This window comes from Periplaneta americana, chromosome 13 (genome assembly GCF_040183065.1).
Source record: "Periplaneta americana isolate PAMFEO1 chromosome 13, P.americana_PAMFEO1_priV1, whole genome shotgun sequence".
NCBI lineage: Eukaryota > Metazoa > Arthropoda > Insecta > Blattodea > Blattidae > Periplaneta > Periplaneta americana.
In genome coordinates this window covers 626,207-698,295 of record NC_091129.1, presented here as the reverse complement: position 1 = coordinate 698,295, position 72,089 = coordinate 626,207, and positions in this window count along the sequence as shown.

The window sequence follows — 72,089 nt, the reverse complement described above, 5'->3', positions numbered from 1 at the left end:
CGAAAAGACTAAGTATTTGATTATGTCTCGTGACCAGAATATTGTACGAAATGGAAATATAAAAATTAGAAATTTATCTTTTGAAGAGGTGGAGAAGTTCAAATATCTTGGAGCAACAGTAACAAATATAAATCATACTCGGGAGGAATTTAAACACAGAATAAATATGGGAAATGCCTGCTATTATTCGGTTGAGAAACTTTCATCATCTAGTCTGCTGTCGAAAAATCTGAAAGTTAGAATTTATAAAACAGTTATATTACCGGTTGTTCTTTATGGTTGTGAAACTTGGACTCTCACTTTGAGAGAGGAACAGAGACTACGGATGTTTGAGAATAAGATTCTTAGGAAAATATTTGGGGCTAAGAGAGATGAAGTTACAGGAGAATGGAGAAAGTTACACAACACAGAACTGCACGCATTGTATTCTTCACCTGACATAATTAGGAACATTAAATCCAAACGTTTGAGATGGGCAGGGCATGTAGCACGTATGGGCGAATCCAGAAATGCATATAGAGTGTTAGTTGGGAGGCCGGAGGGAAAAAGACCTTTATGGAGGTGGGATATGATGATAGAGAATGGATTAATTTTGCTCAGGATAGGGACCGATGGTGGGCTTATGTGAGGGCGGCAATGAACCTCCGGGTTCCTTAAAAGCCAGTAAGTAAGTTATTTTAAAGTTAATACTGATTGTGTATATGTATTCAATGTCTCTTTTTTACTTAATTATGTTTATTATTATTTTTAAGTTAATATTTGTATACCGGTATGTATTTTTCTGTATGTCAGTTGACCCTGGTTGAGTGGAAGAGAAGGCCTGATGGCCTTAACTCTGCCAGGGAAAATAAAACTATTATTATTATTATTATTATTATTATTATTATTATTATTATTATTAATCGAAGTTCGGCAGAGTAGGCATCGCAAAACTGTGTTTCGTGAAACAGCGCCTGAACTCTGACGTAAGTTCCTTGTGACAACACCCCTCTCCGCGCTGAACCCCTTCCTCTAGCGCTGTCAGCAGAGGTTCAGTCTTTTATCCAGTACTATCTGAACAGTGATTTGGCGTTCATAACAGCTGAACAAACTGAACTGCCGACTTCAAGCACGTGATCTGAACATAGTTGACATGTATGATGCGGGGAAATCTTTTTCCATGACGATAAATGTGCAATTGAAAGAAAATCAATTTCATCATTTTTCTTGTCTGAAGTCACTTTCAAATGTTTGATTCAAAAATAGATAAATACTGGAAACACTGCTTTCAGAATTTAGAGATAGAAGGTTTTGTGATTTGAAACAATTGGAAAATGATTTCTTTCTTTTTGTAAATCCTTTTAATAAGCCCAATCTGAAGATACAACCAGACTTACGATTGGATGTACTTACGCAATAAGAGCCCAACCGCCAGAAATCTGTTTTTGGGACTCTGACCACCGAAATAAATCTGGTTTCTATTAAACATTTTATGCAAGAAGTATTGTAACATTCATACTATTATAAAAATAGCACAATTAAAGGCTAACCGATTTTTAACAGCAGACCAGCAGTTGCTTGCAAAGCAAAATAAATAAATAAATTTTATTTAGTAAACGAATTGTGCTTATAAATAGCAGAAAAATGCATATATCCCGTTCTTTATTTTTTCTGAGTTAAATAATCCAGCCAACAACAGATTCCAGACGTTTGAGATGGGCAGAGCATGTGGCACGTATGGGCGAATCCAGAAATGCATAAAGAGTGTTAGTTGGGAGGCCGGCGGGATAAAGACCTTTGGGGAGGCCGAGACGTAGATGGGAAGATAATATTAAAATGGATTTGAGGGAGGTGAGATATGATGGTAGAGACTGGATTAATCTTGCTCAGGATAGGGATCAATGGCGGGCTTATGTGAGGGCGGCAATGAACCTCCGGGTTTCTTAAAAGCCAGTAAGTAAGTAAGCCAACAACAGATTTGTGCAAATGTCTCAATTTTTTTTTTTTTTTTTTAACTGTCGGTTGGTCTATTGTTGCGTAACTCCGTCCAATTTGAGGTTGCTGATCTCCAAATGATATCTTAGTGAAAAACAACCATAAGGATTGTGTTGGTTTAGATATATTTAAAAATACTGACTCCTCTAAATATCCACATCTTAGTTCATTTGCTCCCACAATCGCAGCTATGTTCGGTTCTACGTATATTTATGATTTTTATTTTTTCAAAATTAAACATATTAAAATCAAAAAGGACACGCTTAATAATCTTCGTGCACATTTGGCAGTCGCTACTTGTGACGTAACGCCTAATTTTGAGATATTTCCGAATGGAAAAATTCTAACAGAAAGCACATGAAAATAATATAATCATTTTTTCTCCTGTTGTTTCTTTGTTACGAACACGGAAGGTAGTGAGTCCAGAGGTCTGCATCGGACGTTTTCGCTCGAGCGCTAAGTAGTTCATAGCATAATCCGATAGGTAGCGCACATGCATGATGGGTAAAATTGTCGCGAGCGATAAATCCTCGAACGGTATAAGCCGAGCGTTAGACATTCGTTCTTGTTACAGTGATGAACTGTGTATTAACATCATAGATGTTTTATCATTTCAAAACTTTGCAGTGTTTAACTAACCTCTCCATAGTACAACTACAAAACTTGCTTTAAAATGTAATATAAATGTTGTAGGTAAACGTTTTTTTTTTTTCCACACAGGAGTGATTTTGTTTTTGCCAAATCTGATAGATGTTATTGGATGTAAATGTAATTATTATAAACGGAGAACACAATCACGATAATGCAAGAACCGTTTCAAGTTTTCTAGTAATAATAATAATAATAATAATAATAATAATAATAATAATAATAATAATAATAATATCTAATAATTAGTGTATCAATCTTTGCGTCTGTAACAGTTGTGCAGCATGATTATTCGTTTTATTGTATTTTCTGTGACGTTATCTCTGTACTAATATTGTTATTAATCTACTGCTATATCAATAATATTTTGTAAAACGTTTCTACATTGTCGCAGTATATAGGCGGAACACTATGTATGGACCTATCATATTATATATGTGGTAAATCAAATATTGAATAATTATTAATTTGCAATAATAACTGTATATCGAAGTTTTTCATACTATTTTATTTACAACTTCATGTTCCTGTTTTGGTACGTTCCATTAAACGTTTGTCATAAACGCAGAAAATAAAGCCTTATTTTTACCGTGTGAGCAAAACATACGTGTATCTTATCTGTCGCCTTCCATACAAGATAAGACATGTCGGTGAGATGACCTTGTACTGTGCTTCTATTTGTTACGAGTGTATCACGACCGATCGTATCTTACTCGAGGGTGCGACACTCGACCGAGTTCAAGCGAGCGATTCAACTCCGATGCAGCACTCTGGTAGTGACGATCACAAACCGCCTCTGCTGTCTAGCTTACTGCGGTCGATGCTCTCCACCCCGTCTTCACTTTGGGTATAGCGGGTAGTATTTATATTGCGTCATGAATTTGTGACGTTTTGCCATATCTGCAGTAGAGTTTTGGTATCATCATCAGACCATTCGTCTTCAGTCCGCACCGAAGGGTGTAATGGCTCCTACTAGACATCAATAATTTGTTCTACACAAGGAAGAAACTGCCTCGCACTTAGATATTTTAATGCAGCCGTGGCGAAAATGTAACTCACGAGGAGATTGTGGCTCGCAATGATAGCTGCGCATGTCTCTTGCTCCCCCAACCCCCACCCTCTCACTCACTGGAGTCAAACTCCGTTCCATTTGTATTTGTCTCTGACCTGTGAGTGGCGTATCGTCGCCATTTCTCTCTCGAAACCATGTACCTCTACAAAAACGAAAGTTTCAAGTAGGATGGGAGGACGCATTTTTTTCTGCCAAAATGGTGAGAATATTAAATGTATGATTTGTTCACAAGTATTACGAGGAAAACGGTTGTGTAACATAAAACAGCATTATACTACATGTTAATCATGAAACATTAAAAGGTTAAGTGTTATTATTATTATTATTTCGATCCTTTTTCTAGCAGATGTACGAATAATGCGGTTAGCTCTTCAATTTGAACTCACTGATTTACTACGTGATGTCAAATGAAAGCTAGATGTAAGGACTTGACAAATGTTGAACTTTCAAATCTTTGCCAAAAAATAAATATCCGAAGCTTCGTTCTTTCGCTTGCTCTGTTGAAGCCATGTTCGCTACAACTTACGTTTGTGAAAAATTATTTTCAACAATGAAAACAGTAAAAACCAAATTTAGATCACGACTGACAGACAAATGCCTTCGTGATCAACTACGACTGGCAGTAAGTGACATAATTCCTGATTTTGAAACTCTGTCGCAGAGACATTCTGAAGACAGTTAATTTTAGGTTGTGATATTGTTCATTTCTTTCTTCGTTACACGTACTAAACATTAGTTTGTAGCCTTGTACTGTATAAAATTATATTTAAGTGCTTGACGTAAGGAAAATGAAAATCCGTTAATAAGTCAGACAGTTGCTTCACTTCCCCTTCGGGTGTCCGCCTCCCTCCATAGGTGCTATGCACGTTGCAGGTTACACAGTGGCTCGGCGCACGATTACATTTTCGCCGCGGCTGTTTTAATGTAATATTAAAATGAACCACTTCCAATATTATTCGTCTCAGACAGACTGTAGTATCCAGAACGTCATCTGTTATTGAAATAATCAACTCTCCTCTTTAACAAAATAACTTAATAATAAGGTTGCCTCTGCTTATAGCCACACATGTACAATTTCTGATTCAATGTTTTACAGCAATAGGATAACTATAAAACAACAAACTACCATTTCCTTCGTAGCATGCTTCTCATGCATCCCGCATCTCTGTATGAAAAGCAATTTGGACATTCTCCAACAAACTTTCAATCCAATCTAAGGAGAACTACGCCTCATTAAAATATGCAAATGCTGCGACATAAAGTAGACTAAGTATTTACGACCGCTCCGTTGTACAGTCTACAGTCGAGTCTCCGCTGCTACCCGGATAAAATACGGCGCTGGGTTTAGTCGGATTGGCCTGTGTTCATCAGTTAATATACAAACAATGTCACCCACCTCAGAGCTTGTTCATATTTCCAACCGTTGCGGAGTAAGTATTCTTACTGTCAATAACGTTACATAAAAGCCAAAAAAATACAATTCGGTGTACATTTAGGCTATAAAAACATATATTCTGAAAAGTTACTTAAAATGCTAGCGAGAAAGAATTTAACAATTAAATTCATCTCATTCAATATGAAAAACTTATGAGAAAACCAGGAAACAATTGGCATTCATACAGCCCTCTCTGTAGATTGAAAACTCAAAAAAGTTTCATATCCATTGTTCAAGAATTAAAACAGAAAATCTATATCCAGAATTTAAAGGAAAACTTACAAATTAAACCAAACCCTTCAACTCTATTAAATATAGAACATAATTTAAATTTAACAGAAGAAATACTGAAATTTGAAGTAAACACTGAAATACTGAAACAATTGTCTTTAGAGACAATTAATATTAGGTACCCTCCACAAAACTGGCTTCATTTATACACCGACGGATCCTTGATCTCCAGAGAACAAGGTGCCGGTGCAGGTGTTACGTGCTGTCTCTTCTCACTTTACAGATCTCTTGGATATGGAACAACAAGTTTTGATGGTGAAATCATTGCAATAAGGGAAAGTCTCAGGAATCTTCTATGCCACATCAATAAATTTAGGAATGCAGTTATATTGTCAGACTCCAAAGCAGCTATTCTATCAATAGTCTCTAAACACACACCTTCATCTCAAACAGCAGAAATAACTAAAATGCTCTCTCAATTAATATCACTCAATAAAAGAATTGTATTCCAATGGATACCATCCCATTGTGGAATCCTGGGAAACGAGAATGCGGATGCTTTAGCAAAGAAGGGCAGCACTGCTACTTACAGACCTGTTACTAAATCTACGTATTACTCTGTGAAGAGATCTATTAAATCTACATACTTAGACTTCAACAAACAAAATTTGATAACTCAATCCCAAGGGAAAAAATGGAACTCTCTGCATCAAAATCCACAGTTAATTCCTGATTTACCACGAAAATCGTCTACAGCTGCATTTAGATTGGCAACAGGCCATGATTGTTTGGCTAAACACCTGCATAGAATTGGAATATATCAGTCCCCTAACTGCCCATTGTGCAACTCAAACCAAGAAATGGATTCGGAACACCTCAAAATCTGTGCTTCAGTGGCTGGTCATGATAATATCTTTGAAAAATATTGGAGTGCAAGAGGTCAAATGACCTTATTGTCAAACGCCTGGCATTAGAAAACAACAATTCAATTCATGGAAAATTAAACACTTGACTCAAAAAGGTAAAAATAACAAGAAATCAGTATCAAAATTATATCAGGATTCAGAAAGTTAAATGCAGCAAAATAAATGGCAAGCACGCAGTAACAAACAACATCTCGGATTCTGACACCTGTAGCGCAGCTCGAGAACTTTTCTAGAAGCCTCAGATCCTCGACTGGAATTTATCGCCACTATTTTCCGAATGGAACGGGAACATTAGAATCTAAAATAAAATTCATTAAATGCACTTAAAAATAGTAGCCTATATTATGAAACAAGTTTACAATGTTAACTTTAATTAAAATGTGTCTCAGTGAAACGTACAGCAAAGTCCGTTTGGGCCAGTTTCTGTCTGAGGCTTTTCACTGTGGGCTAAAGCAAGGAGATGCATTACTTTTTAACTTTGCTCTAGAAATACAATATTTGTGATATGGCATTCCCATCTACCCTAACGTCTTGTACTTCCACTATTCTATAACCAGCTAGTTCTTTTGCTACTAATGTTACCCCTCCTGTTCTATAAAGACTAGTTACGTTCCAAGTACCAAATCTCAAAACCTTATTCCTTTGCTGTGGTCGTGCCAGAGAATCAGTCCCATTCCGAGGCTTATTGTGTGGTTTCATATCAAACTGTTTTTAACGGTGATGGGTTTTTAGCCCTTTACCCAACCCCCAAGCTGGAGGACCACACTTTATCGGCTGTCCACGACTGCTTATTCAATATATTCGCAGCTACCCTCCAGTAATGCCGCTCTTCGATTATTGTGACGTTTTGTTAAGTGACCCAAGTTCTGAAGTGTCAGTCAAGTTACAGCGAGCTCAGAATATGTGCGTCAGATACGTGTGCAACATCCGACGATATGATCACATATCACCGTCCTTCGCAAGTCTTTCGTGGCTCCGACTTAAAGAACGCAGAACTTTACACTCTTTGTCTTTACTCTTTCGAATTCTGCACACCTCAACACCAAATTACCTTTCGTCTCGTTTCTCTTATCTATACTCTAACCACGACGTAAATACCAGATCACTTATCTGTGGCGCGTTAAGTATACCTCTTCATAGAACATCTCGTTATTCATCATCTTTTACAGTATCCACCTCGCGACAATGGAATTCCTTGTCACAAAGTATTAGGGGCTGCAAGACAATAAACATTTTTAAAAACAGCTTAAAGGATAACCTTATTAGCATTTCACTCCAATCATACTGACTTAAACTATCACTGACTACATTGTTACTCCTTCCTTTAGACATCATCCTGATAGTGCTGTATTTTCAAAATTGTCTCATAATAATCTCTTTCTATTATCTAATATTATTTGAAATATATTAACATTCTATATATTTTAGCTTAATTCTGCTACACAGTTTATTTCAGTGTTTAATTAACAGTTCATAGTATTTTGTTGTTTAATTCGTAAATAACTCTTGTATACATGTAACTCTCATCTAAATCAAATTGTTGAATTCTTTGTAAGTTCATACATATGTATGTATACTTTTTGCTGGTTGAGTGGAAGAGAAGGCCTTACGACCTTAACTCTGCCAGCTAAAATAAATCATTATTATTATTATTATTATATCTGGAGGCCGTCTCCTCTATCCGCAACCTGAGAACGCGCCATGCAGTGGTGATAGGGACCTGACATAATTAGGAACATTAAATCCAGACGTTTGAGATGTGCAGGGCATGTAGCACGTATAGACGAATCCATAAATGCATATAGAGTGTTAGTTTGGAGGGAAAAAGACCTTTGGGGAAGCCGAAACGTAGATAGGAGGATAATATTAAAATGAATTTGAGGGAGGTGGGATATGATGGTAGAGACTGGATTAATCTTGCTCAGGATAGGGACCGATGGCGGGCTTATGCGAGAGCGGCAATGAACCTCCGGGTTCCTTAAAATCCATAGGCTTACGTAAGTAGAATGTGTATTTTTAAGTTCAGATAGAGTAATTCCATAATATGTCTGATAATCCGTAAGAATTGATAACCCCAACTAGCCCGGGTCTCCGTTCAGATTATGGAGGATCTACTGTAATAAGAACTCGAAGGTTCGACTTCGATTTAACAGCGCTATTTTTTAACATCATCGTACTATTTTTTCTGGTGGATTTCAATAGACTCCCAGTTAGGTGTACACAATATGATTTTCTGCACTTCCACATCAGATACGAAATTCATTGCGATACCAAAGGAGCTGACGGGATGCTTAAGTGTTTGGGTATTTGTACATCCAAAGCCGGATACTCAGACTGATTAGAGATGGCCAATATTTCACAAACTGATATTTTGTCACAGGTATTTTTTTGTCATGGATAAACCTGTGACTGATGACGCGAAATATCTGTGACAAAATATCGCCATCGAAATCTGCTCCGTATTCAGTACTCTGTGACTGATATTTTCTCCTCTACGTCGTAGGTTTGCGCGTGCGCATGATAACAGCAATCGGGCGGTGGTTTCTCCATCTTATTATAAATGATGTAGTTATTACACGATTTAAATAATAACAGCATTGGTTACCAGTACTTAATCTTGTGTGAAATCCTGTCTGAACAACTGTTTTGTTTTGTAATTATTTCCAATGTTTTTCCGAATACTTATGTTTCATTAATTTTTATTCTATGACTCAATATTATAATGTCAATGCACGACTTAAGATAATTTATCCATTATATTATATACAATAAAAAGGATCAATTTTTAAAACGATTAGGATAATCATATAACCTCAATTTCTCCATATCAAACTACATTTAAAAATGATCAACTGGTTCATCATCATCATCATCATCATCCTTCACGAATTAGGCCTCTGTAGACCTGTTTCGGCCCCATCTAGCAGTCTTCTTAACGGTCTTCCTGGTCGACGATGTCCTCTAGGTTTATATTGCATCATAATTTTTGGGATTCTTGAATTTTCCATTCTTCTTACATGAACTAGCCAATTGAATTTGTATCTGCTGATTTTTTCTTCTACTGACTCTACTTCTAATTGTTCTAAAATTTCTTCATTCCTTTTTCGGTCTAAAAGAGTATATCCTGCTGTCCTCCTGAAAAATTTCATTTCCGTTGCTTTGATTCTGTTCATGTCTTTTTTTCTTTAATGTCCAAATCTCGCTTCCGTATAGAAGGGTGGGTAATGCTAGTGTATTATATATTTTTATTCTTGTAGATTTTTGTATTAATTTAGCTTTTAATGTATTGTTTATTATTCCTAGAATTTGTGTAAATTTGGTAATTTTCTTGTTCACATCTTTTTCATTTTGATAACATATTTCACAACCCAGATAATTGAAATTTTGCACTTGTTCGAGGCATTGTGTATTATCTTACTTCTCACTGGGTCTTGTCCTAAAAATGCCATTACTTTTGATTTTTGTGCTGAAATTTCCATCCCAAAATCTTTTAATATTTCATTTAATATTAATATTTAATATTTAATATTAATCAACTGGTTCAATATCTATAATATAACCTCTTGGTACATGAGGTTAACTTTTGACATGTTACTGTTCAGTTAGGTAAGTATTGATTTGTTAATGGTACATGTACATAATTTCTTTGTTGGATTTTCCCATATAAATCACTGATGAGTGGTGTGTATAGAGAAATCGTATTCATATTTCATTGCTTTTCAATATTTCCTGCTAATTTTTATCGGTGTGACAAAATATCGGTGTAATTCATGCTACGTATCGATATAAAATATCGGTGTGACAAAATCACCGATAAAAATCACAGATATTTAATTGTCACAGTCACAGTTGTCATAGATACTTGAAAATATCGTTTAAGCTCATCACTAAGACTGGTTACTGCAAAATGCAGGATATCACAAAAGCACGACTGCCTCACTTCATATCCGTGCTTTACTGCAGCTCCCTGGCCATGAAGTGTGTAGAAGGCGATGTCTCCTTCGAGAGTTCCAGCTTGTCCCGTTCTTTCATTCATGACTATCACACTAACTGCGTTCCTAGTCATTTAGGTCAACAGGAAAATAAATAACTCCCTACTTGCACACCTGCCAAAAATCTATAAACGCGAATTACGAAGTTGTAATGTTTTACTGACACTGAGTAATAGTCAGCATGACGTCAACGAGCAGCGCAAATTATTTTTTGTTCGGATGAGAATTCATCCACAGGTTTGTGTATTGCTCAAAGACGTGGGTTCACACTACCTCCCCTTTCCAAAGAAGAAATGCAAAACAATGCAAACCTAGCACACAAGGGAGAAAGCTGCAAATCCAAGTCACTTCCTTTCCGAAGTCAATACGCACTAGGCAGAGCTCGACGTGTAAAGTATTCAAACCTTGGTAGTCCACCAACGTCTAACATACTTAGCGACTTACTTACTGGCTTTTAAGGAACCCGGAGGTTCATTGCCGCCCTCACATAAGCCCGCCATTGGTCCCTATCCTGAGCAAGATTAATCCATTCTCTACCATCATATCCCACCTCCCTCAAATCCATTTAATATTATCTTCCCATCTACGTCTCGGCCTCCCTAAAGGTCTTTTTCCCTCCGGCCTCCCAACTAATACTCTATATGCATTTCTGGATTCGCCCATACGTGCTACATGCCCTGCCCATCTCAAACGTCTGGATTTAATGTTCCTAATTATGTCAGGTGAAGAATACAATGCGTGCAGTTCTGTGTTGTGTAACTTTCTCCATTCTCCTGTAACTTCATCCCTCTTAGCCCCAAATATTTTCCTAAGCACCTTATTCTCAAACACCCTTAACCTATGTTCCTCTCTCAAAGTGAGAGTCCAAGTTTCACAACCATACAGAAGAACAGGTAATATAACTGTTTTATAAATTCTAACTTTCAGATTTTTTGACAGCAGACTGGATGATAAAAGTTTCTCAACCGAATAATAACAGGCATTTCCCATATTTATTCTGTGTTTAATTTCCTCCCGAGTGTCATTTATATTTGTTACTGTTGCTCCAAGATATTTGAACTTCTCCACCTCTTCAAAAGATAAATTTCCAATTTTTATATTTCCATTTCGTACAATATTCTCGTCACGAGACATAATCATATACTTTGTCTTTTCGGGATTTACTTCCAAACCTATCTCTTTACTTGCTTCCAGTAAAATCCCCGTGTTTTCCCTAATCGTTTGTGGATTTTCTCTCTTAACATATTCACGTCATCCGCATAGACAAGCAGCTGATGTAACCCGTTCAATTCCAAACCCTCTCTGTTATCCTGGACTTTCCTAATAGCATACTCTAGCAACGGTATAACATAGATTAATTAAATAAATATAGAAAGAATAAAATTATTGAATATCTGAGTTGTCTTATTTTTAAATACAACAAAGTAACATGTTTTGCAGGTTTAAACAATTCAACTATGAAATTTTAGTACAACCACTCGGCGCTCCTGAACTGCAGGCGTAACCATTGGCTATGCAATACGCAGCATTTTATGGACTTTCAGAATCTGTTTCGGATCGCTGTGATCAAAGATTAGTTCAGCTAAGTTAATAAACATCCTAATTTGTTAGAAAGATCGGCTCTGTTATTATCTAATGGATTTGACGTCATTTTCTGTCACGCAACATCTGATTCAAAAGCTACAATAACCAAACAAGAGGCTTACAATTAGAATGTAGGTAGCTTAAAAGAAAATAATAGTTACATGTAAATACTACAGTTGTTAAACAGTTAAGAGCGGGTTAAAGAATACGAATCTCCTAACGACACATGTAGTCCTACAACTTATGCACAGTCAACTGGTAATTAAACAATATGGCGTATCCGAAATTCAAAAAGTAAGGGTGTACAAAAGTGGTCTCTACTACAGGGACATCATTTTATTTTTACTAACATTTCTAATATTAACCTGGCTATATCTTTGGATTAAAGTTCTAGAACCGGAAACACCGCTTGCTCCCCCTTCCAAGCCTGGAGTTCGATGATACTGGCGTAAAATACAAACAAATCACTTTACTAGGTATAGGAGGGAAGAAAAGTAGCTTATCCATTTATGTAAACCAGGAAATATCGCAATTTTGAGTTTGATCATTTTCATTAGGTTTTTGTTTAATCAAAATACAGTACAGTATTAACAATGAGTGTTTTTACTCACGAATTGAGCTGTCCATGCGGACGTATTCATTATGCAGTGTATATTATACTGTCTACAGCACATTAGCGTACAATATAGAGAATGAAGTTAAATTGAAAAATAATCATAATATGGATATTTAAACACATTTTTGAAAATGGTGGCCGTTCATTTCGATACAGGCTTCAGTTCTAATGTGCATATTATCGACTATTTTACCTAATTCCAATTACCAGTTTCGTCCTTCGTATCAGTAACTCATGTTGAAATAATTCTGTACCTACTCTATAAAAGAGTACCTTACGTACTGTAAATTCAATCTTCACTTCTGCCCGATCCAAAAAGATAAAATTACTCAGAAATGCTATCTATTGTCCGTCCAAGTGGTTTTGTCGCAGGGTCGTAGAAAGGGGGGGGGAAATCACGTGAAAGTTAATTAATTAATGAGGCCCTTTTACTTAAGTTATTTTAAACAGTTGTATAATATTACGTGGACGTCCAATTCCTAACAGAAATTAATGTTTTCAGAAAAGAGCAAGACAGCCCAGCTACTAGACTTTACAGAGGGACGAACAGAAGCAGGTGGGGGAAACCAGGATGCGACGTAGGCAAACGGACGCCAGTACCTGTGCGAAAATATGATTTAATATTGAAAGCTCTTTCGTCACTGGAAAACGTGAACATATTTGTGGAACGTACTATACTCACTAACTCAGTACTGCATACGCGGCCTTGGTTCTGTGTGGAGAACGGTTGGAAGTTTACTAGTAGAGGGGGTGGGAGTGAAGTACATTCAAAAACTTAGGTACAATAAAAATTGAAGTAAAAATAAAATGCTGTCCCTGTATAAGCAAGCAGTAAAAACCTAGACTTCTGATTACATTCCTCACTGAGCAGCAGGTCTAAAGATTAGTTTATAAAGTTTTTTTTTTTCATTTATTTTTTTTAATTCCATAATTCTTCGGCGCATAGTCAATGGGGCTTACGTCACTTCTTTTTTGCAATTTTCAGTTTCTGATTTCAATTTTAATTTGGTGTAACGGACTTGTGTCTGGGTGGAATACAAAACATAATAAATTAAAGCGATCAATTTGCTTAAGTCTTATTTTATAACGGGCGGCCGGGTAGCTCAGTTGGTAGAGCAGCTGGCTAAGGACTGGAAGGTCCAGGGTTCAATGCCAAGTGGTGACGGGATTTTTTCTTGTTGCCAAACTTCTAGAACGGCCCCTAGGTTCACTCAGCCTCTATAAAATTGAGTACCGGGTCTTTCCCAGGGGTAAAAGGCGGTCGGAGCGTGGTGCCGACCACACCACCTCATTCTAGTGCCGAGGTCATGGAAAGCATGGGGCTCTACCTCCATGCCGCCCAAGTGTCTTCATGGCGTGTGACGGGGATACCTTTACCTTATTTTATAACATTTTGTTGGTTTATGTCGACATTTGCTCTTGTATCATCACTATGCTATGTTGTACTGGAGAAATGTTATGTTGACAACTTAAGACTTTTATGACTCAGTACGTAAACCAACAGGTGCCAACATTGTATTAATAAGGAAGCTGGAAGATTTATATTTCCACTGTTGTTACATTCTAGAATATGGAAGAACAGCATTGACGAGTTACTGAAAGTGTTGCTAAGATGTTCTGCAGTAGGAAGAAAATGGTTCTCCTTGTGCAAAAGTAAGCTCACATTGACAAAAGTAGGTGGGTAAATGTTTTTATGCGAGATCATGCGTATTTGCTTGGTTTCCGCACAAAACCAATCCGCGGAAAGTCTAAAATTCCACATTCAGTATTCCCAACCTAACACACATAACAATTTCCCTCTTCTTACCGCTTAAGTGACATATTGATTTTACTGCTTTAGGCTTTTAACATATTATTTTTAGAGACGCTCAATATAGTAATAATTATAAATTGGAAACTTACCACTGCAATTTCATCTAAATTGCAATGTTAATTATTGTTTTTAAATATTTGCAAAAATTAAGTAAAGTCTACTACTCCACGAAACTTATTGCATTCCTGATACAAGTAACATTAAGGAAACCGTGAAAAAATCAACAAGATTCCAGATGCCGATGTTATTACTGCAATATGTTATATAAATAATATTGTTAAAATATTAAAATGAAAAATAAATCATTACATAAGCTTACCGTTTGTTTTAAGTTCGCATTTATAGACTGGGGGAAAAAAAAGACAGACGTATATCACGGCCCGCTGGAGTATAGTAAACACAGAAAACATTTTAAAGCAACAATGTTGAAGATAGATATTTTTGTTTTGCAAATTTGCCGTCATTGAACAGAAACCAAGATGGAGATTTCATTGCAACTAATTAGAAATTCCTCTTTCAGGTATGTAATAAACGATATTCGCACAAAATAATGTACGATACACGAGCGGTATGTTTTCTTTCAATTCTCGGAAATTAAAAAAGCTCAACTACGTTTCGATTTTTCAAACTTTTCCTCGAACATGAAAACTTCAACAAACCGCTCTTGTAACGCATATTACTATTTATAGGAGTATTTTCTGTACGTATTTACAATTTTATGCTCGACCATGCCGAAATGTACTAATTATACACCTGGTAGCAGACCTTTAATGCATGTCATTAAAGTACACCTATTCATTAAAATTCAGGTTTTCGATTATTCTCGGATATGCAATCGAAAGACGAGGGAAACGTCACGGAGGCTGGAAATCCAATACTGTCGCAGAAGGTTATGTTCTGTTACTATAATAATTAGCGTTAATTGTAAATAATATTCAAATAAATTCAATTTGTCATCTCGTTTTTCAATTCTAAATCAATTTCCAGGTTATATCAAAATTAGTTCATGTTATTCTATAGATTATATCAAGGTCAATGACATTATTGTTCCTCGGAAAAAAATCAATACTTTCGTGTCTGCGCACATCTCACACGAGCTATGCACAAGGTCACTTCCGATCTTCAGTCAGAAACAAATAAAATGAATACTTATGAATAATTTCAAGTTAGAAATATAGTCGAGCATAAAAAGTCGTATGAAACTTACCTATAATGGTAATTAAGACGCTCGTATGAAAATTATGAAACTCGCTTGCGCTCGTTTCATAAACAAACATACTCGCGTCTTAATTACTATCATTATGGGCTCGTTGCATAATGTACTATTAATATAAAATAAGCAAATTCTATACATTAAAATAAAATTTAAACCATGATTTTAGTGACTACATACAACTGGTTCTGTATGGGTTATATTTGTCTAATATATAATAAAATTTTCTTCGGATTTCACTTTCCACAACATTAATAATAACAATATGCAGATATAATATTTAGCAGTAATTTTACATTTCATAGTTATATTAATAATATTATTATAGGGATACGTAACAAGCTGTTTTTTTTACGGTGATGGGTTGTTAGCCCTTCGCCCAACCCCCAAGCTGGAGGACCACCCCTCATCGGCTGTCCACGACTGCTTATTCAATATTCGCAGTTCTCCTCCATATCTGGAGGCCGTCTCCTCTATCCGCAACCTGAGGACGCGCCATGCCGTGGTGATAGAGTGCATATAGAGTGTTAGTTGGGAGACCGGAGGGAAAAAGACCTTTAGGGAGGCCGAGACGTAGATGGGAGGATAATATTACAATGGATTTGAGGGAGGTGGGGTATGATGATAGAGACTGGATTAATCTTGCACAGGATAGGGACCGCTGACGGGCTTATGTGAGGGCGGCAATGAACCTTCGGGTTCCTTAAAAGCCATCTGTAAGTAAGTATTAATAATATTATAAATTTGTCCTATAAAAGTTTATATTCTGTTATGAATTCTTGTAAATTTAAAGTCAAAACTTCAATAATTTTGTATCGTTCTATTGTTCGATCTAAATTAGAGTATGCTGCGGTTATCTGGAACCCAGTTACTGCAAATATATTCTGTTACTAAAAAAAAGTTCAAAATAAATTTCTAAAATGGTTGTATTACAGACTTTATAATGATTATCCTACCTATGAGAGTTATGCTGCAATGCTTCAACATTTCCATTTTATTAGTTTGCAAATTCGACGAAATTGTCAATCTTTAAACTTTCTTTACAGAATTATTAACAATAATTTGGACTGTATTGGTTTATTTTATTATATAACATTATAATATGCACCAAGCTTAATACTGTACAAAATTTCGAAATTTATTTTACATACCAAGGGCAAATACTGAATCCCACAAAAATTCCCCAGTTTTCCAAATGTTACAGTTACACAATAAATTACATCCTCATCCGAATGTTGATATTTCCAATATGAATTTCTCTAGATACAGAATTATTTGTTATCATATTTTACAGAATATTGTTGTTAGTTAATTTGAAGCTACTTTCACACCTGATTTCAATTTCTCTTTTTTTCTTTCTCTTATTCCTATTTTGATTCAGTTTTTAATGAGTATGTTTACTTTTCCTTGTTTATATTTGATAAATTATATCAATTGTCAGTCTTCAACATTGTAATTGGGCTTTGCGTATCATATTCAATAACAGATAAATAAATAAAATGAAGGGTAGTGAATGCACTGAATTCCTACGAAATTAAATTTATTACAGATGAATGCTGTGATAACTATTACGTCACCATCAGTCGAACGAGGGAAAAATTATCAGATAATATACGAGGGTAATTTCATAAATTTGCAAAAGTTGGCAGTACTGCAGATTAAGTGACACAACAACAGTGAAAATTACGTCAGTTGTAGTTCAAAGCTCGATGAAGAAGCACGTGTTTTGTTTTATTCATAGCGTACTCTGTGTTTAGACAACAGGAGCTAGAAATGGCGCCTGCACGTGTCTCGGGTACTGTAATTGTTGAAGATCGAAGATCGTACAAAAAGATCAAAATGTTACGTGGCAAAACCCCATAGCAATCCACAGTGCTTTAAGTGAAGTTTGTGATGAGTTCAGAGTGGACCGTAGCACAGCATCTCGTTGGGATCCTCGTTGGTGGTCGTATGAGCATAGACGATGATTCAAGACCAGGAAGGTCGAAAACATCAACGGTTGAACGAAGTGTGATACTTGTGGCAGACACTCTTGAAGAAGATCGTCGTGAAACATGTGGGGAGCTTTCTGAAGCCCCGGGGATTCCCCAACGCACATTGGCTCCAAAACGTAAATCTGGCTGGCCAGAACTAATAACTTCTCTCCTACCTAACAGATTCTCATGATACTTTCTATAGTAGTTGGAGGTAACATCTGTTTCGTATACAGACTCTCATTACGTTTGTGTAAAAGAAGCTACCCCGTTATAGGGGGTGAATTTAGGAAAAATTATCAACTCTTCTTCTATCTAACAAATTCTCATGAAAATTTGTACAGTGGTTGCAGATAACATATTTGTTTTGTATACAAACTCTGATTACGTTTGTGTAAAAGAAATTACGCCATTATACGGGTGAATTTAGACATAATTATCAACTTTTCTCCAATCTAACAAATTCTCATGAAAATTTGTACAGTGGTTGCAGACAACATATTTGTTTTGTATACAAACTCTCATTACGTTTGTGTAAAAGAAATTACCCCATTATAGGGGTGAATTTAGATAAAATTATCAACTCTTCTCCTATCTAACACATTCTCGTGAAACTTTGTACAGTAGTTGCAGATAACATATTTTTGTATACAAACTCTCATTATATTTGTATAAAAGAAACTACCCCAATATAGAGGGTGAATTAGGTAAAATTATTAATCTCTCATATGAAACAAATTTTCATCAAACTTTATATAGTAGTTAAAGGTAACATGTTTGTTTTGTATAATAAGTTCTCATTATATGTGTAAAAAGAACTATTCCATTGTAGGGGTGAATTGGGTAAATTGACTAACTTCTGTCATATGAAGCAGATTTTCATCAAATTTATATAGTAGTTACAGGCAACTTATTTGTTTTGTGTAAAAAATCTCATTACTTTTGTGTAATTTAATAAGATTGATTTCATTGCTTCTCGTTTTACAATGGTACCTAATAAATGTTGTAATTGAATTTCGGCAAAGTGGGCTGTAATTTTATGGGATTTTCAGGAGGGCAGCAGTATGTCTTTGCTTGTACAATTTTCGAATACGGAGGATCTTGCATTACAATCGATTGCTGCCCTTCGAATTGATAAATACTGATCCTTAGTTAAATTGTTGTGCGTAGTAAGAGCCAAATATTTCTCAGGAGTTAGTGAATAGACTTTCTGGAAGCTGACATGTGCGGTCTTTTATTTTTGGCACACCTTGGTGTAGAATCTGTAATTTCCTTGACAAGATCAGAAGCATCTCTCTTTCTCTGATCTCTCAAGCTCATCTGAGTAAAAAAAGGAAGTTTCTCCTTTCTTTGGGATCACAGTGTGTTCTAGCTTTTCTTCTCATAGACCTTTCAGAAGATTCGGAAAAAAGTTTCTTTGGTCTACCCCCGAGATCTCTCTTTGCTAGTACCAGAACTTGGTTCAGTATGCCTACTGATGTCAAATATTATGCTTTCATTCAGCCATTCGTAGTTGTTTTTCAAAGTAGTATTTGAAGTACGGCAATTTTTTCCCATCTTTTGTTAAACTTATTGTGAAATAAAGTAGCTGTGACAATATTTTTTTCCTCCCAGTTTCATTAATGGATAATAATAATAATAATAATAACAATAACAATAATAATTTATTTTACCTCGCAGAGGTAAGGTCGTAAGGCCTTCTCTTCCACTCAACCAGCAAAAATATATATACATATGTATGAACTTACAAAGAATTCAACAATTTGATTTAGATGAGAGTTACATGTATACAAGAGTTATTTACGAATTAAACAACAAAATACTATGAACTATTAATTAAACACTGAAATAAACTGTGTAGCAGAATTAAGCTAAAATACATAGAATGTTAATATATTTCAAATGATATTAGATAATAGAAAGAGATTATTATGAGACAATTTTGAAGATACAGCGCTATCAGGATGATGTCTAAAGAAAGGAGTAACAATGTAGTCAGTGATAGTTTAAATCACTATGATTGGAGTGAAATGCTAATAAGGTTATCTTTTAAGCTGTTCTTAAAGGTGTTTGTTGTCTTGCAGCCCCTAATACTTTGTGACAAAGAATTCCATTGTCGCGAGGTGGATACTGTAAAAGATGATGAATAACAAGATGTTCTATGAAGCAGTGGCGGTTCCTCGGGGGAGGGAAGGGAGGAACGTCCTCCTCACATTTTTCTTCCTTTGAAAGTTAATACCAAATAAAATACCTGCCTTCAAATTCAAGGAAGATTCGATAACTTTTAAGTTCACAGCTATAAGAAAACCTCGGTTGATCGAGTTTTAAACGATGCGCGCTCATGTGCTGCTAGAAAACTGTGAGAAGGATGCGACATTGTTTGTGTGGAGGAAAGCCAATCCGTTCCTCCTTTACTGCAGTTAGCACACATAGACAACAGCGCACTAGCGGCCAGAGAAAGAAGCAGAGTTTTAAAGCGAGTAAATGAACGGAGAGGGAGGAGATCCTCCTCTGAATCAGTCATGGGCGGGAAATAGAAACCGACTGGTCGTGCAGCAAGCTCGCTACCACTGCCACCTAACGATGTTGCATTCAACCGGACTATAACACATCTAGGAGGAGGCACAATAAAACAGTTTTAACGCAACGCTATGAAAGACACCATATAAACTATTTTTTTTTAATTATAAGTAAAAAATATTATTCATTGCACTTTATATAGGCTACTATTCATGGTATGAAACTTTCAAGGATATTTGAAAGTTAAAGTCGGTTTATATAAAACAAAGAGGAATTAGTTCTACGTTAGTATCGCAGATCTTTTTGGCCCCTGAAATTCAACAGCCAAGTTGTCAGTTTTATACAAATATATTTGAAATTGAAAGTAGGTACTCCAAACTACATTATTTTTGACATAAAAAATTGGCCACCGGCAACTTTGGACAATAATGGTAGTATGACTTTACAAGAACTGTTATTCCTCAAAAGCATGTGATACTGAACTTGTAAAATGTACATGTGGCAACACAGACCACGTGGGTGGGGGCAGTGTTCTCGCTTTCCTCAGATTATTTCCCATTCCCATTTCCGCAGTTCCGGTTACGTGTTAGTAGCTAGTCTCTTCCAATACGTGTGATGCTGTAGTGTGCTCGAAAAATGCTGTGAGGTGAAATTCCTTGTAATTGTTAATTTGTGCAATTATTCAACAATGAATGGAAGTGAAAACATTATATATTATGGAAAATTTAGGAAACTCTGTTTACAAGAACAGATTATTGCTATACGGAAGGAAAGGCCAACCCCAACACTACCTCGTCTTACATGTGTGCATGTTGGCTAATTTGTAGCGTGTTTCATTCAAGAAGGTGTCATTTCGTCCTGTTACCTTCTTTCCTCCTCTTAAGAAATACGCAGGAGCCGCCACTGCTATGAAGAGGTATACTTAGCGTCCCACAGATAAGTGATCTGGTATTTACGTCGTGGTTAGAGTATAGATAAGAGAAACGAGACGAAAGGTAATTTGGTGTTGAGGTGTGCAGAATTCGAAAGAGTAAAGACAAAGAGTGTAAAGTTCTGCGTTCTTTAAGTCGGAGCCACGAAAGACTTGCGAAGGACGGTGATATGTGATCATACCGTCGGATGTTGCACACGTATCTGACGCACATATTCTGAACTCGCTGTAACTTGACTGACAGTTCAGAACTTAGGTCACTTAACAAAACGTCACAATAATCGAAGTGCGGCATTACTAGAGTTTGTACTAGGGTAAGTTTTAGTTGCTGGGGCAAGAAGTTTCTCAAGCGACTCAAACAGTTAATGGAGGAACAGATTTTTTTATCGTTTCTTTAACTTGAAAATTCCAACTTACATTATTATCAAAAAAGAAGCCAAGACTTTATACGACAGATGAATAAGGGATTAGCGTGTGATAATGTGCCCCATGTTTGTTTTACAACAATTCATATAAATGGTGACGAGACTGAACATTCTGTGGCTGTAGTTGGATCCTGTTCCTCAGAACGTCGAAGATGTCCTTACGCGTCACAGACACCCCTACCCCTGAAATGAGGAGTAACTGCTAGGAAGGCGACGGAAGGCAAATGAAACTTACGGCAACATGAAGCAGAGATACCTTAGAATAAAGTAGCATATAGCTTGTTACGGTAAAATTGAGTAATTTTTTTAATCTCAAGACAAAGTGAGAAATTTAAAAAAAGAGTGAGATTTTATACAGCTTTAAGAGACTTTAAATAATCCACAAAAAAGTCAATTAAGAACACTTGCCAGTTACTTCACATGATAGAACATACCTTGAAGATGAGCTTCCATTTCGTTTGACTTCAGCAGTAGAATACAACTCTAACAGACACTGGGTGTCTCAATTGAAATCACAGTAGAATACAACACCAACAGACACTGGATGTCTCAATTGAAATCACAGTAGAATACAACTCTAACAGACACTGGGTGTCTCAATTGAAATCACAGTAGAATACAACACCAACAGACACTGGGTGTCTCAATTGAAATCACAGTAGAATACAACTCTAACAGACACTGGGTGTCTCAATTGAAATCACAGTAGAATACAACTCTAACAGACACTGGGTGTCTCAATTGAAATCACAGTAGAATACAACACCAACAGAAACTGGGTGTCTCAATTGAAATCACAGTAGAATACAACTCTAACAGACACTGGGTGTCTCAATTGAAATCACAGTAGAATACAACACTAACAGACACTGGGTGTCTCAATTGAAATCACAGTAGAATACAACACCAACAGACACTGGGTGTCTCAATTGAAATCACAGTAGAATACAACTCTAACAGACACTGGGTGTCTCAATTGAAATCACAGTAGAATACAACACTAACAGACACTGGGTGTCTCAATTGAAATCACAGTAGAATACAACACTAACAGACACTGGGTGTCTCAATTGAAATCACAGTAGAATACAACACTAACAGACACTGGGTGTCTCAATTGAAATCACAGTAGAATACAACTCTAACAGACACTGGGTGTCCCATGCTACGCTGTTACTTTCCCTATCACGTTCTCCCAAAGCAACACAAGACCTTTTGTTGTTTGTTTTCATGAAGTCTGAAGAATGGAGATTGTAGCCACTACAATTATTTAATTTTATGAGTGGCCAGAAAATCGATTTTCGGCCGCCCAGATTACTGCGCGTCAGTATTCCACATTCTGACAAACGATTTAAAGAAGATAAAGATTTCTGCGCGATGGGTCTCTCACTATTTGGATAAAAGCAGAAGCATCTGGACATTGCCACCTTGCTGAAACAAAGATTCCATGCTGAAGGTCCAGCATTGATATTGACGAAACTTTGGTTGGAGACTTTGAGTCGGAATTGAAATCACAGCCCAACGAGTGGAGAGGTTCAGCTCCCCCACAACCATAACATTTCGATGACCTCAATCGAAGGTGAAGCAAATGATGTTTACTTATGATCACCAAGGAATCATTATGACAGATAAGAGTCCCACTCTCGTGTATTAGTGTAATTTCATGTAAATTATGCGCAGAAACCGACCTCAGTTGCTGGAGGCTGGACCACTATTCTCCATGACAACGAATTTATTGTAATCCAAAAGCTGCGCAAATACGGATGGGAAGTGTTACCTTATGCTCCCTACAATCCGGACAAGAATCCAGGGGCGGCTCGTCCTTATGTGCTACAGTACAATGATAATTTTTGCTCAAGTAGTGTATTTATAATACCAAAGTATTTGATCTGTCAGCTGCCAATTTCCCGTGGTTATGTTCATGACGCGTTATAGTGTGTTTAGTCTTCGCTCTTCGCTCTTTGGTGCCTCAGGGGGTTCGTTGTGCTACTCAAAACTCCACATGAGAATGTAGACGGTTATGCGCATGTGCGAAGCTGAAATCACTGGTCTGATTGGCTATTCTTACGCGGGAAAGTGATGTAGTCAGTTTCAGCACTACACAGTTTGGAGATTGCAAAAGTAAAACGTAACGAAAGAATGCTTGTTTGTGGAGGAACTCGGAACTATTTACAATGTATTTGGTAATTCATCTGCCATCTACCTGTTAAAGTTGCTGTCAACAGCTATACTATGCTGAACAAAAGAGTGTTCCAGATACAACTTGGATTTCTAAACGGAAGACCTGACTTCCGAAATATAGATGGCTGTTCAATTGTTACAATACATAGTCTCCAACAATTCAGGATCCATTCCGTGAAGTAACGAAGTTGTTAAATATTTTGGTTACAACACCAATGACCACCGCTGAGCCAGAAAGATGTTTTTCTTGCTTGAAACGCATAAAAACGTTTTTAAGGAACACTATGTCCCAGGATCGCCTCACTTCTCTTGCAATACTGTCAGTAGAAGAGACTATGATGTCCAAAATGGAGGGGTTTAACACCAAATGACAAGTTCTGAGTACGAAAGAACGTCGTATGGACTTCATATTTTGTCACTAAGCAAGTCTCAAATTAAGATAAATGCATATAAGTGTATACAGTAGGCTGATATAGAGATTGTAGCACACTCATTATTTTGACCACCAGCCGCTACTGCATGAATCCACCAGACTTCGACTTGTTTCTAGAGTTGAAAGAACCTATGCTTCTGGAAGAACTTTCTGCCACCGTTACCAGAACCATTCGACAAATGAGCAAAAGCAGTACCATGGATAGAATATTAAAGCTTCCAAAACGTTGGGATTCAGTCACTGAGAAGCAAGGACACTACATTGAAGGCCTGTGAAGAGATACTGTAAAAAAATAATTGTGTAAGTAAAAATATTGTGTGCATTATTTATGAAATAAGTCTCGTATTATTGGAGGAAAAATCAAACAAACAAAGATATTTACTGTCAGATCTAATGAATTACAATAATGACAGAGATCGAAATAAAACATTATAGCCCAGAATCAGAAAATTAAAGCAGTCTGGAGAAATTAATATACAGGGTGATCCTTTTGGGTATCGATAAAATAAAAACACCGTAAAACATTTACTAATGAACTTTATTTATTGAAACTTTGTATATACAGTATTGAAAGATAGGAGATTCCTCAGAGCTCGACATGACCCCTATTGCGCACCTCGCACAACTCATAACGGTGATGAAATTCAGCCCATATCCGTTTTAACATATGAGCGGTGATTTGTTGAAATCTTGAGCAATTTTTACTCTCAGAACATCAATGTTCCTGGGTTTATGTGAATAGACAATGTCTTTAACAAAACCCCACACGAAGAAGTCAGGAGGCTTAGATCTGGGGAGTTTGGGGACCAAGCCAAGAGATAGCTTCTTCTCGTACTGGGTTTCGCCTGTGACCTCCTGCATGTTTTTTAACACAGAACCAGTTTCTACAAATGTTCGATACCACAACATTATGGAATCGTATTTAGGTACATTACGCACGCCATACTCACGTCGAAATTCCCTTTGAACTCTTTTAACACTCTCAAATTTAGCATACCAAAGAACACATAGTGCTCACTGTTGATTTGTAGTAGCCATTTTAATCATCTGTGATTTTCATTTGTCCTTTCAGATTATGCATTGTTGATTGTCATATATGGAAACTCTCATTTTTAATTAGTATTTATTTATTTATTTAACCTGGTAGAGATAAGGCCGTCAGGCCTTCTCTGCCCCTCTACCAGGGGATTACAACTACAATATGAACAATAAAATTACAATTAACATTAAATTTACAATTAAAATTACAATAAAAATTAAAGTACGACAAGATTACCTGATTAATGAAAGCTAGACATTTTATCATAGAAGTTAAGAACAAAGAATATTTTTGTATTTACTGAATTACAAATTAAACCTACAATAACAAAAATCTATAGTGATGAAATTACCGGATATTGAAATATTTTGTGGTAGATTAAAAGAACTATTTACAAGAAACCATGTCTGAACGAGTCTCAATTACTGACCAAGTGCCTAGTAAGTTTGCGTTCGAATTCAATTTTATTTCGACAGTCCCTGATGCTAGCAGGTAACGAATTCCAGAGTCTTGGCAGGGCTATTGTGAAAGAGGATGAGTATGAGGAGGTGCGATGGGATGGTATTGTTAGTATTGTTTCATGGCGAGAGCGTGTGTTCAGATTGTGGTGGGAAGAAAGGTAAGTGAAGCGAGACGACAGGTACGAAGGAATAGAAGAGTTCAAGATTTCGAAAAGAAGGAGAAATGAATGTAAATTTATTTTCTTATCTAGTTTAAGCCAACCTATTGTTTCCAGGAATAGGGTAATATGATCATATTTAATCGTAATATAACGAGCAAGAAATTTTTCCTACTATTATAACAGCTTTGTAATAATAAATTAATATTATCCATACCCAAACGGATCAGACTGAAGAGGCAGTGTTCATAAGCTGAACGTTTTGCTGTGCCCAACACTTTTGGATCTTTTTTGGCATGTACTCGAATATTGTTTCGACCAATCAGTTTAATCACTTGCTAACTGGTTGCTGATGAAGTACCGTATGTTCGACTACTTTTCCTTTTGTTGAAATTGTCATAACACTATAATAATATTAAACTCATTTTGGAATGGAATGTAGCAGGCGTCAAAATTTTCAGACAAGTGAGAGTTGATTTTCTCTGTTCGTTGTTTCCTTCGGTATGAAATAGGAAGGGCTCAGCCTTACGGAAGTTAGCGACGTATTTCTCAAGCTTGCGCAGTGAACCTAGAGTTTCGATCTCTCCCCCCTCCACTTTCTTTAAACTCTTATGTCACCTGAAATGATAACAGTGAATATTTTTATTTACCCAGACATCCCCAATGTTGCCAACTTAGTCGATTTCTGTAGCACACTATGTAATTACTAACTACTTTAAACGGTAATCCAATAACATAAATGTTATGGACACACTGTATATGTTCAATTTTTTGTGATCAAGGTACGTAAAAACATAAGTTCCTGTTACTTCAGTTGAACTCTATCTTGCTGTAGTGTCGAAGCATCAAGACCCTCAGTTTGAGTACCTCCGTTACCGCTTCAGCTTTTATTTACATAATAATAATAATAATAATAATAATAATAATAATAATAATAATAATAATAATAATAATAAAATAATAATAATAATACTAAAATAATAATAATAGTAATAGTAATAAAACTAAAATAATAATAATAATATACTAAAATAATAGTAATAGTAATAATAATAATAATACTAAAATAATAATAGTAATAATAATAATAAAATAATAATAATAATACTAAAATAATAATAATAGTAATAGTAATAGTAATAATAATAATAATAATAATAATAATAATAATACTAAAATAATAATAGTAATAGTAATAATAATAATAAAATAATAATAATAGTAATAGTAATAGTAATAATAAAAATACATAAATAATAATAATAATAATAATAATAATAAAAATAAAGTAATAGTAATAATAATAATAATAATAATAATAATAATAATAATATGTACCGCTACAGCCCTTAAGAGACCAGACTGACAAGCCAGTTGTTGATTTCACATCCACATGCCGAAGCAGAGGTGGACGATCATCCCAGAATGAAGGTATCGTGTGGTTACCACGATGATCCCCCTAGCCGTTGTGACTGGTTTTCGTTGCCGGATTTGGCTGTCCCTAATAATAGATCATTGAAAGTTGTATTTCAAAGAAATGTAGTTTGTTTAAAACAAAAATTTTGCAGATTTTATGAACTTCCATCGTTAATCTATGTGCAAATTTTGTTATGAAGTTGTGGAAAGTTAATAATATCACTAAATATATAAGCTAAGAGTAATTACAGGAAAACGCATCGTCCCTAGCCTCGAATGATTCCCATTATAACACCGAATGCGGTAATTTAATGGATAGCGTGTCTGCCTCAGATTAGGGAGGTCTGTGGTCATATCCCGAGGTCGAACACGATTGAGGTTGCTATGGTTTTCCTACCTAATGCGATCAAATAAGCACACGCCTAGTAAAATGAAACAGTTCTGTTGGTATTCAATTCCATTCAAAAATTTGCTGTCCACTGCCTCAAGACATTGCAAGAAATACCACATTCCTTTTCTGAAACTTCGAAAAAATGAGTCCAATTTATTATTAATAAAGTATTTAAATTATAATTAGTAATAATTTTAAGATACTAAGCGGAATGAAGTTACAGGAGAATGGAGAAAGTTACACAACACAGAACTGCACCCATTGTATTCTTCACCTGACATAATTAGGAACATTAAATCCAGACGTTTGAGATGGGCAGGGCATGTAGCACGTATGGGCGAATCCAGAAATGCATATAGAGTGTTAGTTGGGAGACCGGAGGGAAAAAGACCTTTAGGGAGCCGAGACGTAGATGGGAGGATAATATTAAAATGTATTTGAGGGAGGTGGGGTATGATGATAGAGACTGGATTAATCTTGCTCAGGATAGGGACCGATGGCGGGCTTATGTGAGGGCGGCAATGAGCCTCCGGGTTCCTTAAAAGTCATTTGTAAGTAAGTAAGTAAGTATTGAATTGACAATAAGGTACTCAGGAAACTATTTGGGGCTAAGAGGGGTAAAGTTACAGGAGAATGGAAAAAGTTACACAAAGCAGAATTGCACGCATTGTATTCTTCACCTGACATAATTAGGAACTTAAAATCCAGACGTTTGAGATGGGCAGGGCATGTAGCACGTATGGGCGAATCCAGAAATGCATATAGAGTGTTAGTTGGGAGACCGGAGGGAAAAAGACCTTTAGGGAGCCGAGACGTAGATGGGAGGATAATATTAAAATGGATTTGAGGGAGGTGGGGTATGATGATAGAGACTGGATTAATCTTGCACAGGATAGGGACCGATGGCGGGCTTATGTGAGGGCGGCAATGAACCTTCGGGTTCCTTAAAAGCCATTTGTAAGTAAGTAAGTAAAATAATTTTAAGATATTTAAATTCCATTTTTCACAAATAGGACCTGTGAAGTGTATGTCTAAAAGATTCTAAAGGTTATATATTAGAACACGACAAAGCACTTCAAGCTTTACCTCGTCGGCAACTTCCCGCCTGTATAATTTCGAGGGAAAAATTGTTCCGGGGCCGGGCATCGAACCCGGGACCTTTGGTTAAACGTACCAACGCTCTCCCAACTGAGCTATCCGGGAACTCACACACAGTCAGTGTGCACTCAATGTTGGTTGCTTGACGGTTGTCAGCCCACTTTGAGGTCTGTGGATATAGAGGGAAAAATTGGATCGGTGTCTGGTAGAGTTTCCGGGTAGCTCAGTTGGTAGAGCGTTGGTACGTTTAACCAAAGGTCCCGGGTTCGATGCCCGGCCCCGGAAACAATTTTTCCCTCGAAATTATTCAAATTAACTTTACAGGGAGTTATACCTGAAAGCTTGATTTGCATAATACACGTCACCGTACGTAACAGAAAACCACAATTTAAGTCACACAGAGTTAGTGTGCACTCAATGTTGGTTGCTTGACGGTTGTCAGCCCACTTTGAGATCTGTGGATATAGAGGGAAAAATTGGATCGGTGTCGGGTAGAGTTCCCGGGTAGCTCAGTTGGGAGAGCGTTGGTACGTTTAACCAAAGGTCCCGGGTTCGATGCCCGGCCCCGGAACAATTTTTCCCTCGAAATTATTCAAATTAACTTTACAGGGAGTTATACCTGAAAGTTTGACTTGCTTCCCACCTGTAGTCAATTTCTTCCCACACCCCAGCCAGCATACTTGGATTGTGTTCTGCAGCTGCGGCGGTAATTCGATTTCTGATGTCATGAACATTTTCAGGCATACTCTATTTTTAATGAAACTCCACACGAAATAATCCAGAGATGTAAATCCGGAGAACGAAATGGTCGTACTATAGGTTCTCCTCGACCAATCCACCGACCTAGAAACCGGTGGTGAAGCAGTACTCCTCCAAGATAAAAAAAAGGGGTGCGCTGTCTCTCTGGAAGAGACTGTGTTCTTCTTGGACGTCTTCATATGCTGCAGCATGATACATGGTACCGTAATGGCAGGCTCCTTGAAAAAGGAGGACTCGTACACTTTTTCTTTACTGGAGACGCAAAACATGTTCACTTTTGGGGCTTCAAGAAAGGTAGATGGATGTTTGCTACCCCAAATACTGCAGTTGTGTTGACCTCATTAGTGACACAAAACGTTCTGTCGTTACTGAAGATTACGAATTTCAGAAATGCCTCATTGTCTTCTATCCGATATAGCATTTCTCTAGTAACCACCTTATCATTATTATCATTATTATCATTATTATTATTATTATCATTATTATTATTATCATCAATAATTGTCTTATTTTTTTATACTTTGCATGTCTTATTTATTTTGACCTGCTGTTCACATTTTATTATGCTTTTTCCTTTCTTTCTGTATGTTATATATTATGTCTGATTTCTACTTACTTGTTGTTTACATTTTATTATTATTATCTTATTCAGTTTTGTGTGTAAAATTGTAGTGTACTTTGTAACTTTGTAGTTTTTTTTGTAACGCAGTTTTACTCCTGGTTGAGTGTTAGAGAAGGCCGTATGGCCTTAACTGTGCCAGGTTAAATAAATCATTATTATTATTATTATTATTATTATTATTATTATTATTATTATTATCATTATCATTATCTGGATTCGTAAGGTGTTGCACGATAGATGCGTTTCCTTAACACTGGACACTTGCTAATTTTTTTTTTACTGAGTTATTTTACGACGCTGTATCAACATCTAGGTTATTTAGCGTCTGAATGAAATGAAGGTGATAATGCCGGTGAAATGAGTCCGGGGTCCAGCACCGAAAGTTACCCAGCATTTGCTCGTATTGGGTTGAGGGAAAACCCCGGAAAAAACCTCAACCAGGTAACTTGCCCCGACCGGGATTCGAACCCGGGCCACCTGGTTTTGCGGCCAGACGCGCTGACTGTTACTCCACAGGCGTGGACGACACTTGCTAATAATAACACTTTCCCGAGACGCGCGTCTTGTTGACTTTTGTGGACTCCGGCCCAAACTTTCTCCAACAGCCTCGCGGTAGTGTCAGGGCACGTGGACGACAGAATGATTTCACACAGAACGTACAGTCTGAATAAAAATCTTGTGCCACGAGTAAATTGTAGGCCTATTGGGAGGTTCCTTCTGGTGGATCTTACTTCAAACCTGTGTAGCAGATATTGTCTTTTCGGATCAAAACGCACGAGCACGTTCTGTCCCTGTGTCTATGTGCAAACACAGAGTACCCCCGTACCCTGCATCCTGACCCTTCAAAGCATTACCCTGATCTCCATAATCTTTCACATTTGTAAAACAGTTTTAGGTAATTGAGGAAATGTGCTTTTAACATCCAGTTGAGACACAAAAGACTGTAAGGTGACCAGCTCGTAAAAACCGATCACATGGCCGTGGAGAGAAATCCTGCTCTGCAGCAAGTCTTCAACTCCCTGGCTTTAGCGACAGATGAGCATTGACCTCAGTCACGTTAGCATGGGTAGACATAACGGCTCGGTTAGAAAAGCCAACGTACTATGGTAGGAACGATCATGATTTTAAAATCAAATGTAGGAAACAGAAAACGGATGTAGGTAAATTCTCATTTTTAAATAGAACTATAAATGATTGGAATGACCTATCTGCAGCGGTCTTTGAGGGCTGTCCTTCCTTAATGAGATTCAAGAATAACTTAAAAAGTTGTGTATCAAGTGCAAATTAAAATTAAGGTGACATTCAACATTTAATTTTTTAAGGTGACATGTATTTATCTAACCTGACGAGTTACTTCCTTGGTTTGAATTGTAAATTATTTAAAACTAGCGTGTAAGAGGGCCTTAGACTAGAAATGTTTAGTTTAAATGTAGTTCTGTTTATAAGTATGCATAAGGATGTAATTATTTGACTTATTTGAACTGTTGTATCAGTGAAGCGAGGTGAGTCAGTGAAGTTATGGTTTTACAGTGCAGTGAACAGTTCCGATCAATGATAATTTATAGCGTCAATGAAATGTGTTCTATAGTGTCTGTGAAATGTGTTCTATAGTGTCAGTGAAATGTGTGCTAAAGTGTCAGTGAAATGCGTCATAGTGCCACTACAGGGAATGACATGAGAGTAAAGTGAAAGACTATTGAAACTTATGTAGGGCCTATACATAATTATGTAGGTTGTGTTGTAAAATTAGGTATTTTATGTTTTATTATTATTGTGTTAAATTGTATTGTGTATTCTTATTGTATTGTGTATAAAATTGTATATGTGTTGTAAATTGTATTGTGTATTGTAGATTTTATTGTGTATTGCTTATCATTTTATTGTGTATTGTTAATATTGTATACCACTGCCACCGGGTGCTTGCCCACTTGCAGTATAAATAAATACATACATACATACATACATACATACATACATACATACATACATACATACATACATACATACATACATACATACATACATACATACATACATACACGTAATACGTTTCAAGTCCACCTGTTACAGGTACAAAGACTTACAATTTTTAAAATAAAATATCGTTTTGAAACTATAAACTGAATTATAAAATTGAGACGGTCTCTGAACTTCAATACAAAATCTTGAATTTGACATACAGCCATCAGACATTTTAATAATTTAATAATTTATTTATTTAATCTGACAGGATTAAGGCCATAAGGCCTTCTCTTCCATCCTGCCAGATAGCACATATAAATACAAAAAAGAAATACAGACACTGATGAAAATAATACAAATTAAGTTAAAGCCCTATAGATGGTCAACAGGGTCAAAAGTACATTATAGAGGTCTCATCGAGCTAATACAAGAAAAAAGAAAGAAAACAGAGATAGCAATGATGATAGTGATAACTGATAATAATAATAACAATAATAATAATAATAATAATAATAATAAATACATTACATATCAACTTTCAATTTTACAACAGCATAGTTACAATATTTATTATATGTCATGGGTTAAGGTGAAGTTGCGCAACCTGACATGTGTTCAACAAGCAATTCCACGAACTAGAATGTGATTTTTTAATTTAAATTTGAATTTTGATATTGTCCGACAGTCTCTGACGTGGTCAGGGAGAGAATTCCAGAGGCGTGGAATCGATATGCTGAAAGATGATGAGTAGAAGGATGTTCTGTGCAGAGGAATAGAGGGAAGGTACATGTTCCGGGTTCGAGGCAGTGAAAGGTAAACAAAACGAGATGCTAGGTAAGAGGGTGTGGAGGTGTGGATGATTTTAAATGGTAATAAGAGAGAGTTGAAGAATCTTCTTTCTTTAAGTGGACTCCAAGACAACAATTCTAGTGACGGTGTTACATGATCGAATTTTCTACTGTTACAAACATTTTAGATCTGGTATAACAGTTTTGCGCAGTTCGTCATTCCAATGTTTCCAGAATGGAGGCAAATAATATTTTGTGAGGAGGGAGATGTATTATTGAAAATTCAATATACATGCTGGAAATGGAAAAACAACGTAACGTACGTTAAGTTGTTATTCCTGGGAACGCCTCAATTATAAAACCGTGGACATATAAAATTGTTTCTCATTCATATAATTGAAGACCTGAATCGACAGACATCCCAAGTCCATTACAGTAAATTGTTCAGGAAACTAATGGGTGGGCAAAACATCCTCCCTAATTTAAAGTTTAAATAAAAAACAGGTGGATAAAAATAAGGAAACTTTATTAATATGAATGGTATCTTAACAGTGGGAATTTTTCATTTTTTGAATAACGTGTCTTTCAAGTGGTGTCCTTCACTATCAATGCATTGTTGAATGCGACTTCGAAAATTCTGCATCACTGTAACTAGCATTTCTTGAGGAATAAAACCAATTTCTTCCAGTATTGCATTTCTTAGGTCTGGCAAAAGTCCTCGGCCGATGTTTGAACACCTCAGCCTTAAGATGCTGGCCAGGGGACGTCACGACGTAAAGAAATTAAGCGTCCGGGAAACATCTGAGCAGCGACATCGGAATTACACTTACCAGAAACGATACCACAGCGTAAGCACGTTCTCCACCCGTCCACGGCATAGTTGGAATTCGTTACAGATTACAATTTGCAGTCCACACCTGTGGAGTAACGGTCAGCGCGTCTGGCTGCGAAACCAGGTGGCCCGGGTTCGAATCCCGGTCGGGGCAAGTTACCTGGTTGAGGTTTTTTCCGGGGTTTTCCCTCAACCCAATACGAGCAAATGCTGGGTAACTTTCGGTGCTGGACTCCGGACTCATTTCACCGGCATTATCACCTTCGTATCATTCAGACGCTAAATAACCTAGTTGTTGATACAGCGTCGTAAAATAACTCAATAAAATAAAAATAAATACAATTTGCACTAATTGAATGTCAATTCCGTGTATTCAATGTCCTATTCAAGTCTTGTTTTGCGCATGTCATTTCATATCGCTATGGCAACGCATGTAAATCTAAATTTCCCACTGTTTAGATACAATTCATATTAATACAGTTTCCTTATTTTGATCCATCTGTTTTTTATTTAAACTTTAAATTAGGGAGGATGTTTTGCCGCACCCTTTACATGGGCTTGCAATCTAAGAGTATAGAAATAAATACCTGTAGATTAAAAAACACAGGCTTAGTCGCGCTTGGGATATTCCTTTTCATAGGATGGAAAAACACAGCATACGTCAGGAAAGAGTTATCTAAAAGTGAGAAATCTTGGCGGAAACAATCATTCGTCCACACCTGTGGAGTAACGGTCAGCGCGTCTGGTCGCGAAACAAGGTGGCCCGGGTTCGAATCCCGGTCGAGGCAAGTTATCTGATTGAGGTTTTTTCCGGGGTTTTCCCTCAACCCATTACGAGCAAATCCTGGGTACCTTTCGGTGCTGGACCCCGGACTCATTTCACCGGCATTATCACCTTCATTTCATTCAGACGCTAAATAACCTGAGATGTTGATACAGCGTCGTAAAATAGCCCAATAAAAAATAAAAAAAACAATCATTTATTGAATCATGGTTGGAGGAACCTCATTTTAGAGGTTGGTTGGCTAAAATATCTAATGATTCCTATAAAGTAAAATGTTTGTGTTGGAAAAAGTAACTATCGGCCGGTAAAAGTGAATTAGAAATACACAGCTCCACGCTCTCGCATAAAAAGCGCATTACAGTTGGAAAATGTCCCCAGAATTACCATTGTTGTTACAAGAAAACCATCTGATGATAAAGTAAAAGTTAAGATTACGATGTTTGGAGTTCTATGAAGTAGCTTTCAATGAATCCATGAAAAGATTGCCCCTTCAACCAGATGTTATAAGTAATTTGACTTCTAGATCCAAAAATTGCATTAACTTAGGTGTCAGTAAGATTGTAGAAAGGTCTAGTATCACACTTACTTCACTAGTTGATAAATATAAGACAAAAGTAAACCAAGAATCAGTATTAAATGAATGGAGTCTTTTACTCAATTACTTTTGTTCTGAAGAGAAAACTGCTTAGGTTTGTAAATTTGCCTGTACTAGAATTTTTGAAGCGAATAGAAGAATGTCACAATTTCAATTCTGAATTTTTGTTCAAAAATTTAGGAAAACTAGCCAACATTTGCCTTTCTTTGCGCCATTCTAATGCAGCTGTAGAGCGCATATTTTCAATGGTTAGCGATATAAAAACGAAGAAAAGAAATAAACTATCAGCAAAAACAGTGTCGTCTCTAGTGCGGGTGAAACTTGATATGAGCAACATGAAGAAAAAGTGTTACAACTATCCAAACATCGACGAAATGTTGAAATTATTCATTGAAAATATATAGCCTACATCAAGGATTCAAGCAACAAAATAACTGGGCTGCTGGTTGAGGGAGAAGAAGAATGTGAACAGGATCATCAATAATATGCCGATCTCAGCGTGAGTACACTGTGATATTTATTAGGAACATTGTCTTCTTCTAATTTATTATTTTAATTCGTTTTTAAAATGTGTATTTTGAAGTTTAGACCATACCACCCCAAGAGAGATTTTTCAATCCATCTGAGGGATTTTCTTTCTTAAAAACCTGGCAACACTGGGGACATCACTTGCAACATTATGAGAGGCTAAGACCACAATGGTGTAACTGCATCTGGGATAAGTCTACTTCTGTGAAAGCTTTCTAAAATTGAATATGTCTAATTAGTAAACACAGTGCTGACATCTGAGTACTGTGATAATTTGTATACGTAATATTTCCTTGTAATCTGAAAGTTAGCATTTATAAAACAGTTATATTACCGGTTGTTCTGTATGGCTGTGAAACTTGGACTCTCACTTTGAGAGAGGAACATAGTTTGAGGGTTTTTGAGAATAAGGTTCTTAGGAAAATATTTGGGGCTAAGAGGGATGAAGTTACAGGAGAATGGAGAAAGTTACACAACACAGAGTTGCACGCATTGTATTCTTCACCTGACGTAATTAGGAACATTAAATCCAGACGTTTGAGATAGGCAGGGCATGCAGCACGTATGGGCGAATCCAGAAATGCATATAGAGTGTTAGTTGGGAGGCCAGAGGGGAAAAGGCCTTTGGGGAGGCCGAGACGTAGATGGGAAGATAATATTAAAATGGATTTGAGGGAGGTGGGATATGATGGTAGAGACGGGATTAATCTTGCTCAGGATAGAGACCAATGGCGGGCTTATGTGAGGGCGGCAATGAACTTCCGGGTTCCTTAAAAGCCAGTAAGTAAGTAAGTAATATTTCCTTGTAACTGAGAAGTATGGCTATTCTTGCTACAAACTATAGCCACCAATAACTCAATGTTTATGCAAAGTGACTTACACCGTTGTGCTCTGTATGTTACTGCATATCTTTGTAGCGACTTCCCACAGAGAAAATCGGAACTAAAGTCCTGTAAACGACGATATTGTGAAGGTACATTGCTTAGAAGCTTTCTCTCTTCCGCCATGATTCCAGTAGTTGTCTGTACTTCATTCCATTTTGCATAACCTGTGCAAAACGCAAAGTGAAAACACTCCTTAGCTATTCAGTAACGCGTTCATTTCTTAGTGGAATACGCCCTAACACACAGAATCGATCAGTATCCTTGGAAAGACGCCAGTTTTTACGTGCCAAGAATTCTTCTTCTTCTTCCAACAGACCGATTCTATGTAATTCTATAAGAACCGGAATTCCTGGAGTCTTCAAGTTCGGCACCATACCGTATTGTGTACCGGTACTGCTAAAGATGGAAGCTCTCGACAGAACGAATAAGGCGATCAGGTGATGAACCTCAAGTTTCCGCATGAAACTGACAAGAAAACTCTACACGCTGTAAAAATTTGAAAAATAAACTTAATACTTCGTCAATTAATATGTTTTTCTGCAATTATGATGAAGTTTGTAATCAAAGGTGAACAATAATAGAATTACAATAGATATAGTACTCTTACTGAAATTTCAGTTTTTGAGAGTTGTTTCATTTTGAGTACCATCGCTGTTTGGAGGAAAATCACGGCGACCGGGAAGGCCAAGGGCTGACATACGTGAAGTCAGAAAATGGAAACGTTATTGTGAACGGTTTAAGGGTCAACAGCACGAGAGAAAGGGGTAGTATGACCTAACGTAGTTTTAAGAGGTATACCATACATTATTACAGAAGTGGATGTTTCTATATCTTCCCTGTAAATAAGGTGTAGTGCCCAATATTCGTCCCCTTGCCTAAATTCGTCCCCCACAGTATTTCGCCCATAATATGTCGCACCCTGGTGATGGTCAATACAGGCTATCCCTCTTTATGCAGTACCAAGCGTGATTTCAGTTGGAGCGAGTGTTATTGTCTGTTTCGTTGTTATTTAAGTTTTAAATATCTGGAAGGTGAAAAACTATTCTTCTTATATACGAGGCGTGTCCTTAAAGTAAGTTCCGTTTTCAATTATAGCCGTCGCATCGCTGCAGTCGTTGTTTTGCGCATGCGTGTTTTCTTCTTCAGTCCTCAGACAAGCTGTGCATGCAGTTCCAGAGCTTCAGTCCGTGTGTGTGGTTAGTTGTGATCAGTTGAAATGTTTAAAGTGATCGAGCACCCCGCCGACTGTGAGATGCGGTCTGTTATCCGTTTCTTGAATGTGAGGAACATCAAACCAGCTGACATTCATCGTAAACTTTGTGAGGTGTATGGTGATGATGCCATTAGCGATGGAATGATCAGGAGATGGCCACACACAGCTCGTGACACCCAAAATCTCATCTCGAAATTTGATTGGGAACAAATTGTCCATCCCCCTACAGCCCGGATTTGGCTCCGAGTGACTTTCATCTCTTCCTGCACCTCAAGAAGTTCCTCGGTGGTCAACGTTTTGATGGCGTTGATGAAGTGAAAGCAGCAGTGCGGGAGTGGTTCACATCGCAGGCGGGCGAATTCTACAAGGAGGGGATAGAAAGACTTGTGCGACGACTCGATAAATTCCTCAATATTGGTGGAGATTATGTTGAGAAGTAATTGAAGTGTGGGGAATACAATGAAACAAAAATGGTTTGTAAATATCTTCCCGTTTACTTACTACACCCTTTTGGAACTTACTTTAAGAACACGCCTCGTATTCTCAGCAGTATTTCACAGCCTAAGTTACGTATTTTATAACATTTTTTGCTTTTATATATAGAGCAAAATGTCTAGTATAAGAATATATATTAAATAACCGGACATTGCAGCGTGCTTAGAACGAGATGCCGCCATACTTTTGTGGTGCACATGCCCAAATTTCGTCCCCGGGACGGATTTCGGAATGCTATTTCCATATCATGTAATTTAAGTAAGGCTGTTGTCATTTATATTTCTAGTTGCCTTCAGATGGGAAAACGGAAACTATGGAGCAAGGAGGAAATGATAGACGTCGTAAAACCTGTTAGGGAGAAAAAGATGGGCTACAAATTGGCATCTAATCGACATCAACTTACCCAAGTGACAGAACATCAGGAAACTGAACCTGAAACTTCAAATTCTGTGATCAGTCCAGAAGATATTCGGAAAGTTCCAGTGATAGAGCCATCGTCTTCCAATAGGCGTGGTACAGGAGTTCTAGTAACGAGTACACCCCATAAGAACAGTGTTCACACAGGAGCAGAAAAGAAAAGAAAAGTTAATGAATATGAAAACCAAAAACAAAAGCAGACGAGAAGAAATCTTAACGTCGACTTCTGTACCACTGTCGCTTCACAACCTGCAGCCTCAGTTTCAACCAAAAGAAGTACACCGAAACAAACAAAAAATGAGTCTCCTAGCGACAGTGGAAGTGATGATGAAGACAATAATGATGAAGATGTAGTATTCCCGTTATGTGGGAAAAATTTTCATATCATAAACAAGGACAGAAAGGGATCAAATACACGGAATGCTGCCATTGGTCCCACGAAATGTGCTCATCTTGTGAACACAAAAAATTTATTTGTGACGTGTCTGAATGAGTGAAACACAAAATTGAAAGGATTTAGTCCTATTGGACGTAATGAACAATTTAATATTAGGTTAAAAAGTTAAACTGTAATTTTTTGGAAGTGCTAAGAACCTTAAGAAAATATCACATGAAGGAGTTTTTAATTTACAAAATGTAATTTAAATAATTTTCTGAATGCTCTCTTACATACTTTCTATAATAATTAGTCATTAATAAACATTCTTGGTGCTCTATGTTTTTATTTCATTGTACTGTTGAAATAATTGTCATTCAATATGTTAAAGAGTATAGGGGACGATATTTAGACCGCTTCATTGAAATGTAAAAACTTGGATAATTTCATTCTTCATGTTTTATATTCAATTTGATTCCAAATTTATGAATTTAGAATTCTGTGTCTTGTAGTTAAATGTTGAAAGTTCTTAACTAGATTAGTTTCAAGTTTTCAACTTTAATGGTATATGAATGGTGACACAAAACTAAATGAGGGACGATAAATGGGCACCCTACCTTATAACTGATTCTGCGGGGCCCGTCATTTTAGTTGTGAAAAGGATAATGACCGCTTCACTAAATGTGTCCACAACGGTGAGGTGCAACTTCCAGCAATGCAGTAGCATATTACACTTTGAACTTTGTACACAAAGAACTTCTTGGAGATACGTAGCAGGTAATGATTTCACCAAAAGTAAGATAAACGCACATACCGATTTTCTTTCGTTAAAAAATATTCTCCCTTAAAGATTAGTTCTTAATATCCAGGACACTAATAATAGGTACATATTGGTTTTCTAAAGATTAGTTTTTTCACAAATCTTGCATCGCACTGAGAACTTTGAAAGTATTAAAATCTTGATGTAGGAATGCAATGAATGCGATGTTTTAAAATTCAATACTACTGACTCAGTTGCCCGTAATACCTAAGGGCCGTATTCACAGACATTCTTAGCGCAGACTTCCGGTGGATGATCGGCGATCTAACGTTTTTCGTATTCATAAACCAGTGTTAGAGATATGATATGAATCCCGTACAAGTAACCAGTCGATAGCCGGGGCTAGTTTAGCACGCTCGTAGCGCGGGCTAGCGAAATATGTATGAATAGCACCCTTAAGCATTATTTTACATAAGATTAACTTAATTGTTAGAGGAATGTATAACAATATTTAAAATTTGAAACTTTGTGACCTTCGACCATCTGTTGCTACTGCATTCAATTCGCATTATATTATTTCATGACGCTAACTCCTTTAAGAGGGGAGGTCACCACTGGCCTGCAAAGATTTAGTCAAATTCATTTTTTTATACCTCAGCTACTATAAAAGCTTAATATACAAACATTACACTTTATAAAACACTATCAGAATATTTTTAGTAGGTTATTTTACGACGCTTTATCAACATCTTAGGTTATTTAGCGTCTGAATGAGATGAAGGTGATAATGCCCGTGAAATGAGTCCGGGGTCCAGCACCGAAAGTTACCCAGCATTTGCTCTTATTGGGTTGAGGGAAAACCCCGGAAAAACCTCAACCAGGTAACTTGCCCCCGACCGGGAATCGAACCCGGGCCACCTGGTTTCGCGGCCAGACGCTCTGACCGTTACTCCACAGGTGTGGACTTCAGAATATTAAAACAGCTAATAATTATATGTAAAAATAATATCAAATTTTCATAATTATTTCACAACCGTAAATCATTTACATAATAAAATATACAATTCACTAAATATCTACATGATTCTTTTTCCTGGAATGTTTTAAAGGCCTACATCAACAACACAGTCTAGGATGTTTTACTTATTTCTCCAAGAAATAATTTTTGTTCTCAATCAAAAATTTTGGACAATTTAATATCGAAGGTAACGATTAAGGAAAAAAATATTTCTTGATGGAATAGGTAAAAGATCATAGACTACGTTCTTGATGTACGTCTTTAAAACATTCCAGCATAAAAATCATGTAGATATTTAACTAACTGTATATTTTATTATGTAAATGATTTACGGTTGTAAAAAAATTATGCAAATGTTATATTATTCTTATTAGCTATTTTAATATTCCCCGTTACAGACAAGTGCATCTTCCGTGATCTCGGCACTAGAATACGGCGAATCTTCCGCCCGGTAGGTATTGAGTTCTGCAGGAGGCTGAGCGGACTCCGGGGTCGTTTATTTTATTTTATTGGGTTATTTTACGACGCTTTATCAACAGCTTAGGTTATTTAGCGTCTGAATGAGATGAAGGTGATAATGCCGGTGAAATGTGTCCGGGGTCCAACACCCAGCATTTGCTCATATTGGGTTGAGGGAAAACCCCGGAAAAAACCTCAACCAGGTAACTTGCCCCGACCGGGAATCGAACCCGGGCCACCTGGTTTCGCGGCCAGACGCGCTAACCGTTACTCCACCGGTCTGGACTCCGGGGTCGTTCGTTCTGATACTTTTTGAAATGGAAAAATTCCCACCACCATCCAGGATTAAACCCGGGACCTTCCGGTTCGTAGTCTGCTGCACATACTAAACTTTATTTCAGGTAGATAATGAACTGAACGAAATAAACATTATAGACACCTGATGTTAACTTCAGAACTCGACTGCAAAATTTAGGTTACGATCGTCATGGAAACAATCCTTATTGGGACACAAGAGAAGGTGAATGAGGCAGAGTGGGACTAAAAGCCACCGCTACAATTTCATGTTCCTGAATAAAACAAATTTTCCTTCTAACTGAACAAGGAAATGATTTAAAGAAATAATATGGCAGGCATTAATTTGAGCCAGGCCGGAAGAAGGTGTGTGTTTTCCTGGCAGAGCTCATTTACGTACTTAAATCGTCCGGCGGACTGCATTAAACACTACATATTTTTCGAGTGTTTTGTCTAGGAAAACAAAATTAAATAAAAACATTTCAACTGTACGTTAGGGTTTGGAGAGTTATTCTGGACGAAAGAGCACCGGAGTAGAAGCCAGGAGGTTCGGCCCCCATAATTCATTCCGTACGGAGCACAAACGAGTGTGAGGGAGCGAAGGGGGGAGGGGGAAGCATATAGCAAGCAAGCCACGGGCAGGAGCCCTCGAAACTCTACTAACGTTCATACATGGCTAATATATATACGAGATAGAGAGAGTGAGAGAGAGAGAGAGGTTCTGTACCGTTATACTCCACAGATAGCCGGAGGCTAAAAGTTATAATTAATTCCGAACCCCCTCCTCTCCCTTACCACCCTGCCACTGATTAACTTTGAATGATCAGTGCCACGAAAACGCATTAAAACTGAACGAATGCAGATGAAACTTTGGTCAAAATCAAGAGACCACAAAAACCAAAAAAGCCTGCTCTCACGTCCGAATTGGTAGATAACATATATATGCAACTGTAGCATAAAATGATGACCAAAAAACCTCAAAATCATATCCCCCCTCTCTACCACACACGTATAGAGATAAAAAATGTAACAAGCTGCCAAATTCACAATTTGTTCAACTTTTTTTTAGTTTCATTTTCACCGGCGGTGGTTGAGTGTGTTATTAAAGTCTAAAACCCGAAGGGATGATAAATATATAATTTCATTAATTCATAAAATTGCTTCGGGCTCCAATCCAGTTCGCATTTCTCCATTATCGACCTTTATACGTGGACTGTTTTTTATTTTTTTCTCTCTCTCTCTCTATGTGTGTGTGTGTGTCTGTGTGTGTGTAGACTAGCAATCCAGAAAATAGATTAAAAAAACCTCTGGACTTTTCGTGTAAAAGCGTGCGGTTTTTGTTACATCTAAAATTCAGCACCAGTGCTATAGCAAATTAATCAATTAGCTTTTAAAAAAACAGATTGTACTGCACACAATTAAACTATGCAAATTGGAAAGTAATTTAACATGCATCGCATTTCCACTAGCAGTGTGCAGACAGGGAGGCCGGTTCGTTCATTTTCTCGGCTCCCACCCCACGCACGCACTCACCCACCTACTCCCTTCATAGCTTTATATACTCTAATATCTGATATCCATCCCCCCTCGTGTTCAAACAATCTTGTTCCTCAAACTGTTGAATGATATTGGACACTCTGATTCGGATTTCGCGACCAGTCGGTATGAAGGAACATTCTAAGCTTGCCTTCCCTTTGATGTTCCACAAGTCTTACCTCCTTCCATTATTTCTAATTTAACAATAAGAGTTAAAAGACGGAATGAATAATATGGATACAGTTTTAAGCTCTTATGTGAGAATCGACGTTCACGTAACAATTTTGGGACTCCACTTTGGAACTCCTCAAAGTAGGTATTAGTATTAGACAAAACTTCCAGCAGGATCTAAGGCAACTAACAAATATCCAGTGATTAGACGGCCTACTTTGTTCATAAATCCAAATCCATAATAATGATGTGTAGTATTATGTTTAACATATTTTGTATTGACAAAATCCTGAATAAACGGAGAGAAGAAGTGCCTTCTGGGACTACAGATGAAGGGATTAATATTAAAATTTCAGCATAAGCACATTATCTGATCATTGTAAAAAATATAGAAGATAAACTTCACAAGGAAGTTCATATACTTTACTTACGTACTTACTTACGTACTTACTGGCTTTTAAGGAACCCGGAGGTTCACATAAGCCCGCCATTGGTCCCTATCCTGAGCAAGATTAATCCAGTCTCTATCATCATATCCCACCTCCCTCAAATCCATTTTAATATTATCTTCCCATCTACGTCTCGGCCTCTCCAAAGGTCTTTTCCCCTCTGGCCTGCCAACTAACACTCTACAGTATATGCATTTCTGGATTCGCCCATACGTGCTACATGTCCTGCCCTTCTCAAACGTCTGGATTTTATGTTCCTAATTATGTCAGGTGAAGAATACAATGCGTGCAGTTCTGTGTTGTGTAACTTTCTCCATTCCCCTGTAACTTCATCCCTCTTAGCCCCAAATATTTTCCTAAGAACCTTATTCTCAAACACCCTTAATCTCTGTTCCTCTCTCAAAGTGAGAGTCCAAGTTTCACAACCATACAGAACAACCGGTAATAATACTGTTTTATAAATTCTAACTTTCAGATTTCATATACTTTATGGGAATATAATTTCAAAACTTTCTCGTTAAAAAGTAAGGTCATGACGTTGGCGGGAAAGTGTCTAGTAAGTGCAAAAATAATTTTAGAAAATGCAGTATTGAAGTCCAAAATTGTAATCAGAGGAGTTGCAATATTTCTTACAATTTTAATATAGATAGAAAACAAAATTAGATTGTGTGGAACCATCCGCCAAACACTAAAGATAACACATACTTACTTACTTATTTGCTTTTAAGGAACCCGGAGGTTCATTGCCGCCCTCACACAAGCCCGCCATTGATCCCTATCCTGAGCAAGATTAATCCAGTCTCTATCATCATATCCCACCTCCCTCAAATCCATAGAAGGATTCGTAACAAGCTGTTTTTTACGGTGGTGGGTTGTTAGCCCTTCGCCCAACCCCCAAGCTGGAGGACCACCCCTTATCGGCTGTCCACGACTGCTTATTCAATATATTCGCAGCTACCCTCCATATCTGGAGGCCGTCTCCTCTATATAGAAACAAAATTAAAATTTGTAAAATTATGGCGACAGCGGTTCTGTTATAAGGTAACGATTCAAAAAGATTAGCTGTAGCCGTAGACAATTTAGATCTCTGTTACGATAGACTATACAAAAATATATAAAATCGAGTATGAAGAAGAAATAGACATTTAATGGTTGTTTATACAACAAGGATACAAAGTAGTCTAGGAGAGTTTAAAATCTCACAAGTAAAAAAACAGTCACTTTGTGTTGTTGTATACATAATTTTTTCCACTGCCAAGAATTTTAAGATTATAAAAAAATGTAGATTAATTTTTGGTAGTTGTGAAAATTACTGAGATGACAATAGATGTGCGTTGCTATGATAACTTTGGTTGGCATTGATTTGTTTAATAATCCGTGGCCCTACAGCCCTTTAAGAGCCCAGACCGACCATCCGCATGGTAGCCATTGATATTCTTACAGTGATGGAAGTTTATAGAATTATAATGTAATTAACGTGAGCGAAGAAAGCGATAAAAATGGTATATTAGATATTCCACGTGGTATAAAGGAATCGGCAAATAATGTTATGTTAGAGCTCTTTGCTGAAAAGTCTACACCTCAAGACGAGAAAGAGTATGAAAAATGTGTGACTTGGCGACAGGGAAAGAAAGTGCAGAAGATGTCGGATGGAGTTCTTATAACTTGTCTCGGTGAAAATTTAAAGTTTATAGGGTGCTATTCATAGACATTTCTCTAGCCGGGCTACGAGCGTGCTAAACAGGATTTATATCCTATCATATCGCTGACACTGGTTTATGAATACGAAAAACGTTAGTTCGCTGATCATCCACCGAAAGCCCGCGCTAAGAATGTCTATGAATAAGTCTAACCCTGTAGTCGAAGTTTTCTGTTAAAATCAACTTCAGCAGTAAAGGAAAATATAGACTGATGTCAGTAACTATCTGCAGTGAAAGCATTTCTTAAGACAAAGTGAAGGACAAACATAAGTAACGTCTCCAACAGAACAATAACTGGATGGCCATATGTCAAAGCGGACTAAGTGATGTTATGTATGTGTACCTGGTCTCACATTATCATTCTTTCTTGTACCAAAGCGGACTGAAATATCTCTGACCAAAGAAACGTTGGAACACAATTTTGTTATGGCATACGATTGGCAAGACTGTTTTTCTCCCGCCATAATGAACCATATGACAAGTAAATATGGCTTCCACTGGAAATAGTTCAAGGAAACGCGTAAGATTTCTTCAGTAAAATATGTTGAAATTGAAGAAGATGAGATCGATGACTTCAGTCCCGGTTCTCCAGATGATTATGAGCCGGACAAGAAGAATCCACAACTGATGGTAAATATATTACTATTTTATATCAAAATGAAATCAATTTTTTTTTTTTGGTTATAATGCAGTTCACTCATTTGCCAGAACGAACTATGTACGAAAAATGACGAAAGCACACTTTATGAATCGATTTCATTTCTTGAGTCAGTTCTACCACATGTTACAGATTAAATTTATCGAAAATCATTCAATTTCTCTAGTCATTTGAAATCTAGACTGACTAGAGAGTTCTGTGACACTGATTATGGAGACGGTTTTCTTTGACAAAAGTGGACAGGGTAAGAACCACTGATTGCGTATTTTGATTTGATTCGAACATCGTTCGGAGCGGAGTTTTTAGTAAACTTCAGCATTATTGCAGGCATTTCTTAAACAATTGAATCTATAATCCTTGGCAGCCAACTACTATGTGACTCAAAAGGACGACGAAAATAAGGCCCGTGACACACTTGAAGAGTTTTCGCTAGCGAGAAATGTGTTGCGAGAAAATTCAAAGATTGATAACATGGATTCGAATGGACGTCCACACACTGGAAGAGATTCTCGTTCGAGGCAAAAACCTCGCGCGAGTTTCTCGCTGGAATCGGTAGCTCAGCGAATTTTCTTGACACATTTATCAAAGATGTTTGACATCTATACTCTTTATGGCCATTGACTGTAGAAAAAGATATCACAGCTGGCGATGAATTGTATTGTTTTCATTTGAAAATGAGGAAAGATGGCTGATAATTGCAGTCAGAAACTTATCGAACTTGTACGATGTCACCCGTAGGCCTATTTATGTGACACACGGGATGAAAACTATAAAAACACGAAACTTAAAGAAGAAATCTGGAGACAAATATCAGATTATCGGAAAATAAATAGGGCTATATTTTATTTTGACGAGATTTAATACTCGTAGTATTAATTAAACATTTGAAATAATGTATCTATATGTCTTAACAGTTTACGTAATTTTAATCAGATTATAGCAAAGAAGAATTCACTATCATATCATGAATGGCAAAAAAAAAAACTGAGGTCCATTCAACCTGAAATAACGCCTAAACTTATCATCATTCAAATCGAAACCAGTAACCAAAACTCGCCCTTATTTTCGTAAGATACAATGTGATTTTCAGATATTTCTGGCTTTAATTTTAGGCCTACTTCTTCTTTTCATTAACAAAATATGTCCATGTAACTCCATTTCCTCATCATCTGAATACTCAGATTCAACATAGCGTTCGTACGTAATTTGTAAAGTACGACAATATACTTACAGGTTATATATTTAAGTACGACAATATACGTAAATACATAACCTATAATATTTCCCCCAACGAGTGATTACTATAATCAGAAAAATGCTTTCTGCATGAAGGCAGTGCATAGATGATCATAGCGAGGTGTGATCTGTGATAGCGAGAACTCACCAAGTGTGTGGAGGAAGGCTCTTCGCCTCTTTCTCGCAACACATTTCTTGCTAGTATATACAGTTGCGAAGCTTGGGATGATTTTTTGCATTTCTCGCGATAGTTGCTAGCCGCTTGGAGCGCTGTGAGTACTAGGAACATTAGACTGTGTCATTGCCATCGTGATTTAATATAGGAGACCATATGATTCGCTGAACCCGATCACAGACGGTGCCGTTTGAACCATATAAATTAGTTGCAATGCATAAAGAATAACATATATTTCTCTAAAATGTAGTGTAATTGCATTAATAAATTTAAAATAATGATTATGAGACACTTCAGACATAATTCACTTGCGAGTTAAGGTGTAATATTATTTTTGATGTGGAAATTACGTTGTTGGTACGTGTAATACCTGACTTTATTTCGATTAAATATTGCGAAATTCTTGTACATTCATTTATGCACGATTCAATTATTTTCAGTTGCACCGCAAGGATATTTTGATATGTTGAAATTATAGGTTATGTTTACCGTACCAATACTTCAATATTCACATTTATACAGGGTGATTCAGACCACCCGTAACAGTAATTTATTTCGGAATCCAATGCATTAAAATTTTCGAGAAAAAAATATTTATGACTAAACCACATGTGAACTTTCACTTGAGCTTGATTTCATCAATCAGCTCGAACAGGAAGTAGGGTCAGTGGCGTATCACTTTAAAATTTCAAATGGGAGTCCGGGTCAAATAAGGTACCATTTGATAGAGCTCTTCAAAACAAACAACTTTCATAGGAAACGTTTTTACCAATTCCTACTCTTTCAATGAGAAAACGTACAAAAAGATAATGCCATCAATATTGAGAAACGTTAAAAGACGAAAATGTAAACAAGACAATTAATGTTGACATTTTACTGAAAGACTGGACAATTCCATTAATATTTATAAATTTTCAAATTGTCTGCCGTTCTGAGCAGCACACACCCGTGCTCTTCTAACACTGTCAGTGACTCCTAACACTTCGGCGTGGTCAAGTGACTGGCAGGTCTCCCGGATTCGCTGTTTTATGTCATCTCTTATTGTGGGACAGTCTTGATAAACGATTTTTAACAGTTCCCTAGAACAAAAATCCAAAGGATTCAAGTCAGCAGATAGTGCTGGCCATGCCACAGAACCGCATCTCCCAATCCATCGCCCAGCGAAGAGCTGATTGGCTGTATCACGTGCCACCAAAGAGAAATGAGTTGGGCAACCATCCTGCTGAAGCCACATTACTACTCGTGTTGCCAGTGGTACGTCCTCCAAACGTTGGTTGAGGATGTTCTTCAGGAAGTCAGCATACATGACACTATTCAGAGCACCTTCAAAGAAATAAGGTCTAATCATTCGGTGTCCGAAGATGCCACACCAGACATTAACACTCCACCTACTCGTATGCTGGTTGTCCACTTCTCTCAGCCAGAGAGGACTGACTTGAGACCAGTAGTGACCATTATGGATATTGACATCGTCATTTCTCTTGAATGTCGCTTCATGTGTGCAAAGAATACAGCGATGAAACCGACAGATTTTACGTGACAATTAACTCTAGCCGCGAAACCAGGTGGCCCGGGTTCGATTCCCGGTCGAGGCAAGTTACCTGGCTGATATGACTAGATTACCAAAAAGACTACCGTATTCTAATAATTCTGAAAAATTCTGTTCCAGGATCAACAGTTTGGAGATCCCACTGGGACAAACCTGGAGGTACGAGTACATCGATCAGTATTGCGGGCAGTGAACACATTCAGTCTATGTTAAACAACAAAGATATAGTTAAAAAGACAGTATCGGAGCATATTGCAAAAAAAACTCTTGCAAGATGGTTTTGACATCGGTCCAAATGCTGGGAAAGCATGCCACCAAAAATGGCCCAATTTGAAAAGAGCATGCATCATGTATGTAAGAAACCCCCAAGACAAAACACCTCCAACTTACGTGGAAGAAATACAGAAAATCTTGGAAACTACAAAAGAAATTATTCTGCCAGATGAGCAAGTTTCAGACAGTGATGCTGAACCTTCACTTGGATTAAATACAGGTTTCAGATATTCGCTGAGTCAGCCAGTAAATCTGGCTGAGGTACATGCCATTCTACATAGTCTGGATCAAGACCGTGAAGAAAGAGAGAAGAAAGAGGAGGAGAAATTTAGATGTGTTCAGACTCAATTGGAAAAGCAGACTGAACAGATATAGCAACTTACAAATCCTGTTACAGATATGAAAGAAACATTACTCAATAAGAAATTAACATGTTTGCTGCAGACTGCATTGTTGCAAAATCTATCCCCAGGAGCCAATTAGTTTCATCCAAAGAGTATAGAAATTGCATTAGCTTTGCTTCAGAACGAAGTGCAATATGTTGACAACAGATGGCAACAGAAGTTTTCAAACAAATTCATTTACTTTTTAAACTATGACACTTTCGTTCCATAGATGCTCCCGCGTCTCACTTCACCCTCCAGGTATCACTTCACCCCATTCTACGGCCGTAGAATGGGATGAAGTGATACAGTTTAAAACTTGTTACCGTCAACCGGGGTTACTTTACACAGTTTTTTTGGTTATTCGTTAAAATAATTGAAGATTATAAAGTTAGGTACACAAATTAATTTTTATATGAATGTTCCTGGTTAATTTGAGTAAATTTGAACACATTCAGTCTATGTTAAACAACAGAGATTTAATTAAAGAGACAGTATGGGAGCATATTGCAAAAAAAACTCTTGCAGGATGGTTTTGACATCGGTCCAAATGCTGGGAAAGCATGCCACCAAAAATGGCCCAATTTGAAAAGAGCATGCATCATGTATGTAAGAAACCCCTAACACAAAACACCGCCACCGTACGTGGAAGAAATACAGAAAATCTTAGAAACTACAAAGGAACTTATTTTTCCAGGTGAGCAAGTTTCCGACAGTGATGCTGAACCTTAACTTGGATTTAATACAGGTTCCAGATATTCGCTGAGTCAGTCAGTAAATCTGGCTGAGGTACATGCCACTGTACATATTCTGGATCAGGACCGTGAAGCAAGAGGAGGAGAAGTTTAGTTGCATTCAGGCTCTACTGGAAAAGCAGACTGAACAGATACAATGCTATTACGGATATTAAACAGACATTACTCATTAAGGAATTAAGAGAAAAAAAGCTAAGTGATAATTACAGTCACGAAAATTGAACAATTCATTTCCGGAAAGTTTGTGTACATGGTTCCATCCATGTACTTATTTTGAACTAAATGCCTTTCATTAGCAATTAGCAAAGAAAGGATTAGAAGTTAGACATAGAAGATATCCCATTTGGAATGGAACTAGCGGATCTTACTTTCAACAAACCAGGGAAGATTGATCTACCGATAGGAGCTGAACTATTCTTCCGAATATTGCGACCAGAAGCATGGGTGTACGTAAACGACTCGCTATCCATGCACATCACGAAACTAGGGTGGATATTATCTGGTAGGATTCAAGCAACAACAGGAGATCAAACTGGAAGATTTATGGTACGACTTCCTCGACCTCCAGACCATCAGCAGTTAGGACACATGAGGAAAATAGACACAAAGAAAGAGGAAGAAGACAAGGAAAGTTGTCACCTTCCACATCACGCAGTTTTCAAGAACTCAGGAGAAGAGCGAGAAATTAGAGTGGTTGACGCATCAAGTAAGACAACGGAGGGCACATCATCAGCACCATTTCAAGCCACAAAATGCTTACAAATGCCGGCTGAAGAAGTATCACGAAGATACCCATTAGCTTCAAGAGCTCTGCAGAGAGATTTCTACATGGATGATCTTCTCAGTAATTGCAGTGACCTGCAAACAGCTCTCACAACTCAGCCTGAACAACGAACTCTACTAAGCAGTGCAAGAGGCATCACAGAGCAAGAGTATATTACACTCAAATTCTCTTCACTACACAGACTACAACAGGTACTCTCGTATTGTCTCAGATTTGTTCACAATTGTAGAAGAGGGGCAAAGAAGAGAACTGGTACATTGACAAAAGAAGAATTGCGGTACACACTGGTGGCGTGTATCAAACAAGCACAGCTTCAAGAATACTAGACAGAAATCAAGGATTTAAATACTCTTTCCACAGTGTCCATGAAGAGTAAACTGAAGGATCTGAATCCATTCTTGGATTCTGAAAACATTCTCAGGGTGGGCGGAAGACTAAATAACTCTTCTAAGTCTTATGAACATAAGCATCAAGTTATTCTTCCACCCAAGCAAAACATAACAAGGCTGATAGTAGAAGCAGAACATTTAAGACTACTACATGCGGGTTCACAGCTTTTAACAGCATCTTTAAGGCAAAGATATCGGATTGTAAACATTCGACGTGTGGTAAGACCCATTATTCATAAATGTCTACCATGCTTCAAACAGAAGGCCAGCACATCCAAACAACTTATGGGACAGCTACCTATTCCAAGAGTAACAGCTTCTCGACCGTTCATAAATTCTGGAGTGGATTATGCTGGACCTTATTTTATAAAACATGGTTCAACAAGAAGCAAGGTCAAGGTTAAATGCTATATCGCATTATTCGTATGCCTTAGTACCAAGGCAATACATTTGGAGCTCGTCAGAGACTTGACGACAGAAGCATTTCTCGCCGCCTTACGACGATTCACAGGCTAGACGAGGGAAATGTGCAAATATATACAGTGACAACGGTACCAACTTCGTAGGAGCCAAGAACGAACTACGAGAGTTGCATCAATTATTGAACTAAAGAGAAGGGAGCAAGGCATTGGAAGAGTTTGCTGCTAAGGAAGAAGTCAACTGGCACTTCATTCCACCCAACTCTCCACATTTCGGGGGACTCTGGGAGGCCGGAGTCAAATCCATGAAACATCACCTAAGACGTGTCATCGGAGCCAACTACTTGACATACGACGAGTTGCATACCTTAATATGTCAAGTTGAAGGAGTTCTCAATTCCAGACCCATCACGTCCATATCAAATGATCCTGATGATACCTCTTATCTTAGTCCAGGTCATTTTCTTATAGGTACTCCTTTAATGTTCTATCCTGAATCAGATTTATCCTCGCCACCAATTAATTACCTGTGTCGTTGGGAACACATCCAGAGGATGCATCAAGACTTCTGGAGGAGATGGTCATGTGACTATCTAAATGGCTTGCAGATGCGATCCAAGTGGTGTACGAAGGAAGGCAACATCCAGCCAGGTGCAGTAGTGTTGCTGAAAGAAGACAACCTTCCACTATGCAGTGGAAGCTAGCCGTGATTCATAAAGTGACCCCAGGAAGGGATGGACTAATTAGGGTAGCAGTCATTCGAACTAAAGACGGAAAATTCAAACGGCCTATCAGTAAATTATGTTTGTTGCCAAATGTTAATTCATGTTAATTTTGCAATGTTTTCAAAGGCTGTCAGATGTTCAGTATATTTTCAGTAACAATTTGTGTTAAATGTTATACATTTAAGGTGGGCGGTATGTTTGGGACTTCAAGGTTGGTAATCCTGCAATAGCGGGGCGTCTCTAAGTATGATGAAGGTGTACTGTTGCAGCTAGAAGACCACGGAAAATAAAACACATATTTCCTACCGTCCACGTGTGTTTTATTCATCAATCGAGCTACCAGGGCCCACCACTCAGTATAAGGTGGAAAGGTTATACTGCAATGACTCGGTCCCCAGAGCAGATTGCACTACGGGAACTTGAGGTTGGGATTTGAGTAGGAGAGGTTATGGAATGCACTTCACTAACCCTTACAGTCCATACCTGTAGAGTAACGGTTAGCAAGTCTGGCCGTGAAACCAGGTGGCCCGGGTTCGATTCCCGTCATGGCAAGTTACCTGGTTGAGGTTTTTTCTGGGGTTTTCCCTCAACCCAATATGAGCAAATGCTGGGTAACTTTCGGTGTTGGACCCCGGACTCATTTCACCGGCACTATCACCTTCATCTCATTCAGACGCTAAATAACCTAAGCTGTTGATAAAGCGTCGTAAAATAACCTACTAAAATTAAAAAAAACCCTTACAACCCTTTTTCATTTGTAGTGTCACAAATGAATAATGAAATATACTAATAAATGTAAATAATAGAAATATGACGTTGTTTTCATATTATCCTTGTTTTCTTATTTCCTATTACCTAAATACAATACAATTCTTTTTAACGAATCTTGAGGGATTACTTCTCCCCCCTCCTTAAACATGGGCTTTCTTTGACAGGGGTTTACCAAACCTTATGATAATTTAATTAGGTCTACAATTTGGGAGGCCGGAGGGAAAAAGAACTTTGGGAAGGCCGAGACGTAGATGGGAGGATAATATTAAAATGGATTTGAGGGAGGTGGGATATGATGATAGAGACTGGATTAATCTTGCTCAGGATAGGGACCAATGGTGGGCTTATGTGAGGGCGGCAATGAACCTCCGGGTTCCTTAAAAGCCAGTAAGTAAGTAATGTCTACAATTATTATTTACAATACATTTCACTATAATATTTTCTAACTCTTCAAATGCATGTCTGGCTATGAAATGAGTGGCCCGGTTCAAATCTGGTTGGAGTTTTTCTGGAGTTTTCCCCTCAGTCAATTGAAGCAGAACTGCTGGGTAATTTTCGTCATTGGACCTCGGACTCATTTCGCCATCATTAATTCACATACAATAGCCCGGGTTAAGTTGTACTGTACTGTACAAGAGCACGGCCGTTTGGCTACCCAATCATTCAGGAATAGGAGTGGTAATAAGCTCAGGCTGCAGTGTTCCTCCTCCGTACAAAAAAACTCTTCAAATGCTGAGGCATTAATGTTTTTCCATCTAAACCCGATTAACTCGGTACTGCAAATTTCTTTGTTCTTCATTATTCCGCCATAATGAAATAGTTGGCAAACCATGCTTTCTTCCATATGCGATAGTGTTATGTGAGGATTAGTCTCGACATCCCTTATTATTTTCACTTTCTGTCTGACAGTTAATTTGTTCCATTTAGGCCCAATTGTATAAAACTCCCTGACTAAAGATCAACTTTGATCGAAGATCGAAAAGTGAACCGAGTTCAGACACTTCTTCTATTGTATAAAACTTTTCTGCGATCAGTTACCTTGGTTCAAATGCAATCTAAGTTCACGTGAAAAGGATTTGGCAACATCGCATAAACAGGTGAAATATGTGATGCGCGGACTATGTTGTACAACTTTGTTCAGTGTAGCCAATCTAGCGACTTTAACTCTTTTTCAATAACAATTTCTTTTAACTTTTGTATTGCTTAAATAGGGATTTAGCGACCTTTTTAGCACCCCATAGTGACAAAATTTAATCTTTCTTTGTTGATTAATAAGAAATCTAGCGACTTTACAACTACTTTTTGGCGACTTTCCGTACACATTGTTGGAGACACTGGTTTTTTGTGCAATGTAAATAATGGCGGACAATAAGAAGAAGGTTGACTGTTCTCCAAATTGTTATCATGTTATGGTGTTTGATACTGCTAAACATAATAAAGCTTTATAAAACGACAAATTGAAAATTTATGAATGTACCTATCACATCCATTAATAATTAAGGGTTGTTATAAACATAATATAATTATAGGTTATGTTATTTGATACTGCTGAACACGATAGAGCCTTATAAAATATAAGATTGTTTGTGTATTAAGGCAAGAAATTAAAAAAATATATATAAGTGTAACTACGATATCTATTAATATTAATAACAATGGTTATTCTATTTGCACAGTCTGCCACTCGTATATTTCAAACACAAAATAAATAACTGAACTTGGATCATCTAATTTAATCGGAGAAATTTCTTCAGTCAAAGTTGACTTTAGTTTCAGACAAATTAATCTCAGATTAGACTTCATACAACACAAAATTCCAAGTTCAGCTAGAACGAGGATCAATTTAACCTCTGATCTAAGATTAAATGGTTTATACAATCGGCCCTTAGTCGCCATTATAATGATACATAAACTAACAAAAAAACTTGGAAACAGAATCCATACAACTCGCGAGAACAAAGCAAGCAAAGCAAGAACATGAAGACTAACACCGCCACATTGATATCAATTGAGATATCTATCAATATGCTAGTACAATTGACTATCGGAAGCCGAGTCGATATTTCAGGCTCCATTATTACAAAAATCCACTCGAAAAGTATTCCTTAAAAACGAGAATTAATTACATTATTCTTGTGGTAATTTGACTAGGACTTAAGATTATTTCTTAAAACGGGGTTTTACTCTATTTGCTTATTTGTTAGATTAAATTTATTTGCAAGGCAAGTAGATCCATGTGTAATTTTCAGCTTATGAGAATTAACTTTCAACTTTAATATTATGTTAATCTGATTTTTGCAGTTAAGGTATACATAGACTTTTAGGATAAAAATCCACACTTTTTCCTTAATGTCTTTCAAACTTTGATAATATAGTTATTGGGAGTAAACTAAGCAATTTATATAACTCAAATTTGAAAATCGAATTTGGGGCACCAAAGAATTTTTATTTTAATTAATAAAATTTTGAACCAACTTAACTCCATTATAAATTGTAGTTATTCGAATAATAATAATAATAATAATAATAATAATAATAATAATAATAATAATAATAATAAAATTAATAAACATTACTTAAAATAGTAAACATACCGAAACCTCGTAATTAACAATAACAACAAAGTCAATAAACATGACTACTGAAAATAGTAAACATATTGATATCTCGTAACTGTCGGAATAGTAACTAAATTAAACGTGTATATGTGTTGGCATAGGCTGCTCTGAGGATGATCACAACACAGCGGTCGAAACGTCAGCTACTAGCACCAAGACAACGCGGTATAGAGTTTAATAACCGCCTAAAGCGAAGGAAGATCTGCCATTGACATCCAAGTTTGAACATATAATATCTGTCTATTTCAGCAACAAGTAGGCTGTGTGAAAGTTGGTTTAGCAAAGCTGGTGTATTATTATTATTATTATTATTATTATTATTATTATTATTATTATTATTATTATCATCATCATCATCATCAGACCGAGAAAGAAAATTCGGAACCTGTTAAAGGGCTGGAGCTTGTCATAAGCAAATCTTGACCGAGTGGGCTACAACCACCGTCTGTGGATACCTACCATTTATCTTGTAGGAAGCGATTTTGAAGAATTATCCTTTTCGCATTATCTGTTACTAAATAATATATTTCATGTACACCATCGCCAAATAAATTGGCAAGGATATGTTAAAAATAACAAAATGAATCCATTAGCTTAGTATAAATCGCTGTAAGAAGCGAAATGCAATTTCTCAGTATCAAAAATGTTAAAATATATGGAAATAATTTTTTCCTCGGTGCTTTATAATTCGTAATAACAAACACTTAGGGCCGGTTTGTCCAAGTATTGTTAGAACACTTAACGACTGTTAAACCTTCAACAGTTTGTTAAATACAGTTTTTCCATTTGTTCAACACCAGTTTGGCTTAACAGCTTCTTAACCGTTTGTTAACTTTAAATGTAGGATTTCAGGCCGTTAACTCATTTAACAAACAGTTAAACATGGCGGATAACACCACAGCTGTTCAGACAAAAGTTGTGAAAATAACATGTTATGTTTCTCTTTGAGGAATGTTTAGAGTAAGGGCCGGTTTCACCAAGCTTCAGTAAATCAGTCCAAATGAAACATTAACTAGTGCTGAACATTAAACTATTTACACGAGTACGTTTATATGTGCGCTGTCTCCCTAGACTTCAAGCCGAGCAGCTATATGTGTCTCGTCGCGCTAGTTACGTCATACCTCTCCGTTGGAGCAATCAGTAGCGAGTTGGCTTGCAATCTCAGGGGCCCGTGTTCGATTCTCGGCAATAACTTTTTTTTTATTAACGTAACTAATTTTTATGCATGTTACCTTTCATTTTTTTTTAATTTTGCGTAGTGGAACGAATTATTTCGCAACTCTGGCTCCACTAGGAGAATTTAAAAAACTCTTGGGAGATCAATTTTCTTCCCGAAATAAAACAAAGATAAACAAACAAATTAAAGAAAAATAAAAGAAATACACATGTGGATCTAATACATTGTCCACATGCCACCGGCGTCTATCACTGCCTGGCATTTTCGGGGCATTGAGTCCACCAGATCGCGGAAATAGTTTGGTCCTTAGCGAAATCTTCCCAGGTAGCCAGAACTTAATCCCAGAACTGATCTGGATTTTGAGGTGGGATGTCTCGATATTTGTCAATCCTCCTCTTTTTCATGCTTTTCCGTGAACCGTCTTTGAACGTATATGGCAGAGTGCGCGGGGTGATTATCCTGCTGGAAAATTAAATTTCCATCGGAAAGAAAACGATTATAAATTCCAAGAATCCAGCTCTTTCGCTTCTGTTTTAAAGCCAGTGCAAACATATCTTATCGCTAGCTATAATATAATTCTAATAAATGAAAGTTAATATACCAATTAAGTTTTGTTATGTTTGAATGCACATTATGTATTAATTTACTAATATTTCTTAGGTATACCGGTATGTAGTTATAATAATCACTTTCATGTCTTAAAATAAAACTCAGTTGTATGTTACCTAGTTGACTAGTTTCAGCTTTGTCTCAGCCGTTTTTATAATATTCTAACCTATGATCAGTTTCTTCTAAAATGTTGAGTACCGGTACCACGATCTTCGTGACGCGGTATCTTTTGTGAATTTTTATGTCATTCAAATTTTCAAAATGATCGGTTTTTAAATGGTTAACATTATCTCCATTTGACTCTTAATTTTCGAGCAGTTCCAGATATAACAATTCTGCGTCGAAACGTTCCGCCATTTTATATTGAAACTAATGAATAATTAAAAATTTAAAGACGGAAATTTCTATCACTAAATTTAATGATAGTTTTACTGGTTTGTTAGGCTGAAGATGCTTGGTGAGATATAAAAATGATTTAATGAACCAGTAAATACATTAATGAATCATTAAAACCTTAATGAAGCTTTGTGAAACCGGCCATAAGACTGGTAATATATAATTTCAAAAATATTTTGGAATATTAATATAGGGAAGATAATCTTTATAAGTCAACTGATTATCATACTGACACTTATTTCGATGCTGAGCTATTATCCATTTAATATTGAGGAAATGTGCGATCTCAACGTGGCAAGAAATTGAAGTCAGATTTGAATATCCTATAAACAGAAATAGGCCACTTGTTCTGATTCACCAGCTACTATTAACTCTAGATTCTATGTTACTGGCTCTTCAACTATAGCCGATGTCAATAGTGCTTCAAAATACGCAGTGAGTAAATAATAAAATGTTTCAGCAGCAATTGCTTCTTTAGGACTAAATTACATATAATTTATACATGGACCTGAATTAGAGAATTTTATATGATACAGAATTCTCCTCGGGGTTTTGTGTACAGTTGACTACACACACACATTAGTGTAATTATTGTCATCTGGTGGTGATAATGCTGAGTTTTTCTAAACAGAAATTCATATTTAGCATTATAAAATATAACCATACTTATAATAATTATTATTATTCAATAGTAGTCAATGCAACTTTCATTTATCAACTCTCTGTACTGTATGAATCATGGCTACTGTAACAGGTTACGATTTTACACATGTTTCATGACTTACTCTACAGTACAGAATTTAAATAATAATAATAATAATAATAATAATAATAATAATAATAATATCAGCCAATAAGAAGTTGTCTTATATATGCAAAATCATTACCAACTGCTGTTGAATAGTTAGAATAGTATTATCAACAGTTAAATTTAAGTGTTGGTTATTTTAAACAAAATTATGTTGGAAAAATGAAAAAAATCTTAACAAAACGTTAAAAATAAACCAGCTGTTAATTTAACATTTGTTAAGCCAAATTAAACATTACTTGGACAAACCGGCCATTAGCATTTTGTATATGGATATTTGCTCCAAAATTCTACACATTTCCGACTACCATGGCCGGAGATAATTCAGCCGTATGCACTCTCAACACACCGTAATTCATTATGTGCAAGGAGCGGCTTTCATCCACAATGATCACCACTATAACTGTCAATGTGCCCAAATTCGAGCGCGCATGCGAAACAAAAGAGAAGCTGCGAAAAGATTGCGACAAGATTTTCGGTCTCGTTACTTGCCAGTGTGACGTCGTCCAGCCCAAAACTTCTCGAACTCCACATATTCATTAGCCTACACTGAAGTCTTCGAACAGCACCCATCAAAAGGAATATACTTCCACAATACTAAATATATTAGGTTTAAGATTTAAACAATTATATGTTTCAATATTTAATGAGAAGGATGGGTTCGTATTGATTGCAGCAGGCGTGCCTGTTCTTTAAAAACTTTGTACAAGAAAAACTACCTTCACACAGGCTAAGTATACGCAAAAGAAATACTACCCTGTAACCATTTTGCCTTTGAGGAGATGTTTTAAAAAAAAAAAAGACTCATGGTCACTCCATTCGATTCATTTACATACTCACAAATATCCATCATGTAAAATTCTGAAGTCAACCACATTAATGGAGCGTATTTTTTTTATTTTATTAGGTTATTTTACGACGCTTTATCAACATCTTGGTTATTTAGCGTCTGAATGAAATGAAGGTGATAATGCCGGTGAAATGAGTCCGGAGTCCAGCACCGAAAGTTACCCAGCATTTGCTCGTATTGGGTTGAGGGAAAACCCCGGAAAAAACATCAACCAGGTAACTTGCCCAACCGGGATTGGAACCCGAGCCACCTGGTTTTGCGGCCAGACGCGCTGACCGTTACTCCACAGGTGTGGACCGGAGCGTAGAGAATCCTGATGAGTGAATATTAAATGTATGGTGAACAAACACGACATCGTGGTGCGTCTTCGTATGGTTTTCACATGTGTGGCAGAATAAGAAATTAGACTATTCATGGAATTGACATTTGTAACAACTTGGCTTACGATTGTCACATAGAATAATTATAACATCTTAAATTACACAAACTGCACGTTCTATATGCATGTGATATAATTAACTTAACGCATATATTTGATTAAAACTATGATTGATCGAGAGGTTTTCAAAAATCGCTAATTATGTGGTGGCCTTGATAAGCCACAAAGAGAACAAGAAAACTTTAGCCTTGGAGGTGTTGCAAGTCATTAATAACTTGTGCTTTGATTAACAAAATGACCTCCGTATTGTTACTCAGTCTTGTATCTATTGAATAAATTTTGCTTTCGTCCAATTAAATATCCTGACCAGAACCTTCAAAACGTTCAATTTATGTCGGCAATAGCTGTACCCCGTTTTATTTCATAGTCTTATCCCAACTTGTCAACAACGTTCTTATCATTTTCCTCGCATCTACCGTATTATTTCATGTTTAGAAGAATACTCAGCGATATCGCACCAACAGAAGGCATCACGACGTCGACAATCTATGTCAGACAATACAGTGTGCAGGCTTATGAGTCCAAATAAACACACAATCCATAATAAATTTCTTTCTATGGTCAGTAATTAATGAATTCGGTCAAAGTTTAATTTACATTTCATCCGGCAACAGTGCAGATGAGCTGAATCTCAGGTGAAATAACCTCTCGGGCTGTATTGGAAGGAGATGCAGGTCGCAGTACGAAATAAAATCGCGTATCCTATACAATTTCATACGGAAAGTATTACTTCCAGCTACTACAGCCTTGTACAGGGACATCATTTTATTTTTACTTCAATTTTTATTGTACCTGAGTATGTGAATGTGCTGTACTCCCACCCCTTCTACTAATGACGTTCAACCGACCGACATAAATCCAAGACCGCATATACAGCCATAGTAGCCTTACGGTCATAGTAAACAGTACGTTCCAAAAATATGTCCACGTTTTCCAGTGACGAAAGAGCTTTCAATATTGAATGATTTTCGCACAGGTACTGTTGTCCATTTGGCTACGTCGCATCCCGGTTTCCCCCACCAGCTTGTATTCGCCTTTTTGTAAAGGCTAGTGGCTGGGTTATCTTAGCGCTTTCCTAAAAACAGTAATTTTTTGTTAGGAATTGGACGTCTACGTAATACTGTATTATACCCATAAAACACTTTAAAATAACTTAAATAAAAGGGTCTCGTTAAGTAATTAACTGTCACGTGATTTCCTCCCTTTCTACGACCCTGCGACATAACCACTTGGACGGACAGTAGATAGCATGTCTGAGTAATTTTATCTTTTCCGATCGAGCAGAAGTGAAGATTGAATTTACAGTACGTAAGGTACTCTTTTATAGAGTAGGTACAGAATTATTTCAACATGAGTTACTGGTACGAAGGACGAAACTGGTAATTGGAATTACACACATTAAAACTGAAGCCTGCATCGAAATGAACGGCCACCATTTTCAAAAATGTGTTTAAATATCCATATTATGATTATTTTTCAATTTAACTTCATTCTCTATAGTGTACGCTAATGTGCTGTAGACAGTATAATATACACTGCATAATGAATACGTTCGCATGGATAACTCAGTTCGTGAGTAAAAACACTCATTGTTAATACTGTACTGTATTTTGATTAAACAAAAACCTAATGAAAATTATCACACTCAAAATCCCGATATTTCCTAGTTTACGTAAATGGATGAGCTACAACAAATTGAAGTAATAGGCCTTATGGTTGGAGCGCGCGGAACTATTCCCGGTTTCTTCTTCCAGATCTGGCAACGTTTCGGCCTACAGAGGAGGGCAATTGATGACATCGTTCTTGCTTCTTGCAGCTCTAAGAGGATCAATATTTATACTCCGCAACCATCTCTACGGTCAACAATGATCTTCAACTAATTAATTAGTACCTACTTATTTATTCAGTCATTTCTTGTCGTTGTTGTAAGACTCCCTTCAACTTAAACATATGTATGTTATTGATACTTCCAACTGCCTATTGCTCAATATGCTCTTTGTGGCAGCCTGTTAATACAGGGAGCGCAATACCGGGCAGAACTCTAAGCACAACCCGCTGCCGTCATCCAGACTGTAGCGAGCTTGAAACACTTGGACACGTGCTTGGACAATGCCCCAAAGGCGAGCTGCTGATCAATGCTAGACATCATCGTGTACGACATGCTTTGGCGATATCGTTCAAAACTTTAAATTGGGAGATTCATGAGGAAGTACATTGTGTATCATCAGATGGTTCTTTCAGACGGGCAGACATTATTGCTATTAACGGACGCTTAAAACGGGCTCTTGTTCTTGACCCTACTATCCGTTTCGAAAGAAACCTAAATCAGGCCACCGAAGTTGATATTGAGAAGAAGTCCATATATGAACCTTGTCTGCCGTATCTTTCTCAAAAGTACAACGTCCCTCTTAAACAATGGTCTGTCATTGGTTTGCTGTTTGGCAGTAGAGGTTCAATCACAAAATTCACATGGAATTATCTTAAGGAACTTCACATTCCTTTTGATTATGTAATGTCTATTCTTATAAATATTATCAAGGATTCTCTTCAAATATTACATCATTATCTCTATTTCAATTAATCAACTTATATTTGCCTTCAACAATTAACTTCCTTTTTTCTTTACTGTATCACATCACATTATATTGTACATGTTTATTGTATTCAGGACCCTTGTGGTCACTCAAAATTCTTTGAGCTGATGTCTATAATTTAGAAATTTATTAATATTAAGCCCATAAAATCCCTTCAGGGCAAGGGCCTCCTACTTACATAGGGTAGGCTCACATGGGGAGGCAGTCCGTGTGAGTTTGGGTGGTTTTCCTATTGGTTCATAATATTAATTATACATATTTAATTGATATTTCTTAATCAATCAGTATTATAAAACAAATAAAGATATCCAAATATAATTCTGACCATATCTGCTGTTACACTTGACTTCCAATTTCAAATTTTAATTTTATGATAAAATTAAACTGAGATACAGTCATATTTATCAACCCTGAAAATTCAGTAATTTTAACACAGGTATTGGAGCAGTAAGTCTGGTCATCGCTGACAAAGTATCGATCAAGATCACATTTCCCCGACGCCAAGAAAGTAAGAGCAATTCTGTTTGCAGAAGTGAAAATACCACATATTCGTGACGTCACAGTGCTGGCATTAAACCGTACAGCATAGTCCCGACGCTGTTATTCCCGGCGTGACTCCTCCTCTTTGCTTACGTCTTAGAAAGTGAAGGCTCTATAAAGTCTAGGTAGGTAGTATCGTTCGCCATTTTTGTTCTTACGCTGCCGAGCTACCATACGAGGAATCTATTTGCCACACCGTTAAACATTATCATGTCGTAGCTCCTATGATAATAAATCAAACGCAATGTAATTCAGCGAATAATTGAGCGGCAAATAACGTCTTCGTGTGCTTTCTGCGAACGCCAACGAAAGAGCTAAAATGGCGGGCGATTATATTAAGTATTTATCGAGCCTTAAAAAATGAATCAGCGAATCACAAGACGCACACGTTTAAATGTAGCCGACCTGCAACGCGATTGGCTGCCGGAAATTAGAGCGACGGGATAAAGTTTAAGACTAGGCCTATAAACTCCTTCAGCACTGTTTTTGCCCTTGGTTATTTGACGACGCTGTATCAACTCTATGTAACTTAGCGTCCATGAGATTGGTGATAGCGAGATGAGGCAGAGGATTCGCCATAGATTACCTGACATTCGTCTTACGTTTGGGGAAAACCTCTAATAAATCCTACCAAGTAATCAACCCAAGCGAGAATCGAACCCAAGTAATCAGCCCAAGCGGGAATCGAACCCATACCCGAGTGAAACTCCGGCTCGGCAGGCAAGCACCTCAGTTACGCCGCTGGTACGATTTATTGTTTTTATTTTTATTTTATTGGGTTATTTTACGACGCTGTATCAACATGTAGGTTATTTAGCGTCTGAATGAAATGAAGGTGATAATGCCGGTGAAATGAGTCCGGGGTCCAGCACCGAAAGTTACCCAGCATTTGCTCGTATTGGGTTGAGGGAAAACCCCGGAAAAAACCTCAACCAGGTAACTTGCCCCGACCGGGATTTGAACCCGGACCACCTGGTTTCGCGGCCAGACGCGCTGACCGTTACTCCACAGGTGTGGACGTTTTTATTTTAATTGAATGTTGGAATTCATATGCATAAATATTATTTACATCATATGAATCACGTTCTTTAACTTGGAATTAAATGAATACGAAGACAATATTGATCTCTGTGTTACTGAAACCCAAGAAAAGCAATCATTTTCAAATCACTTACTTTCTAGTGAACGCAAATGGGTGATAATTGAGAAAATTCTACCTACCAATGCACAGATCCAAACAAAGCCGAAGGAGAGAGCCAATAACAGTTGACACTCATAACAATTAGCGTTCTTGTTTTCTATTCGCTCACACTTGTTATACATACGAGGCAGAACTCAGCAAAACATGCAAGTCAAAATAATAATTGATTGTGTATTCTGTATAAGTTTCTTCTGGTTTTTAAAAAAATTGAATTAATATTTCTGTATTACGTCAATTGGAACATAAAATACCGCAGGGCTTATTTGTTTTCATTCCATGTGGAATGTATACGATACATTTTTACAATAACACAACTTTACTCGGCGGCCCTCCATATATGAAAAAACCGTTTTCATGTTATGCAAATCTTTTTTTTAACCAGCGAATGTCAAACTGGTCACGTCAACTGAGAAACAAAACTAAACAGTCTTGCCATGCTTAATGTTTGTATCATTTCAAAACAAACTATATGTGACAAAAGTATCCATTATCTGTCGCAGATTTACAGAGTCGGAACGCATGAGTTACTTTCATATCGCAGTACATCTCTCCACTTAACACATCTCGCTGTTAAAAAAAGAAACAATTCCGGGAACTAAATTAAATACGGAAAACCATATCAGTGCAGACTTCAAGCTTTTAGGGGGGACGTATGTGACGAAAGAGATTCAATGCCTCGCTACCTACATCGTGCAAACTTCCAGGATTGAACGCTTGTTTAAATTTCAAAACTTTTGACTTTTATAATACGTTTTGGATCGGACTGTGGATGTCATTTAAGTCAGTATAAATGAAAAAGCACGACGTGCTATCTCGCCTTTAGTTGTGAACTCTGTTACACCAGGAATTGCTAAACACCAATTACTATCAAGCTGGAATTTAACGATATTATTCAGACATTATTATTATTATTATTATTATTATTATTATTATTATTATTATTATTATTATTATTACTGAATACTATTTGGAAAAATTTCAATACGAATTTTTGACAAAAACTAAAACAATATTTAAGACAGAAAGTCAACTTTTGAAAAAATAAAGCTGAATATAACAAACATTATAAATTTAGATATTTCTATGATCTAACTTAAAAGGCACGAAAATAACTATTTTGAAGTTCTATGAAGTAATGGCAAACTTAGGAGTGAAATATGACTGCAAAGCTTTAGGCCTAACTATGAAAAATGAATAATGTATATTAAAATAATAAGTACTACCAGAAAATATTTGCTATACAAGAGATATGGCAGGCTAAACATGGCTATGATAAAAAATATGGAAAGAATTATAAATTCAAATTACAAGTCATTTATACAATGATTTAAAAAAATCCGACAGAATCAAGTTCGATTCCTGAATGAATGCAGATTTTTCTCCTTGCTGTTGGGAATATGTTCTTACACGGTTATACTGGGTGTTCATTTCAAAGTGTGTCATGACGTCACTGTTGATGAGTCAGCGATTTGAAGCGAGTTTCAGCTTTTGTGTCAGAGAAGTTGTCTATTAATCAAGGCGTTCAATCTGAACTTGAAAATGTGTACGGTGTAACTTGAATGTCGTAGCAACAGATGGCGGTCTACCATAACCTCTTTCGAACTGTGTTTTGCGCGGGCAAGTCGTACGCAGGGTATTTGTTATCATCGGTTGTATACGGCAACATTCCACAACACAAATCAAATGCTCCGTGTCCATGTTGACCGTCGAAGTAATGTCAACAACTACGTAAGTAATCGTCTTAACCCTCTCCCCATATCCCGACAGTAAGAAAAAACTCACCTCAGTACATGTTTCGAAACAGTTCACATTCCTGCCACTACCGGCGTTACCGTACGTATCTGTAAGTACTCTTCAGATGGAACGCCGTACTTGCTAGGCAACTTCTCTGGCACAGAAGTAATACACCTCTGCGGAAGTGTAGGAAGATTGAATTCTCTAGGCTCATCGACTAGCCACATGACGGCATACAGCGAGCCATGACACACTTTGAACTGAACACCCAGTAGTAGGCCTATATACAAATAATATGCTATTTTTATCGAAATTGGGTAAGGGTCGGCTCCTATAGTACTTTTCGCGCTCTTTTCAAATCTGTAGTCCGTTTATTTCAGAATCGATAATCTGCACGCTTTTGTGAACGTTAAAGTATAGTTTGTTTCAAACACAGACATGAGCATTTCATCCAATCAGATTGCCGGAAGTGACTTAAAACTGTCATGGCGACCAGTCAATGTTTACATTCAGACGAGTTTCCATGTTTTAATGATTGCATTATTATCTTTTTATTTCGAAATGTTATTATTTTTGGACATCTTGTGTTCAATATGGAACTCAGTACGTGGGGAGTACGCCTGAACTGACTAGAAAACGTAAATTTAATCCTGAACAATGGAAAAGTACTAAAGAAAGGCGATTAGAAATGAATCCTTCACCAATTAAAATAGGGATCAAAGTAAAACCATAGAAACTTGCGGATTTTCAGAAGTTACTAAGTGAACACTTCGGAAGTGAGTGAAAGGAAAACTTCTTTCTTCAGTGGCATAGCACTGTAATCCAGAGTTCTATTAGAAATGTATGCACTCATGATAAATGTGCTTGTTTTGAACGCTCTCTAAATGAAGTGCAGTAAAATAAGAACTAGAAAGTTGAAGTGATACGAGTATTATTAGTCTATAAGAACAGAATAGAAATAACATTCTAAATTTAATTTTTCTAAGCTTTCCAGTTAAGTACTAGTTTTATAATAAAATCATAACTTTCATAGGATTTTCTCATCATTATCCTGATTCTGGACTGTGTGTTTCAAAAATGGACACTTGCCTTTCTTTTTGTTTCAAAAACGGACAAAAGTCAATCTTAGTTTCAAATATGGATAACATCATTTTAAGTATGTTTTAGAGTGTTCTTAAAGTGCCACAGAGAGCCAGAAACACTTGCACTCCGTAACTCGCGACACCATAGAATTCGTTCGATGATCGCCGAACAGTTTAGATCAATAAATTTTCAAGTGTTCGAAGAAGTTCACGGACTGGCAGACGATGGCAGTACAAGAAGAATAGACATGATTGCCATCCCGCCAAATAACAACAATGGCTACATCATCGATTCCACCTTTACATTTGAAAAACAAAAGTGCCAACCTGAAGATGTAAATAGGGAAAAAAACGACGTCTATGTACGTACTGTTCCATATTTCATGGACAAATACGGTCTACAACAAATTGAAGTAATAGGCCTTAAGGTACGGCTTGTTTATGGCGATCATCGTCGGACGCACATCGCCGGCGATTATGAACGCTGGCGATGATCGCCGAGAAGTGGTTTCTTTATTGACGCACATCGCTGTAGATTCTCATTTGTTTATTCCTTCATCTACTACATATGGGCAAGTAAATTAATATAGGCTGCGGACATAACCTAAAAATTATAATGAATAAATCCAAGATAATGAAGTTGCTATTTATTCTAGAAGAGGGAGATGACGATATCAAAATCTCGCATGCGTATTATAAAAGGAACAAGCTACAGACTAATGAAATATTCAGGAATAGGTTTACAGAATTCTGTTTTAACACATTGATAATGAGACATCTTTATAAAAACGCTACAAAATTTAAGGAATATTTCAGACTCTCACCTGACCAGTTTGATTATGTTTTGAGTTTAATTGAAAATGACTATGTTAAATTACCTACAAATTTTGTCAAGACCCCAGTAACTCCAGTTGAAAGATTGGCAGTAACTCAGGTTATGAACTGATTTATTATTATTATTATTATTATTATTATTATTATTATTATTATTATTATTATGATACTGTATTACATTACATGGTGTATTCCAAACAATAATTAAAAAAAAAAAATTGGCTAAACTAGCGCTGAGGTAGTTCCCTTCGTAATCCGCTTATACACTTTACATGTACGAACATGTGATAGGTTAGGTTTGGTTCGTTTGGGCTTTTATTATGCCTTGTATATACGATCAACTACATCTCTACAAAAAAAAAACCGCTATATTTCAGAATACCGCGTAAGTACTTAGGTAGGCCTAGTCACAGAATACTTACAGAAGAGAGAATTTCCCCCTTACCCAACACTGAACGAAATTCTCTGGGGCTCGGGCGTGATAAAAATGTAATATGTAATGTAAGGGTTTATTATTTAATTTGTTTATTAATTCACAAGCTCATATTAAAAAGAGCATTATGTTGTGACACATATTCAATAATAATTTCGTCTTCAGACCGCGAAAAATTACAAAACGTCTTGATTTGTTTTGCAGCCAAAACGTACAGACGTGGTTAACGTGTACAGATTAGATATTCGATATTACAACATGACCTTGTCTAAATATCGATTATTGAACACGAATGCGGCGATGTGCGTCCTGAATTTGCTTCAGAAGCAACCTCCAGCGATCTGCGTCGCGTCCAACGAACTGCGCTGGCGATCTTCGCTGTAAAGAAGCCGTGCGCATTCATTTCAACTGCTAGCAACTCCGGCGACGATCGCTGGCGATGATCGCCGTAAACAAACCGTACCTTTATGGTTGGAGCGCGCGGAACTATTCCCGGTTTCTTCTTCCAGATCTGGCAACGTTTCGGCCTACAGAGGAAGGCAATTGATGACATCGTTCTTGCTTCTTGCAGCTCTGAGAGGATCAATATTTATACTCCGCAACCATCTCTACGGTCAACAATGATCTTCAACTAATTAATTAGTACCTACTTATTTATTCAGTCATTTCTTGTCGTTGTTGTAAGACTCCCTTCAACTTAAACATATGTATATTATTTATACTTCCAACTGCCTATTGCACAATATGCTCTGTCTTTGTGGCAGCCTGTTAATACAGGGAGCTGTTATCTTTTAGATAAATAAATAGTGAAGACCTGAATTATTTTGTTAATAAAGTTACCAATATGACACACAAAAATGTTTATACCTTACAGTAGTAGTTAACATAATGAAACAGAAATATGGTCCTACTGAGAAATAATAGATATGGCTCTTGTCCGTATTTGATACTAGGATGCTCATACGTCTTACACTGTCTCAAACGGTATGTTGTGCTAACCCCATAACTAGAGAGTCGCGCACTTAAGCATGTTCAGTGTTGGTTATGACTCCAAAGAAGCATGTTCAGCACCCAACAGTCTCCATGGCAACAACAATAATAATAATAATAATAATAATAATAATAATAATAATAATAGTAACGTAAACGTAATCGATTTCAGGTAATTGCAATTCTGTAAGACGAATGTGTTTCGCACCGCATGGCCGCAACAACAATGTGGAAGTGAATCAATGTCGAGGGAAAAATAATAAGCATATGAGATGTAATGACCGATGTGCCTAAGTTCAGGTAGACGATGTTTCCCCGCAGACAAATTAACAAATGAGAATATTGCCAGGAGTCAAAAGTGATAGTAATGTGCAATAGGGTGCGTCAGCATCTGTACAAACTTCTTAAACAGAATTCAATAGCGGCACAAGTGAAATAGGCCACACCAGTTAATGAAGGCGCACTGAAACTCTGAACACCAAGGAGGTGATTCGTTGTCGTCACCAAGCAATGGTTACATAGAACCACAAAATAATAAAACAAAGACCACCGCACGAGAAGTGTCTTATGCAACACAATAAAGTCAATCAAATATTCGCATGTGAAAGGTCAGAACAGCAAACTACCTAAACAAGGAACTAGAGTTGAGGATCTAGGGATAAACAACGGGACAAAAACACCCTAACACTTTCATCGCCTTGTGAAGTCCTGTGATTGAAAACTGTGATCCCAAAAGCTGCTCAGTCCATTTGGCCATTTATATGATTTTAAGCTCGACCATGCCGAAATGTAGTAATTATACACCTGGTAGCAGTCCTTTAATGCATGTCATTAAAGTACACCTACTCATTAAAGTACAGGTGTTCAGCCAATGACAACTCAGCTTACAGGTGTTCAGCCAATGACAAGTCAGCTTTGTACCGTTATAAAACCGCAAGTATCGATTATTCTCGGATATGCAATCGAAAGAGAATTAGCGAAAAGTCACGGAGGCTGGAAATCCAATACTGTCGCAGAAGGTTATGTTCTGTTACTATAATAATTAGCGTTAATTGTAAATAATATTCAAATAAATTCAATTTGTCATCTCGTTTTTCAATGTCGAATTCAATAATCAAGGTTATATCAAGTTTAACAGGATTACATCAAGGTCAATGACATTATTGTTCCTCGGGAAAAATCAATACCTTCGCGTCTGCGCACATCTCACAATTCACGACCTAGAACAAGGTCACTTCCGATCTTGTCAGATACAAATAAAATGTATACATCTGAATAATTTCAAGTTAGAAATATGGTCGAGCATAAAAAGTCGTATGAAACTCGCCTATAATGGCAATTAAGAAGCTCGTATGAAAATTATGAAACTCGCTTGCGCTCGTTTCATAAACATCCATACTCGCTTCTTAATTACTATCATTATAGGCTCGTTGCATAATGTACTATTTCAGACCTCTATCATATTTTAAGCTTGTTTTCATCCTAGAAAAGGCAATCCTTGTTTAAACGTTTATGTTATTGTCCTTGTCACTAGAAAACTCACTCAGTCCGTAGACCGGTGGATTAAAAAAACCAGGCCAATAATTCCATAAAACTGGACTGAGATCACACTCTTCGGTTGATAAACCTTAAAGCACTGCGTTCACACTAACTCATTTCCAGTGTGATCGAATAACTTTCATTTTATTATTATCACTAGCCGTACCCGTGCGCTCCGCTGCACCCGTTAGAAATAAATATAAAGTAATTACATAATTAAAATAGGACGTTTGATCCAGGGAACATTCGTGTTTGATAGAAGGATAAATCGTTTAATATGTTACTTAATTTAAATTGTATTTAAATAATTAAAATGCGATCATTTTGGTCCAGAGACCACTCATTTGGTGCAATGACAATTCCTTTAAAATGTTTCTTAATATTGTTACTACATGCAAATAATTAAAATATGATCATTTGGTTCAGAGAACATCCGTTTTTGGTGCAAGGATAATTCGTTTAGCTTTTTCCTAAATTAGTCTTGAATGCATCCTTTAATAAATCACTCCAAATTAATAGAGTGTACGAACATAATTTTTATGTTAATCTTACTGTGCATCTTTTTTTTTTTTTTGTTAACTTTATTTTATTCACGCCTTAACATCTGTGGTCATGTCGCGTGTTTAGAATGTGTGGGTATATCAGTAGGCCGTTTTTACTCTTGTTGAGTTCCTGTTTCTATTGTGTGTTGTAGATGGCTTGTGTTCATGTAACTGATTATAGACTTTGATTAATCTTTCTGGTATTGGTAATTGAGGCGGTGATGAATCATGGCATATATCTTTCCATTCCGGCATTTGCCTTTATGACTAAGGGAAATCATGAAAACCCCAGTCAGATTGGTCGACTACGGGGTTTGAACCCGGAACCTCCCGAATGCGTGTCTCAAACGCTACCATCTGAGCCAACTCGTTCGATTGTATATCATTGTTTATGAAAATAAAAAATGAGGTCCC